Genomic DNA, 72,089 nt, shown 5'->3' on the forward strand with positions numbered 1-72,089 from the left:
TCTGACAAGAATTCTGAGGTGATGGTATAGAGCTAAGGAGGGGAATTGTACATCTTTGACTGTTTCTGCAAATTGAGTCTTGAAGGTGTGGCATTTAAATAACCAGCCACAGTAGTTTCTTTATCCTAACAGCTCTCTAGTAGTGCCACTCAAAAAAGCAGGATTCTCAGGTTGATCTTTCCCATTGGCCATCACTGAACAGAGGAAAAATGGCCAGAAGGTTTATCTGACAAAGTCACAGAACACTGAATGTGATGGAATAAATCACTTATATCAAGTGGTGCATTGGAAAAGTTTAACAATTGGCTCTGAAAAAAAAAGCCTTTATATGTATACACAATTTTATTATAAAATTTTCTGATATAGATTTGTGTAACATTACAGTTTAAAAATACTATAAAATGCATAATACTTTGTATTGCACAATAAGTACAGTCAACTGCTTTTGAATGAAGGCTTTTATTGATTTGAGTTGAATTATTGTATTTGCAGCCAACATATACTTACAGTCCATGAATGAGAGTGGGTCACTCTGGGTGATTTCAAACTGCCAACTTGATGTCATTGCATATGGAATTAGAAAGAGAGTATAATGATGCCATTTGCACCATACTGATAAGATATACCTGAACAATCTCAAGAGCAGAGATCATTGAAAAAATAATTAGTAAGTGATAAATTTTGAATATTTATTACCTTTTTATAATATAAATTTTAAAACTATTATGTTTACATTATTTAAGTTTCAATATCTAATGAACAAGTGACTTGCAATATTTTTGAATATTTAACAATTCTTTTCATGAACCTATGTAAGCCAGCTCTAACAAACCACTGCTTAATCTTTTTAAAGCTTCCATTTTAAATTGCCAGCATTTCTCTTATGATGTAAAAGGGGTGTCTTGCTTACTAGATAAATGTTTAGTGTCACATGTATATTTCACTTGGGAACTATAGATTACATAGAGGAAAATGAGAGGGAAGGGGGTATGAAAAATGGTGGAATGAGACAGACGTCATTACCCTATGTACATGTATGATTACACGAATGGTATGAATCTACATCGTGCACAACCATAGAAACAAAATGATGTACTCCTTTTGTGTACAATGAATCAAAATGCAGTCTGTAAAAAATAAAAAGAAATAATAAAATCTCAAGGAATCTATTCACAGTTCTGTTACAAATTAGGTTTTAAATATAAAATCAGGATTTACTATTTCTACCTTTCTTCATTTCCCCATCCAATTCTAGTTTTCTGTTTTCATTCTTCCTCATATATAATACACAGTATTGTAATATCCTGGTTCTTGAGAGAAAAGGAACCAACTGGATGAATAGAAGAGTAATTGGAAGGACAGGTAGACAGACAGACAGACTGACAGATGAAAGGAGAAACATGGGAATTGGACCACATATGGCCAAGAAGTCCTATAACACAATGTTTTCAGACTAGAGAAGAGTAATAGTTGGAATCAGTATGAATCTGAGGGCCTGAGATTTGGAAGGGGTTCTCAGATATAAATCCCTGAAAGCTAGGGATCTCACAGCCAGAAGCTCTGATGTCTGAGGGAAGGAGAATACAGACGTCCCAGTTCAAGGAAAGAGAGTGAATTTATCTTTCTTTTGTCTACTTGTTCTGTTTGAGCTCTCAATAGATTGAATGATTCCCTCCCAAACTAGTGAGGCAGATCTTTACTCAGTCTATGGAATCAAATATCTCTTCCATGAACATCCACACCCAGAAACATCCAGAAATGTTTTGCCACCTACTTGGATATCCTTTAGCATACTCAGATTGTCACATGAAATTCACCGTCACAAACATCATCTTTGTTTCCACATCCTAAAATTCTTACCTTTACAAAATATAATCAAATTAAACTTGTGACTTATTTTCACTCACTACATGGAAAACAAAACCTGGAAGATACCCTAAAAGATATAGAAGCTTTCTAAATGTACCTCAATATTATAAAGACCATGTATGACAAACCCACAACTAATATACTGATTAAGGAAAAATGGAAAGCTTTCCCTCTGTGATATGGAATAAAAGAGAGATGCAAATTTTTGCATTTATTAAAGATAGTACTAGAAGTCCTAGCTAGAGCAATACAGGAGGAGAAAGAAATAAAAGGGGGAAGTTAAAATCTCCTTGTTTTCAGACAGCAGGACCTTGATTATAGCAAATCCTAAAAACTCTGCTAAAAACTATTGGAACCAATACATTCAGTAATGATGCAAGATACAAAATAATTATACAAAATTCAGTAGTATTTCTATGTGCTAATAGTAAACTTCTAGAAAAATAAATCAAGAGAAAAAAATCTTTTAACAATACCTATAATAAAAATAAATTTAGCCAAAGAATTGAAACATCTCTACAATGAAAACTACCAAAAATTGATGAAGGAAATTGAAAAGGAACGAATAGATAGAAAAACATCCTGTGTTAATGAATCGGAAGAACAAATATTATTAAAATGTCTGTATTACTCAAAGTAATCTACAGATTCAAAGCAATCTCTGTCAAAATAACAATATCATTCCTCACAGAGTTATTTTAAAAAAAAATCTTGACCAGAAAACACCTTGAGCCAAAAGAATTAAAATAAAAATAACAAAGCTGGAGGTATCACAGTACCAGATTTCAAGATATACTACAAAGCTTGAGTAATCAAAACAGCATGGTATTGACATTAAAAAAAGATAGGCAAACTAAATAGAATAATGAGCCAGGAAATAGCACTTTGCAATTATAGCCAGCTGACTTTTTACAAAGAAACCAAGAACACCCAATGGGGAAAGGGGAGACTAGTCTTATCAATAAATGGTGCTAGAAAAACTGGATATTCATATGCAGAAGAAGGAAACTAGACTCCTTTATGTCTCACCAATCACACAAAATAACTAAAATGGGTTAGACTTAAATATAAGACCAAAAACTATTAAACCACTGGAAGAAAGCATAAAGGAAATATTTCTGGACATTTTTCTGGGCAATGACTCTTTGGGATATGATCCCTAATACACAATTGGCAATGGGACTCCATCAAATAAAAAGCTACTATGACAAGGGTTCGCTGTCCAGAGTATGTAAGGAGCTTAAGCTACTCAACAGCAATAAAATAAAGAAATTTAAAAATTGGCTAAAGATCTGAATACACATTTCTCAAAAGAAGATATACAAATGGCCAACAAATATGTGAAAAATACTCAATATAATTAAACTGGAAATGCATATAAAAGTTACAATGAGATACCACCTCACCCCAGTGAGAATGGCTACTATAAAAAAGGCAAAAACTAACAAGGTATGAAAAGGATGTGGCAAGAAATCCTGTAGGGAATGTAACTAAGTACAACCATTATGGGAAACAGTATGGAAGTGTCTCAAAAAAAAAAAAAAAAAAAAAATAGAACTATGATATGATGCAGAAGTTCCATATACCCAAAGCAATGATATCCACATGCTGAAAGGGTACCTGTATTCCAATTTTTATTGCAGTACTGTTCTGTGATAGCCAGATATGGACTCAACCTAAGTGTTCATCAACAGATGAATGGATAAAGATAATGTGGCGTTTATGCACAATGTAATACCATTCTACCATAATAAATAAGAATGAAATGATCTCATTTGCAATAATGTGGATAGACCTGGAGGATATCATGTTAAATGGCAAACACAGAAGGACAAATACCACATAATTTCAGTCATATGTGAAATCTTAAAAATTCAATCTCCTGGAAGTTGAGAGCAAAATAGTGGTAACTAGAGAATGAGGAGATAAGAGAGAGTACAAACAAGTACTCTCAATAACAAGTTATTGTTTGATAGAAGGAATAAATTTGGTGTTCAGTGGAACAACAAGGTGAATATAATTAATAATAATGCATTATATATTTCACAAGAAAGGACAGGAATTTGAAGATACTCACCATAAGGAAACAATAAGAGCTTAAGGAGATGGATATGCTAATTACCTTAAGTTGACCACTATCCTATATGAATATGAATCAAAACATAACTTGTACCTCATAAATGTGTATAAATATTATGTCAATCAAAAAATAATATATTAACAAAAAAGGAAATGAACATTGTTCTTGAAATATTGAAGAATTATATACATTTTAAATATAAATGTAATAGCCACAATACACCATATATATTAGGTAGCTTTCCATTGCTTATAAAACATGTAAGATAATTGTAAGAAAAAAGATGACTGGAGCTCACATTTCTGAAGATTCTAGTCCAAGATTGGGTAAACCTATTGCTTTAACCCTCTGATGAGGTGCCAGATTAAAATGGTAGGGATATGTGACAGAGAAATCTCTCAACACTTGAACCAGGAAGCAAAAAGAGAAAGAAGAAAAGACCTGCGACACACAATCCCCTTGAGGACGTGTCTACAATGAGAACCTCTCAGGAGGCTCTGTATCCTAAAGAACACCTCTAGTGCGACACTGGGGAGGGAGCCTTTGACACATGGACCTTTGGGAACACTCAATGTTCAAACTCTAGCACCAAGAGAAACAAGTAATCATAATTTACTATCTGTATCCAATTGGTTATTTTTCATATTGTGAATAGTTTTTCAGAGTAAGAATAAATGGTGAATAAAAACTTCATTAGAAATTTTAATAAGAATTCAATAAAACAACTCTTTTTATATTAAGTAAATGTTATTCAAACATACTAAATGATCAAAGATTATTGGCAAGGATCTTAAATGGGATAATTAATTCTCATTGTTGTATAGTATTTCATTGGGAAAATCAAGTACAATTTATCAAAAATATGTATATATAATCCCGTTTTGGAGAATGTAACAAATCAACGAGATATATTATTGTGCATGTCTTTGGTGAACATATTTATACATTTTTTTGTGTGTGCAGTACTAGGAGTTGAACCCAGTGATATTCTACCACTGAGCCACTTCCCAGCCCTTTTTCTTCTTTTACTTTGAGACAGGGTCTTGCTAATTTGCCTAGGTTTGACTTGAATTTGCAATACTCCTGCCTCAGCCTCCTGGATAGCTAAGCTTACAGGCCTGCATCACTGAACCCAATGTATACGTATTTCTTTATATAACTAGAGGCAGAATTCCTGAGCCATGGAGAATTACAAGATCATCAGGTGTAACTTGTTTATTTTTAGAAAATATTACCAATCAGTGGTTGTACTCCTTTGACTTCTATCAGCACGTTATAAGAATAATCTTTTACCTTTTTGCAAGTTACCACATCATAGAGAACTGTACTGAAGTGGAATTAGAGCACCAGAAGCAGTTATCTATCATTTCTGTCTTGCCCCTTAATAATTTTTTCATCTACTTTATATCGACAATTACATTTTGAGATATTGAAAGAAAACAAAATACCTCTGCCTTTTCTAATCTATTCCACAGTGCCAGACATTTATTAAGTTTGAACTGAATCCAAAGCTGAAAATTTATTGAAATAGTTGAGATAACCTATTTAAACTTAAAAAAAAAATATATATATATATATATATATACAAGCAAAAAGAAACATTTTCCCCTATGAGGGAAAGTGAAAACTTTAAAACCATTTCACATTTGCCATCATATAAGCTCTAAGATGTTGAGTTTTATTACTCTATTTCTTCTTAAATTATTGCCTAAGATTCTAAACCTTGCTGTTCCAAATTTTTATCTTTCAACCCGGCAGCAATCATATATTTCCTTAAAAAACATAATCACTAATTACTCTGCCAACAATAGGTATCACTGTCTGTGCTATAAGAGAGTTCATATGTAGGCAATTGCTTGGAGTTCTCAGGTCATCTACCTGCTACTAAAATGGTTTCATGTCAACCTAGTGCTGTGTAATTCACTTAAAACCTGGTATATTAAGTTAAAGAAAGTTCCAAGTTATTGTCAAAAATGTTTCTGAATTTCAGGCAGACATATGCCATGATTTTTGAGCAGTGCATTGAAAGGAAAATGAGGAGAAAAGGTGCCTGGGCTTTAGTCATATCAACACAAACATTTTTAAAGCTATACTCTGACACAGCAATCTTGTTTGAAGCCAATGCAAACCATTATAAAGTTGGGTAAAACTTTTGCATGGCCATGAAAAAATGAAACCCACACTTGGCACTCGAATCAGAAAAGCAAAAAGTTTAGAGAGAATTGAGAGCCAAGTCTGGGCAACATTGCATGTAGGAAAATTCTGTAATTCATGGATCATTTCCTTTTAAGCATATGCATGTTAATGTGTCTAAAACTTCAAAGAACTTAAACTTTTTATGCAAGTTACGTGAGGTGCCGACAATGAGTCTTATGATTTGTGCAGGCACAAGAAGCACAGAGTTTTGAAAATCTCAGGATAGCTTATGCACTTTTTTTTTCTTCACAGTAGAAGTAGAACTGGAAGTTCTGAATCAGGAGTGTAAATGCATTTCAGTGTAACAAAAAATTGAGAAAGGGAAAGGAAATACAGGTTAATTACCTGGGATTCTATTATCACATCCCACTCAATTTACCATTACCCATATAACACTGTAGGCAGTTTATTTAAACTCTAGATCCCTGATGGTTTAGAAAACTAAAAAATATGAACCATCTCAAAATATGTAATAAGACCCCCGTTTATTGAATCACTCCCAAACCGGAATCAAATGTATGCAAATACAACATAAGATCATTCAGTAGTGGGATAAGCCTTTCTGTTCTACAGTTTAGAGATCTAAGTGGATTCATTTGGTCATTCATTTCAACAGGCAAGTAAAGTGTTTGCTATAACAATTCAGTGCATCCACAGATTCATTTATTTGATGGTCCTCCCAGACAGGAAAGATAAGCATCTGGGTTAGTGTCAGAGTTAGATACTCCTCCTGGAGCATCAGTCCTAATTCCTAACTCCTTATCATATATTCTTTCCCATCTACATTACTTCCATTTTTAGATTAGAATATGTAAGTTATATTCTATGTTACCTGAAATTATGTTCTTTACTAGAATAAAGCACATTCTTTAAGAGTGACTAGTTAAACCTTACTGTGGACCATCTAAATCTGAATACTTTTTCATTATAAATATCTCTTAGAGAATAGTCTTAAAATTGTATTTTCCAGCACAGCTAAGTAAACAATGTTTTATTGCTACTATATGATTCTACTGTAATGAATTCATAGAAGACAAAAGGAGACAATGCATACATATAGGTTTAGTGAAATTGTGTGTGGCTTACATATCCTGGGATGTATTTTAATGTAAGTCATATGTAAGAGGTAAACATGGTAAAATGCATTTTACTTATAAAACTACATATATCAATTTATAAGTTATATTAAAAATACAATCTAGTATTCTACTTTATTCTTTTCCTTATAGATTCTATTGTTTTTCTTTTTAGACCATTCAACAGAATCACTTTAGCATACTTTTCTATTGACATGGTACTTATAAAATAAAGTTGTTGAAAAAGCATTTTTCTGTTTAGTGTTGTCCTCAGACCAAGGTAAAAAAAGGTCCTAGCACCTTATTTTGGAAGGTACTACAGATTGCACAAGTGCTTCTGCATGTGCAAACACACACACACACACACACACACACACACACTCTCTCTCTCTCTCTCTCTCTCTCTTTCTCTCACACACATGCAATTTATTGAAGAATTCTGGCACATCACCTACTTGAGGGGATTGCACAACCCACATATCTAAACACCTGCTTTCCTGATGAACATATTTAAGTCCCCAAATACTTTTTCACATTTTTTTAATCAAAAGTAACTTTGTCTAATGATAAGAAGTTTTTAAGTGATACCACTACCAAAATGAAGTATACTTTGAAATGAAGAAAGATTTGAGTAGGGGTTACCTAAGATAAGAAATACATTCTTGCATAACAAATTACCATTTCTTAATGGGGTAGATCATCTATTTCTTTGCTTCTCTTTGTATTTCAATTTGTAATTCTGAAAGAAACAGTAATTAGCAAATGTGGACAACATTGCGATATTAGGTAATCATTGCAAACACAGGAAAATAGACAATATTACAAGTAAGAAGTTTTAGCTTTATGGCAGAACCCACAAGTGTTAGGGGCTTGCCTTTTTCTGTTTAAAATTTAACTTTCTAGAAAACATCAACTTATAAGACATGCCAGATATCTAGAGGAAAACAAAACTTTCAGTAAGCAACCTTAGTCAGCATTCAAAGCAATCCATGGCATGATCTGGAATAGCTTTTCAGAAAATTCCAGAACAGACCGTGAGACAAGCACTGATGTTCATGGAATATATTACAGAAGAGCTCCTAGACCAAATCAGTAAGGAACTTAAGGAGCAAAACAGAGAAGAAGAATCAAAACACTGACACAAAATCAGCAGTGAAAGCCTCAGTCTGATTCCACAGTGAAGCTCTAGAATGTCAATTACACATTGCAATTGGTGCTGCTATTAGCAAAGGAAAGAATGGGTTCTCTTACTCAGGTACCAATCAGTCTTTGGTATGTGCACGATTGGGGGCTGACAGCACAGGGGGTTAGAAAGGGAGGCAGCACAAACTCCCAGGAATTTTTCCTTCTCTTCTTTCCTGGCAAAGTAGCTCCCAATAACTTGAGTTCCTTTCTCCAAAAGGAAATGTGGGATTTATGTAGTTCATCAATTGCATCTGCTTCTCCCAGGTACTTTCCCTTGCCACCTTATATCATATCATTACGAGGAAGGACCTTTGAGAGATTTTGCTACGTGTAAGCAGATTAAGAGCTCTGAGGAAGCACTGTAAATTAAAAAAAAAAAAAAAAAAAAAATTAACTCAAAAGTCACACAAGCAAATGTACCTAAGAGGCATGATGTCATGTGTCTCTCAGTATCCACAAACAACATTTTGAGAAACACTTCTCTAGGATTTGTGATTACTTATTTCTCAAAATAGGTAATAGTGATGCTCCTACCTTGTTCATGCCATTTCTGCTAGCCCTTTTACCTACCATATAATTTTCTTATTAGAAGGAATGGTGTGGAATCTCTTCTATATAGCTGTAGCACAAATCACGGAGGTTAGTGCTATTTTTCTACTTGTCTGTTCATGAGACTCTTCCCAGGTTTCCCATGCCCCAGTGTCATTCACAAAGATGAGGCAGCATTTAATTTTTTACGTACAATGCATAGAGCTACCACAAGGACATCTAAAGGAAGTTAACTGGTAACTACAGAGTAAACAGAATTAATAAAACATTAATATTTATACTGAAAATTTTCCTCGAATTTTCAGATGTCTAGGAAAGGGAGTTTTGAAGTTTATAACCCAGTGGTTCCCAAGCCAAGAAGAAATATGACCAAACTCGACTGAACTTCTTTTGTAGGTAGTGTACTAAGCCAAGTGATAAACTAACCCTGAAGAAGTTCTGAGCAGGGAGAGTAGGACCTTGGTGCCAAGCAGGAGAGAACACGCAGATTTCTCACCAGCTTCAAGGACGACCCAAGCTCCAGGCTGAGATAAGAATGGCTTAAGTAAATATTAACCTTAAGACTCCACTTTCTATTAAGAAAATGTGGAACGCTTTTACTTATTTTCAATAGATAAAATAAATATAATTTGGTGAAAAAAGTTTTATGGAAAGCAGTGCTTTTACTTGCTTAATTCAATGATGACACTCAGAGAGCATACATAAGTTTAATTTTCAGGGATAATATTGACCAAAATTGCTAAGGGGAAAGTTCTACCTTCTATTTTTATTCTCAGTTTATTGATGCGAACTTCATTAGGAGCTGATGCTTTTATTAAAGAGCACATATCTCATGATCTTCAGGGGTTTGTCAGAGAAATGGGATGAGAAGTCAGGGGCCTGAGGGGACAGGAGTTGGCCAAGGCCTGCCAGGGAGCATAGGCCTGACTACGGGAGGGACTGCCACTTCCCAGGACAGCTCCTGAGGGTGCTGACTGACCTCACCTCTCCTTCCAAGGGCCTCATCCTTTGCTATGCTTTGTCATTGCTTAGATTTGTGACCTCAAAGCTACATCTTCAACTCCAGAGCCACTCATACAAACAAAACCAGTATGCAGTCACAATTGTCATGGGATTTCTGCCTCAGGCCTTTCAAACTCAAAATGTGCCAAGCAAATACATTACCTTCTTCAAAAACTGTTCCGACAGTAGCTCTATCAGTTAATGCTATTGCTGTTGATAGTTGCCCGTGTTATTAACCATTTTAAAATTTCTAATTCTTTAAAATTTCTAATTCTTCCCTCTTCCTCCAACCCCACATCCAATTAATTGTGAAGTTTCTTTTATTTCTGAATTTAGTCTTTCTCTATGTCTACATGATTCATCTAGTCCAGGCCTTTACTCATTCTACAGTATTGTAAAGATCCTTTTAACTGGTCTTCCAACTCCAGAGTCTCTCCCCAGTAATATATATCTATATATTTTTTCAGAGCTATCAATGTTATTTTCCCAATACACAGATGGATTAGGTATAAACTTTTGCTTAAAACAAACAAAGAGTACGTAGGTAATCTTCTTTGATAGCTTCTCCCTGCTCATGGAAAGAAATAAATACTCTGCACAATTGCATAACCAAATTTTCTGGCTTCTCATCCCCATTATCTCTCTTATACCATTTGATAAATAACTTGTATTTTTCAATATGCATATACTGACAAAGTTTCACACTGTTACTGCTGCTTTAAAATGATCTTCCATATCCTCAACTTCTACCTGGTGAAACCATACTTATTTTTTAAGACATAGGCGAAAAAGAAATCTTATTTCTTATATGAAACTTTCCTGATGGTTCTCACATGTCTGATCTCAAACCAGTTTGCTTACTCCCTTAAATAGCACTTGATTTATATGAAAGTCAGTTGTACACTCAAGCTGATCTTATCTGTTTTTTATCATTAGTGCTTAGTAGAAGCACTTAGTAGAAATTTTCCCCAAACAGAATTATTTAAATTAAATTAGAAGATTCTTATTTAGAAAGAATAAATCTGAAGAAGTGTCTCAGACTTAGAAGTAGATGAGTAAAGGTTGAATTTTATGTTTAGACTAAAGAATAACTACAGTAATATCTTCTACTTACCTGATGTTGTGGGGTTTTTTTTATGTATCTATTAATGTCCAGTAAAACTCATACTCTAGATATGCCTCAGTTAGTTTCAACAAACATTTGTTTAGTAGATACAATTTGTTGTGATTCAACAATCCATAATATAAAATTAACAACACTAGTCCTCTGAACTCCAAAGACATTTGTTGGAGTCCTTGTTAGAAACAGGATTTCTGTCAGGAAGGAAAAAAAGAAAGAGTTTCCATGTGTACTTTGTCAAAATAACTCTCATCTAAAATATATTGTATTTTTAAGCACAATATTCCTTATAATTTAGGGGGGGAAAATCAAGCAACTATCCAAGCAAACATAAAACAGCTACAACTCCTAAAAAAAAAAAAAAATCCCACCATGCATTTTTCTGTTTCGATTCACACAAATATTAAATGGAAAAAGTTCAGTTGTTCCCTAAATATTTCGGGTAAAGTCATATCCATCTAGAGTATGTAGCTCTGAATTTTGAGCGCCACATCTTTTCAAGACACAGCAGAGTCAAGCTTTATGCCATGTTTGAAAGAGGGACACCGTTTTCTCCTCAGCGTTTCAACCACAACGTACAATCTCCCTACAGTTTGACAATTGACATTCTCTAGCAGAGAAGAAGCCACTACCATCTGTCATGTGACTGCTCTGAGGATAATGAGGCCTTGGATGTGTGGGTTGGAAAGAAATGACTTTATTCCAAGTAAAATAAATCAAAATAATACAAATGCAGTGGGAGTGTTGCTAAATATTTCTGGAGACTCTTGAGGCGCTTTGGAAGAAAATGAATCATTTTAGTAATAATTTGTCCTTCTCTTTCCCCTAACTCCAACAATTTAAAAATATCATACCGGCAGAACCTGTGTTTTAAACTCTCCCTGTACCTCCTGGGGGGTATCCGCAGGGCTTTGCCTGTAGGGAGGTCACTGGGAGTTGATGCAAATCAGGCCGGTTGCCTCAGGTTTCCTCCAGGACCTGCAGCACAGATGATTTTGGAACAGCAAATGTGTAGAAAAAGAAACAACACCAATGTGTTGAAACAAAACAAAACAAAGTTGTTTATTATCCTGTTTAACAGGAGGGCAAGATTTTTCTCTCTGTCTTTAACCCTCTGCTCCCGCCCAACAAGCATGGCCATTGAGCCAGCAGGTCACCTCTCAGGGTTGTCATGTGGCTGGGATGGTTGGAGGTGAAGGGAAGACAAGATCTTAGCTATGAAGTTCTGCCTCCTGTCAGACCTTTTAATGTAATCTTAACATCCATTCTGTTTAATACTCTTTCGTCCAATAGACATAAATAAAGTATAAATATTTGTCTGACTGCAATGAATTAGTTTCCTAACAGGTGAAGGAATACTTGCCAAGAGTCTGCAGCGATCTGGTCAATGTAGATAATGTGGTGCATTAGATCAGCGGCTGACAGTTTAGGGTTCTATGAATAGATATAGATTAAGCATTTATATGAGGCTTTGAATAGGATGAAACAAAGCAAGGAGTAGGAGACAGCCCTTCCTGGGTTTGATTTTAGTTGCCATTTTCATATCAGATCATCAAATCTCTTGTGAACATTAAGTTTGTTCAAATGTCAAAAGGTAATATGCTTTTCCTTTCAAATGATTTTGCTTGAAAACATCAATAATCTTATATATATATATACATATGTAAACATATATATAAATAAATAATTAAGACCCCTATTTTCATCCTCTTCATTAGTTTAATCTTATTTTTTCTTGAGGATGTTTGCTCTGTATTTCCACAAAAGTTAAATCACCCAAGGTTTCCAAAAAGGCGTTGCCATTCAGGCTTGTGTTCTGGCCTTTATGTAGCCTCTAGCTTCCTATTTGACTTTGGGAAAGTCATTTAATCTTTATAACTTACAGTTTCATCCTCTGTACCTGAAGAGTTGGGGTCCTTGATCACCAAGGTTTCCTTCAGCTTTGGAATTTTATGGAACACCATCAAGAAAACCATCCTAACTTTTACTGTCTTGTGTTAGTTATGTGAGGCATTCAGGCCTGTTAAATAATATTGTGGCTTACGCTTATTAGTAATTCTTTTATGGTACTTGATTTTGATCAAGGTCTCAGTTTATTTTTCTGTTGTCAATAATACAACAACATGGGTAAGTTTTAATGAAAAAGGTTTATTTAGCAAATAGTGGAGGTTCAAGGACCCACATGCGGTGATGGCTTTCTAGTTGGCAGAGTCTTAAGGTGGCACAGAGCATACCAGGGCAACCGAGAGAGCACATGTGTCTCCTGGTCTTCTCCCTCTTGTAAGTCCACCAATATTCCATTCCAGGGACTACACAATGATGACCTTATCTAATCCTGCTCACCTCTCCAAAGCCCTACCTCTAAGCCTCTGAATTGGTTTAAGTTTCTACCCTCTCAGTACTTCACAAGGGGGGATTAAATTTTGACACATGAAACGTAAGGGGAAAAACTTAAGCTATATCCAAATCATAGCATCAGGTTTTCAAAATTATTTTTTATTCAAGTTCAATTGTGTTTTCTTTTTGGAAATCATGAACCAGATTGAATTATCCCTGTCTCTAAATGATTGCTCACTTTCCTCTTTTCTCTGGGCTCTCCTTTCAAGGTCAAAGCTTCAATGTCAGTGGCACAAATGTCTTAGAATAGATCCTAAAGGAACTACATATAGTATTCTGCAGCTACTTGAAATATTTCCTGCTTCCTTTTGTTCACTTTCTTTCTGCTCCACTGCTTCCCCATTTCTTCCGTTTCCCTCTGTGTGCCAAAGCTCAGTGCCTTTCCTATTCCTAGAAGCTTCAAGATCACTGTTCAACAGGAGAGCCTGCTCTGGAGCAGGAGTGCCCGCCTCCTGCTCTAAAGTCGACGTTTGGCAAGTGCTGGAGTGCTCAGCCCAGTGCTCACACAGAGCTGGCGCTCAGAAAGTGGAAGTTCCTTCACCTAAGAATAGGTATGTCCTATTCTATTGTTTAAGACCTCAAATTCACTCATCCTGGTTTACCACCCACCCCCAGATTTACAAGAAGATAATAGGTAGAGGGAACTGAAGCTTATATGGGTGGGTAAATCAAACACACCTGAGATTTCAAGTTCTTCTATGTCCTTATCAACTTGTCCTGTCCCAGGCACTGCCTAAGTGGCCAATTCCACTTGGGCTTTGATGAGTTTCTGGAAGATATAACCTGACTGTGCTTTGCCTTGTGGTGACATTGGGCATTTCTCCTCCTGTCCCAAAGTTCTTGTTGTCACTGATGTTTGAGAACCAAAGGGAGCAGCTTTTTGTTTACACAAGCACAATCCAAAAGTGCAGATGGGGGGGGGGTGGGAATGAGGAACACAGGAGTAAGGATAGAAATGTCCACTTTGAAGAATAAATCGACAACCAATGGAGACTATATCTGGTGGATAAACTTTCACTTTTCTTTACCTAGACAGAGTTTCCACCTCCATAATGAAGATATGGAATCTTCGACGATAGCAGCTCTCTGAAACACTTGATAATGATCTCTTTTGTGCCTCACGACACTCTCATGCATTCCTGGGTTTGCATTTAAGTTTTTGTTCAGGCTCAACTTCCTGAGAAACTCAAACACATGGGTCAATTTAAACAATATCCATGAATACTGGCATATCATGATAATATTCTAGAATCATTCTTGGTCAGATGAATGGTGGAATATTACACAGGGCAGAATATTTTTTGTTCTAAGAGATATAGCAACATGTGTTGACCAGTCTGTTCCTCCTGTAGGTCCACCATTATTTTCTTAAATCCAATGTTCTGTGGCATTGTAGAAATGTATTCAGATGGAAAAGCAGCTCAGGTAAGGTCACAGGAGTTCTCTTTTTTTTCTATTTTGTAGATAAGAGTCTTTCTCAAATGTGAAGGACAAAAAATTCTTGAAACCATATCTATTTTTTCAGACTTATTTTTAAAGATATGTTCACTACAATGCTTGTTATTCTACAGATAGGTGGGAAGGAAAGATTTTGGAAATGAAGTGTTGCCTATGAAAAATATTATAAAATTAATGTTGGAAGGAAATTTCCATTTTTTCCATAAAAAATTTTCGAATTTATATTTGCCATTGTCATCTAAACAGATTCTTAGAGAAAACAATAAAGTAGATATTCATGTATTCGGTACTCACTGAGTGTCAACTCCAGGCTGGGCACTGCTTTATGAGCTAGAAATTCACTGATGAATGACATGAGTCAGATCCCTGGAGTAAAGAAATAGACAAAATGAGAGAAAAGTCAAGTAAATGAACAAAATGATTTTAAATGTGTCAGTTTTTTGAAGAGAATAAAATGTGTTGTGGTAAGTAAGGATGGAAGGAATCTTTTTCCATTAGGCAGTACTGAATAATTCCTAGAAATTGGCTGTTTAAAGCCTGGGCTAGTGATTTCTGGACTAAAAGAAAGCAAGTTCAAAGGCCTAATATGGGGAAGGAGTTGGTAGAGACCAGGAGAAGAAGGAAGCTGGTATGGCTTGAAGGTAGTGCAGGAGTTACAGCAGCATGAATGAGATAGGTTAGAAAAGGCCAGTGTTTCTTTTTCACGAATTCAGTTTAAAATGCTGTAGAAAGCCACTGAAGAGTTTTAAAAACTCATAAAAGAACATATAAAGGAATCCATTGCATAGTACTTTTGCAAGTGCTAGCTATTAACATAATAAATCTGTGAATGACTTCTTGAATATCAGAATTAAAGAGTTTAACTAGGAAAGTAATATGATCTGGTTTATGTTTTGATCACACTCTACCAGTGATGTTTTACCACTTCAAGTAGAGGGTATAAAATGAATCATGGCTTAGATCCTTTTACCCTCCTCTCCTTAAACTATAATTGCTTAAATATTTCCTCTACATACATTGAGAACCACATCAGACGACATTGTTAATTTTTCTTTCAATTGTCTAAGAAAATCTAGAAAACTCAAAAGGAAAAGGATCATCTGCTTAATTCAACCATAGTTTTGTTCTTATTGTTTCTTCACTTCTGATGCCAGAGTTGAATTTTCTTCCCTTTTCATTTCATTTCTATTTGAAGAACTTCCTTTAATCATTCCCTTTGGGTGGGTCTAGTGACACATTCTTGGAGTTTTCCTTCATCTGAGCTTCTCTCGATTTTATCTTCATTCCTGAAGATTTTTTTTTTCTGAGTATTAACTTCAGGATTAACCATTCTTTTCATTTAGCCCTTGAAAAATATGTCCCTTCTTCTTGGCTTCTTGGTTTAGGAGGAGGTACTTGTCGTTCTAATCATGGCGCTTCCATAGGCAATGCATCATTTTTCTCTAGCTGCCTTAAGGGTTTTTTTTTACCTTAAGTTTTCTAAAGATTGATTGATCTGATCCTCTCTGGGCTTATCTTGTGGTTTACTCAACTTTTTGAATATATTAAGTTTAGGTCTTCGCTATGGAGGAAATTTCTGCCATTGTTTCCTCCAGTACTTTTTCAGCCCCAGACTCTTGCTCTGCCCTTTTGGAATTTGCAATGAGCATGCTAGATCTTTTGTTACTGCCTTTCAGATTCCTGCTTCAGATTCCTCACGTTCTGCCATTTCCTCTGGACAATTTCTGTTGTTCCATCTACAAGTACATTGATTCTTTTTCTGTCATATATACATATTTCACTAGAGAGTCAACCAGTGAGTTTGACATTTTTGATTGCTGTAATTTTTTGTTCTGAAATTTATGCATTTCCCCCAGCTTATTCCTTCTATTTCTTTACTAATATTTTCTATTTTTTAAATTTTTTTAGTGTGTTCATAATTATTCATGGAAGCATTTTTATGATAGCTGCTTTGAAAACCTCATAGGACAATTCCAACTTCTGCATCGATTTGATTTTGCCATCTATCTTTTTTCATTTAATCTTTTTTCATTTAGGTTGAGATTTCATTAATTTTAGGTATAAGTGATTTCCAATGTATTCTGGACTTTGAGGCAATATGCTGTCAGTTGATGGATATTTTTAAATCTTTAATTTGTGGGAAATCATTCTGTTCAGGTATTAATTGCAGAATCCAGTGGGAGAGGATATGCTTAGCACAGAGGATATGCCCTATGCTTGGGATCTGCTGTCTCCGTACTGGAAAAGGCAAAGGTTCTCAACACCTTGCTGAACTTCGTCAATTGTGGAGGTTAAGGTTTGGCTGCTTAGTGGTTCCTACTGACACCAGCTTGGAGAAAGCACAACTTGCACTGTCTCACCGCCTCCTGCTGAGGGTAGAAGTTCCTTGCTGGGTCTTGCTGACATTGGCAGTGGTGGGGTGAATTTAGATGACAACTAGCTTCTCAGTTCACCACCGCTCCTGGGTGGAGAGGAAATACAGCTTCCCACTGGCTCCTGCTAACATTGCAGGGATTTATGTTTTTTTTAAATTTTTTTTAGAATTATTATTAGTTTTTTATTTAGCTTTTAATTTTTTACAAACTGCATTTTGATTCATTGTACACAAATGCGGTACATCATTTTATTTCTATGGCTGTACACAATGTAGATTCATACCATTTGAGTAATCATACATGTACATAGGGTAATGATGTCTGTCTCATTCCACCATTTTTCATACCCCCCTCCCTCTCATTTCCTTCTACATATTCTAAAGTTCCCCAATTATTCTCTCATTCCTCAACCCCCCAATTATGTATCATTCTCCTCTTACCAGGGAAAACATTCCGCCTTTGGTTTTTTGGGATTGGCTTATTTCACTTAGCATGATATTCTCCAATTCCATTCATTTATTTGCAAATGCCATAATATTATTCTTCTTTATGGCTGAATAGTATTCCATTGTGTATATATACCACAGTTTCTTTATCCGTTCATCTGTTGAAGAGCATCTAGGTTGGTTCCACAATCCAGCTATTGTGAACTGAACTGCTATAAACATTGATGTGGCTGTGTTACTGTAGTTTGCTGATTTTAGGTCCTTTGGGTATAAATCGAGGAGTGGGATAACTAGATCAAAAGGTGGGTACATTCCAGATTTTCTGAGGATTCTCCATACTGCTTTCCAGAGTGGCTGCACCAATTTGCAACTCCACCAGCAATGCAAAAGTGTGTCTTTTTCCCCACATCCATGCCATCATCTATTATTGTTTATGTTTTTGATAATAGTCATTCTAATTGGAGTAAGATGAAATCTTAGATTTGTTTTAATTTTCATTTCTCTACTTACTAGAGATGTTGAACACTTTTTTTTCATATATTTATTCATTGCCTGTGTGTCTTCTTCTGTAAAGTGTCTGTCAAAGTCCTTGGGCCCTTTATTGATTGGGTTCTTTGTAGTTTTGGTGTAAAGTTTTATAAATTCTTTATAAATTTTGGAGATAAGTGCTCTATCAGAAGTGTGTGTGGAAAAGATTTTCTCCCACTCTGTAGGCTCTCTCTTCACATTCTTGATTGTATCCTTCACTGAGAAAAAGCTTTTTAGTTTGAGTCCATCCCATTTGTTGATTCTTGCTTTGATTTCTTGTGCTTTGGGAGTCTTGTTGAGGAAGTCTGATCCTAAGCCAACATGATGAAGATTGGGGCCTACTCTGTCTTCAATTAGGTTCAGGGTCTCTGGTCTAATGCCTAGTTCTTTGATCCATTTTGAGTTGAGTTTTGTGCAGGGTGAGAGATAGAGGTTTAATTTCATTTTACTGCATATGAATTTCCAGTTTTGCCAGCACCATTTGTTGAACAGGCTATCTTTTCTCCATTGTATGTTTTCGGCTTCTTTGTCTGGTATAAGGTGACTGTATTTATGTGGTTTTGACTCTGTGTCTTCTATTCTGTACCATTGGTCTGTCTGTCTATTTTGGTGCCAATACCATGCTGTTTTTATTACTATTGCTCTGTAGTATAGTTTAATGTCTGGTATTGTGGTATCTCCTGTTTCACTTTTTCTGCTCAGGATTGTTTTGGCTATTCGAGCTCTCTTGTTCTTCCAGATGAAGTTCATGTTTGCTTTCTGTGTTTCTATGAGGAATATCATTGGGATTTTAATTGGAATTGCATTGAATCTGTATCGTGCCTTTGGTAGAATGGCCATTTTGACAATGTTAATTTTGCCTATCCAAGAATATGGGAGATCTTTCCATCTTTGAAGGTTTTCTTCAATTTCTTTCTTTAATGTTCTATAGTTTTCATTGTAGAAGTTTTTCACCTCTTTTGTTAGATTAATTCCCAAGTTTTTTTTTTTTTTTTTTGATGCTACTGTGAATGGAGTAATTTTCCTAACTTCTCTTTCAGAGGATTCATCACTTATGAACAGAAATGCATTAGATTTGCTTGTATTGATTTTATATCCTGTTACTTTGCTGAATTCATTTATTAGTTCTAGAAGTTTTCTAGTGGAGTTTTTTGGATCTTCTAAATATAGGATCATGTCATCAGCAAATAGTGACAGCTTTAGTTCTTCTTTTCCTAAATGTATCCCTTTAATTTCTTTGGTCTGTCTAATTGCTCTGGCAAATGTTTCAAGGACGATGTTGAATAGAAGTGGTGAAACAGGGCATCCCTGTCTTGTTCTAGTTTTTAGAGGGAATGCTTTCAGTTTTTCTCCATTAAGAATGATATTGGCCATGGGCCCAGCATAGATAGCCTTTACAATGTTGAGGTATGTTCCTACTATTCCTATTTTTTCTAGTGTTTTAAGCATGCAGGGGTGCTGTATTTTATCAGATGCTTTCTCAGCATGTATTGAAATAATCATGTGATTCTTAACTTTAAATTTATTGATGTAATGAATTACATTTATTGATTTCTGGATGGTGAACCAACCTTGCATCCCTAGGATAGACCCCACTTGATCATGGTGTAGTATCTTTTAAATATATTTTTGTATGCAATTTGCCAGTATTTTGTTAAGAATTTTTACATGTATATTCATCAGGGATATTGGTCTAAAGTTTTCTTTCCTTGATTTGTCTTTGTCTGATTTTGGTATCAGAGTGATACTAGCCTCATAGAATGAATTTGGAAGGGTTTTCTTCTTTTCTATTTCCTGAAATACTTTGAGAAGTGTTGGTATCAGTTCTTCTTTAAGGGTCTTGTAGAATTTGATTGAGAATCCATCTGGTCCTGGGCTTTTCTTGGTTGGTAGACTTTTGATGGCTTCTTCTATTTCGGTGCTTGAAATTGCTCTGTCTAGATTGTGTATGTTTTCCTGATTCAGTTTGGGAGGATCCCTAAAAACTTGTCAATGTCTTCGATATTTTCTTTTTTGTTGAAGTGTAGATTTTCAAAGTAGCTTCTAATTATGTTATTTCAATGGTATCTGTCATGATCTTTCCTTTTTCATCACGAATTCTAGTAATTTGTGTTCTCTCTCCTTTTCTTCATTAGTGTGACTAGGGGTTTATCAATTTTGTTTACTTTTTCAAAGAACAAACTTTTTGTTTTATCAATTTTTTGAATTGTTTCTCTTGTTTCAATTTCATTGATTTCAGCTCTGACTTTAATTATTCCTTGTCTTCTACTATTTTTGGTGTTGATCTCTTCTTCTTTTTCTAGGGCTTTCAGATGTAACGTTAGGTCATTTAGTTGTTGACTTTTTTTTGTTTTGTTTTGTTTTTAATGTATGAGCTCAATTCAATGAACTTTTCTCTTAGTACTGCTTTCATAGTGTCCCAGAGATTTTGGTATGTTGTGTCATTGTTCTCATTTACCTCTAAGAATTTTTTTATTTCTTCCCTGATGTCTTCTGTTATCATTGCATCATTCAATAGCATATTATTTAGACTCCAGGTGTATGAGTAGTTTTTGTTTGTTATTTTATCATTCATTTCCAATTGCATTCCATTATGGTCTGATAGGATACAGGGTAGTATCTCTATTTTTTTGTGTTTACTAATGACTTTTTGTGGCATAGCATATGGTCTATTTTGGAGAAGGATCCATGAACTGCTGAGAAGAAAGTATATTTGCTTGATGATGGATGAAATGCTCTGTAAATATCCATTAAGTCTATATCATTGATTGTATTATTTAGTTCTAAAGTTTCTTTGTTCAGTTTTTGTTTGGAGGATCTATCCAGTGGTGAGAGCAGTGTGTTAAAGTACCCCACTATTAATGTGTTTTGGTCTATTTGATTCTTTAAGTTGAAAAGGGTGTGTTTGATATACATAGATGGCCCATTGTTTGGGGCATAAATATTTAAAATTGTTATATCTTGCTGTTTTAAACTTCCCTTAAGCAGTGTGAAATGTCCTTCTTTATCCCTTCTGACTAACTTAGGTTTGAAGTCCACTTTATCTGATATGAGGATGGAGACCCCTGCTTTTTTACTGGGTCCATGTGCATGGTATGATTTTTCCCACCCTTTCACCTTTAGTCTGTGGATGTGTTTTTCTATGAATGAGTCTCTTGAAGGCAGTATATTGTTGGGTCTTTCTTTTTAATCCAATCTGCCAATCTATGTCTTTTGATTATTGAATTTAGGCCACTGACATTCAGGGTTATTGTTGAGATATGATTTGTATTCCTGGCCATTTTGGCTTATTTATTTATTTTTTGTATTTGTCCTTTGATTGGCTTTTCCTTTAGGGTAGTTCCTCCCTTTGCTGACTTGTATTACTGCTTTTCACTTCCTCCTCAGGAAATATATCACTGAGAATGTTCTGTAGGGCAGGCTCTCTATTTGTAAATTCTTTTAACTTTTGTTTATCATGGAATGATTTTATTTCATTTTCAAAGCTGAAGGTTAGTTTTGCTGGGTATAGGATTCTTGGTTGGCATCCATGTTCTTTCAGGACTTGAAATATATTGTTCCAGGCCCTTCTTGCTTTTAGAGTCTGGGCTGAGAAATCTGCTGATATATATATTGGTTTTTTCCTTATATGTAATCTGACACTTTTCTCTGTCAGCCTTTAAAATTCTATCTGTATTTTGTATGTGAGGTATTTTCATTATAATGTGTCTTGGTGTGGATCTGTTGTAGTTTTTTGCACCTCGTGTTCTGTAAACCCCTTGTATTTAATTTTACATTAATTTTTCTGGTTTGGGAAATTTTCTGATATTATTTCATTGAACAGTTTGTTCATGCCTTTGGTTTGTATCTCTGTGCCTTCCTCAATCCCAATAATTCTTAAATTTGGTCTTCTCATGATATTCCATTTTCATTGGAATTTCTGTTCATGACTTCTTAACATCTTCTCAGTTTGTTCAACTTTATTTTCAAGGTTAGATATTTTGTCTTCATTGTCTAAGATTCTGTTTTCTAAGAGGTCTATTCTGTTGATGATGCTTTCTATTGAGTTTTTAATTTGGTTTATTGTTTCTTTCATTTTAAGTATTTCTGTTATTTTTTTTTTCAGAATCTCTATTTCTTTATTGAAGTGTTCTTTTGCTTCTTGCTTCTTGCATTTGCTCTTTTAACTATCTACTGGAATGGTCATACATTGCCTGCATTTGCTCTCTTATCTCGTCTTTTGCTTCATGGATCATTTTAATTATGCACATTCTAAACTCTTTTTCTGTCATTTCTACTTCCAGGCTGTCATTGGATTCTATCACAATAGCATCTTGGTTTGTTAGGGACACCTTCTTCCCCTGCTTTTTCATATTGTTTCTATATATTCTCCTCTAGCAGTGAAGATCAGAGATACTGAAGTTTGCCCCCTGCAGGCTTATTATGACCCTGCAGTTTTCCACTACCTCTCCTTTGAAGGGGAGATCAATACCAGTAGCACCCAATGCAGAGAAAATGCAGCCCTGAACCAGATAGCCCCTATAAAATCTTTAGCATTTTAAAAATAAACAGGATCAGTTCAATTACTATTTATAGTATTTCTAGTTGTGAGGATTTCTAGTTGTGAGGGAAAGGTGTAGGATGTAAGTGAGTAAATAGAGGTACCTGTAAAAGGGCCTCCAGTCTCCTGTAGGTGTCTCAGGAAGGGAGCTGCCCTTCCAATGATGATGGCCATGCCCTCAGGAATAATTCAGAATGCCAGTGCCAGCTGCCAAAGGAGCTGGGGAGCCCCAGCGAGGGTGTGCTTAGTCAGCACGGAGGCAGGTGCAGTGTCCCTCAGCAGTAGGGGGACAGGCGGGTAGGCTCAGCTACCAGCCTCTAACCTTGGTGTGGAGGCAGGTTGGGGGTCTCAGCGATGGCATTGGACCTCGATGTGGGGAAGTGGGCTCAGCGATGGCGTCTGACCTTGGTGTGGAGGGGGTCCGGGCTCAGTGAGGTAACTCGGGATTTATGTTTTTAAAAGGTCACTGTGGTTCTGTGTTGAGTATGGATTGTCTTTGAACAGGAACAGATTCAGGGAATCACAGGGAGAGGAGGCAAGGTGAGAGATTGCTTTCTGTGGAGCTCTACTTCAAATTTCTTAGGACAATCAATGTTTCATTTTAAATAACTTTCACTTTATGGTGATTTTTTTATGGTTGAGTACATATTTATTTGTATTTATATGGAAATAATAACTGTGAAATTTACATAGTTTAAAATTATTTTTCTTTCTATATAAGAATTAAAAGATGTAACCTTATCTGGAATTAGACTGCAATCTGAGTCAGTGTGTTTTCTAGATCCTTAATGGTTACATAAAATTTTCTTCTCAATGAAATTTACCACTAGGTAAATTAAATTATGTAAAAGATTATAGAATAGCAGTTAAATGTTTGGCCTTTGGGGTCCTGCAGACTTGAGTGTGAGTCCCAGCTTCTTGATTTACAGATGTGATTTCAGCATATGCATTTAAATTATTTAAAACCTCACTTTCCTCATTTGTCAAATGGGTATGAAAATACTCATTTATCAGAGTTTTTAAAAAGTCAAGATTTTCAAAAGTTTCTAAAATTAGAGTTCATTCTTAGAAAACACTATATAGTAAATTCTTTTTCTTTCAAAAAATTTTTTTCTGATTATAACATAAATGATTACCTCAAAAGTAAGAAAAATCATAAAAATCACTAGTGCATTTGGATAAGAATTCACAATGTTGATACACACACACACACGCAAATAAAAGGTACCTACTGACTTGTATTGTACTGTTTAATCTTGCAGGATTATACTTCTTTAATTATAATTAAATGTGATTTTTCTTTTACAAAATTTCGAACAGAATAGGTGCTCATAGTGTGGTGAATAGAACACAAGTCACACTTAACCAACTCTAGCTTAAGCTAAAATTCTTGTTCTCCATTGAACAAAAATCTAGGAGTGTATGTATGTTGCTAAAATACTTCTGGTTGCGCCTAAGATTCCTAAAAGTCATGTCCTCTTTTGTTGTTTCTTTCTTCCTATCTCTTGGGTGGCACTGAGGACACTGCTTATTGATTTTCTTTGCCACATTGAACCGACAGGCTGATGTTGCGGGTGCATCTGTGTGTTGAACATTTGCTTCTTTGTTCATGAATGGAATTTAAAGAGAATGCACTTGACTTTATCTCTATTACTTAATTATAAAAACCCTGAATATTTATTAAATTTCCACCATAAGCAAAGCATTTTTAGAAGCATCTGTAGGATAGAGTGTTACTAGATCTATCTTTAAGATAGATCTTTTTAACCATATCTTCAAAATCTATAGTCCATTCTCCTCTCTCAGTTTTGTTCAGACATTCATACTTCTTCTGATGATGGCCAGATGCTCAGAGAAGGCTGGTCTTATCTTGATTTTGGCAAGGAGAGATTTTTAATCTGTCTAACTGGTATGACGCTACCCTGCCTTACCAGGAATCATTTAAATATAAGCATGTAATACTGTCTTTATCATTAAACAGTTTGCTGCTAGATTGCTGAGGATTTATTTATTCATCAAAGTAGGAACAAAATCAACAGCAACAAAAATGAATCTCCTTCACTTCTTTTGGACATATTCCTTCCTAGATGAAAAGTCCAAAATATTGTAGTCATTTTGTGAAGGTAAAGAGGGGGAGTTAGAGGACAAAACCAAGAGACTTTTGCTCAAGGATCAGCAAGCTGAGCCACTGACTTGAGCAGCTCTTCCCACCCTGATACTAAAGTCTCTCTACTTCCTGTGTTAGGCAGGGGAAGTGTTTTATGTGAGCCAGTTGGGTCTCCTGTTACTTGCAAGTGAGAGGTAAACTGAGAGCGAGCCCACATCCTTAAAGCACTTATACATAAAGTGGAGTGCAAGGTAGGTGGAAATCTAATTTCACAGTACTCTACATGAAAACACTTCAAAGGACAAGTGAACTGATCAAGCACCTGAGATTTTTCTGCTTCAATTTTATCTGCTGCCTCTGTCTATATTCAGTTTATCCTCTGATGCTCCATACTGCCCTCTTTACACTTTACCTGTACCATATGCATTCTGATTTGCAGTACAGTCTTTGCCTATATCTCTATCTTGTAATCTAGAAGATCAATATTTTGGTTGCTTGTACAAGTATGCATTCTTGTACCGAGAAGCATTTGTCAAGTAGCTATTAGTATATGGGGTTACCAACTTCAAGAGGAAAGGTGCTCTACTTAGAGTTGAGAGTGGGAAAGGCATCACAGAAGAATTCAAAAAGTATCATCAAAGATCAGTGGTGTTTTTAAAAGGAAATAAGTCTAGAGAATGTGTTCTAGGGGAAAGATGAAGAGACAAGAGAGATGTTTAAAGTGATGTAGAATCATCTAGCTGTTTTAATGGATGGAGACAAAACTGGAAAAACAGTTTGGAGTCAAACTGGAGAGGATCTCAAATGTCAAATTTTGTCATAGTCCGCCAAGAATTATAGAGAAACTAAATAGAGGAAATGGGGGCATTAACTTCCTTGAAAATGATTTTTATAGAAACAGTAATCTAAAATTTCTCCTATCCTTTGCCATAGTATGAAAAACCTCTTTACAAAGTTCCTTTATGATTTGTTATCTTCCAGTTGCATATCCTAAACCATACTTTGGAAAAGCTGTTTTGGCCTAGACATTTGCTGAATATGTAATGTTGCTGGTGAATATACATGGTCATAGGATTCAGTGTAGCAAAATTTAAATAACTATATTCTCTGACTCTGCTTCTTCCCTTTTCCTATATTTTTCTTTCTGCAGACCTCTTCCTCATTCCAGGCTACTCCACTACTTTCCTTGATGAAAATGAAGATTTTTCCATCTGCAGTGTGGACTAGCGGTATCATCAGATATCTAAGGCTCTACATTGAGCAGAAGAGATGTATTACCAATGGAATGCTAATGAAAGAAAGCATTGCTTTAAAAAAACAAAAAAGAACAGCAATCTTACAGAAGATACTGGCGGTAAGCATTTTTAACATTGCCACTGTTTAATTATGAAATTTTGGAAGAAATACTGTAGAAAGTGTGTCAAATATGAACTTTTGCATAGTGGAGGTCTTGTGGAGTTGAGTGATGTTAAAGTGTGCTCAGTGATGGTTGGTAGGCTAAGCAATATAGTCTGGTTACAAGCCCAAGAATACCTAGGCATAGTCCCAAGAGAAGTTTGTAATCAAATGCAGCTTGCAGAGAGAGTTTCAAATCTTACATGATTTTCATAATGAATGTTTTGGATTATCACAGTATGTTTTCCTATGCTCATTTTCATCTAGTTGTGGGGGGGATTCAAGAATCCATGCCTTTTAATTTTTATTTCAGTTCCTTAAGGTACCCAGAATTTCCTTGCCAGAAGGATCCATGTAAAAATTAGAATCCATCTTGAAATTCAACTAAAGACTGCATCCCTAAGTTGTTTCAAAAAATTGAGAGCTGAACATATTGTAATTCTCAGAGCTGTCCCTAGACAGACAATATTGCAAAAGTTTTTGCCCATGTGTCTTTGTTTTGCAAATGAATATGCAACATTACATTAGAGCAACAAAAAAAATTAATCTTGGAATCAAAGAACTTAACAAATGTTGAATTGAAAAACAAGTTAGTTAACCTTAGAGAAAAGAAAAGAAACATCTTGTAAATTTATTAATGCCTCACATTTTAAAGTAAGTTTTCCATTAATGGTCAAGGGAAAGTGGAAGGAACTAGAGACAGTATACAGTATTAAATGCTGCTTTAAATGAATATCCATTGTTGTTCCTGTAAATACTATAAAATAAAGTTAAATTATTCAAATATTACTTAGAAATGTATTCTTATAAAAGACACCAGGCAGAGAGCCAATCTCATTTCAAAACAATGAGGTAACGACAACAAAAAATGTTGTATCATTTACAGAAACCATGGCTCAGAACACCTCTTGGGACTATAATGGTTAGAATTCTAGTGTAAAAACTGGTAGAATTATTCTTTACAGTCTCACGGAGATATCACCATGAACGTATCTTGTTTAATATGGCTTTATGGTTAATCTTGTAGAAACGTTTATTGTATATCCTTCTGTGAATCTATTTTTGTCTGAGTTGCATTTTCAACAGTTCCTGGTCTCCTTCCTAATCATTTAGAACATTTTGCACACCCAGTTCAAATGATAAAAAGGCATGACTCTGAATTTTCTACAAAGTTTAATACCAACAGTGTCTGAAAAGAGAATTGAAATATCAAAGTAAAAATATTTCTTGGTACAGTGAAATGAATCTTCCCTAACTTTCCTATTTACATATATGAATATACCACAGTGAATCTCACCTTTATGTGTATCCACAAGGCACCAATTAAGAAAATACACTATAAGTAAATTGCAGAAAGATCAGCAGAGTAGAGGGAAAGGAATAGGGAGAGAAAAGAGGAGAGGGAAAGGGGAAGTCTGAGACTGAATTAGAGCAAATTATGTCCTATGCTTTTGTAATTATGTCAAAATGAATCCTAATATTATGTATAACCAAAACATAAAAATAGTCAAAATATTTCTTTACTTCACATGTTCCAACTATATATTTCTATTTGGAGGGCACTAATCCAGATAGTTCAAGACAAATCTTTCTAATAAATAGAGTTGCTTTTAGGCAAATAACTAGGTGAATTTCTAAACTGAAGATGGTTGATTAATTGATAGCAATTATGCCATAGTTCTGCCATAGTTCTGGAAAAGAATGTTTTTTTACATTCTGCCTAGCAGTGTCTTGTGGCTGGATAGAAATGGTTGGACTGAGAAATGATCTCTATCCTTTCCTGCACTGCATAAATGAGGTCAGCTGGCTATAAGTCTTGTCCCCTGCCAACTTCCCTGATTGCTCTTTGCTCATCTGATTTTTTCTATTGCCATGCCTCCTTTAGTATCCCTAATGTTACTATCTCTGATAATGACACCTCAGACAATGAAGTGTGCTATTGAATCTTATTCTCTTATTTAGAGAGGTTTCCTCTGTAATTCACTCCACTTTGCCAAGTGATTTCACTATATTCCACTATTGTTGCTTGCTATAACATTTAATGCAAATGTGTTTAATAAAACCTTTCTGTATTCATACTTGAGTTCTTAAATGACTCTAGGATATCTTCATTATAATCAATTCTGTTGACTATTTTGGAAGTATATGCAAGTTCAACTGTATAAATACATGACATTATTTAATTCCTGTTATTAACATTACTTCAAAGTTTAAAAATTCCCTAGTACCAACAAGCTTCTTATGATTTACTGAGATGCACTTGTTAGTTTATTCATATTTACTGTGCTTATGACTTAAAGGAAGTCAAGTAAGGAACAAGCTCTAAGAATAAATACATATTAGTAGATAAAACATACAATTCTAACTTTTTTCCACAGCTGAATTTACTGGTTTTTCTTGAATTGTATCATGATTTTTAAAATTTTTGGTAACTCAACTTGTTCAGTTTTTAAAGTTTAGTGGGTCTTTGTATGCTTGAAAATGATTTTTAATTCTATAACTCTCAAATAAAAACATTTGTTAAAAAGAGGTTTTCCTAAATTTTCATTTATAAACATAATCTTTAACAATTTTATATACATGGATTTTACTTAGAACAAAGTTATTAAAATAAAATTACTAATTTTTAGTTTTAAGCTTTGTTATATATCAGAACTTATTCTTTACATGTTATTTGTAATCAATAGAGAGAATATTTATACGAATAACTCTTAGTTCTATTGCTTGTTTTTCTTTTTTACTTAGTTAATATGCCAGAGATCTGTGGTAAATGGTTGCCACAGATTTATTTATTTGTCATCTATCTTATATCAATTATCTATTTCCAAAAGAACCTGTAAATGATAGCTATTAACCAATCCTGTGAAAATTATACTGTTAACAGAATTTTCATCTTTTTAATTTTAATCTGAATTTCTACACAGCATAAAATTTTTGGAAAAGTACAAATTTCATTTGGTTTGAAAATAAACAGTGTAAGAGCCCAAATTTTCCACTTTCTTTCTCTGGCAAATTATTTTGGGGCTAGAGAACAAATTTTTCTTGAAGTTCTTTTCCCTTTAAGTATATCAGAATGCCGAACTGAGTTTCCTGGAGAGCTTACCTATCTCATAAGCACAAAATGCTTACTACCTGGCCTTTTGTATCAGCTAGTATTACTTTGTCTCATTATTACATGAGACAAAGAGAAATGACTTTTGCTCCAAAAGGGTCTTCCTTGATGATGGATCAAAAGAGTTAGGTGCTGCAACTGAAAGAGTTCCTTTTCATTGAATGAGCAGAATAGAAAATTTTACCAAATATTGCATCAAATTACAATTTTTATTTAATTATCAAAAATACCATATTTATTTTGTATTTAATTTTCTCAATTTATCAGTGTAAAGTTGTTAATTAGTTTTCCTTGTTATCTTTTTTCTTTTTCATGAATAAAATAGGATTTAATATCAAAAGTCTTATACTTTCTATCTTTAACTATAGTTAGAAACTGAGAAACATGACAAGTTATCTAAAAAATATTGGTAGACATGTTTGCCTTCACTTGGCATTCAGGAATGTCAAATAAAACAAAATAATAAAAAAAAGGAGGAGACAATAGAGGAGAAATAAGAAAATTTTAAAAAATAGCAGAGCATTTTAATATGAAACAAGAATAGTGTACTATAACAATAGGCATGCAGACAGCAAAAAATAAACATTGGAAATTTAAAATATAATAATAGAAAAAATAGAAATGAAGAACTGGAAGATAAAGTTGATTATAAGTTTCCCCAAAAGAAGAGGAAAATGTCAAAAAGACTGATCTTGAGAAAGAAATGGTAAGAAATTTAGAGGCTTGACTCAGTAGGTCCAACATCTGGCAAATAGGAATTTAAAAATGAGGAAATAAAACATTATCTTCTTGGGAAAAGTCAAGAAAATATTCATTATAGAAATTCTGTGTTCCTATATAAAAGTAGGAAGCAGACTCAAACCAGAGCAAACCTTCGGAAAATTTGATAGCCATGGATTCAAAGAGAAAACATGAGACGATAAAACAACAAAGACACCTACTAAAAATGATCAGAATAAATTTGGACTTCTTAAGAGTAACACTGAAAGCTAAAAGGCAATGATAACTATCTTAAGAAAATTTTTAAAGAAAAAAGAATATCTAATTAAAAGTCTATTCTTAACCAAGCTATCAATCACAGGAGAATCAAAAGTATTTCAAACCATTCATTTTAAATAACACATTTATGTATCTACTAAGATATTGGAGAATATGTTTCTCTAGTCAAAGGAATAAAATAAGAATAATAAAGACATGAGATTTGAGGGACAAGATATCCAACACAGTCTGGTGCTAAGGGAATACCTTAGACTCACAGCTATACCCTACTTGAACAGGGAAATCTGCTCAGCAAGGAGAAGGCTAGAAGAGGGCTTCAAGAAAAATTCCTTTTACACAGATGAACTTGATAGACTACCTGACACATTTGAACCTCTAGAGAGGAGAGTTATTAAATGAAACCAAAAGACTTTGGAGTTATATTAGTAACGCACATAAAGAGAACCAAGCAAATGAGTAAAACAAGAGATAAGCACTTTCTAGGGAAACTATGGAAAAGAAAAACTGATCACAGGTAGTCCACTGTATGGCTCCTCTTACAGCAACTTTGGGTAGTCTGCTGCATGACTCAGCTTATAGAAACATTGGTTGTCATAATAATATATTCTCTGAATATTAATATAAGCAAATCACAATATAACAAAGAGGATAATGGATGTGTTGGAATGGTTCTGAGTTTGGGGGCTGAGAAGCTGCAAAAAGAGCTAAAAATTCAGATTTAAGAAGTAATAAAATATCCTATAATTTAGAAATATAATGGATTATGCCAAAATATTCAGCTTAAAAGAGTATTGTAGATACAAGGTGATATATACCAACATAAAGACATAAAAAGTGTTGTTGGGGGAGGAAAACTGTGAGATGGGATTTCATAATTTTCATAGTAAAATGTGTAAAAGTATTTTAAAAATTATAGATTTTATTAAAATTAAAACTAAACAAAAAATATTGAAAGTAACCCAACAAAAGTCCCCAAAACTCAGCCTCAAAGTTGGAAGATATTCTTAAAGTTTACATTTAAAGCAAAGAAGGATGATAAGATAAGCAGTGATCAAGTTAAAAAAATTAACTTGATGCTTATCTTCTTAATGAAGGGCTTTACCTTGGTGTCAGCTTGGACATATATGAATGTAGAATAACACATTATATTCGCAAAAGTTTTTATTTCCTGTACATGCAGAAAGATAAACACCTGGAATTTGGGGGAGGAACAAAGTGGTAAAAAATGAATAATACTGATATCAGGTCAAATTAAAGATTCAAAACTAACACATAAAACAAGTAGAGAGAAATAAGATATTCAATAACAACTATAATTGGATTTGGGAATGAAAAATCAATGGTCTGACTCAATAGCCTATGATCTAAAATTATTTAATTAATACTTTGTCTATTATGTGAGACAAATACACTTTGATTTTTTTTTAAGGTGACTCGATTTGTGGGGAAGAGAATTTATTCCATTTAATAATTATAAAGTGCAAGAGTGAAACCATAATTGTAATATAAATGAAAAGGACAATAAAAGAATACTTGTGTCCAGGTTATGAAGAATAAGCATTTTGAGGAGAGCTACATGTGAAATGGACCTTGAGGATGGGAAGGATTTCTGGTGGGGAAGGAGGCAGAAAGACCTACATCTGAGATGGAAAGCATGGCCAAAACTCTCATGCTGTACTGGAAGGCACACAGTAGTAAGTCATGACAAATAAAATGATACAGATGGGAAAATGATGTAGGTATGAACAGGTAATTGAAAGTTACAGACTTCACTACACTATGTGCCAGAAATAATTTTAGATTCTGTTATAGTTTAAATGTGAGGTGGCCCCCAAAGCTCATGTGAGAGACAATGCAAAGAAGTTCAGCAGTGAAATGATTGGGTTACGTGAGCCTTAACCTAATCAGTACATTAATTCACTTAAATTAAATAATTGGATGGTAACAGGTAGGATTTGGCTAAAAAAAGTGGGTCACTGGGGCATGCCTTTGAGGTTTATATTTTTTCCCTGGTGATTGAAGCTTAGTCTCTCTCTGCTTCCTGATTGTCTTGTCCAGAGATACCATGCCCTTCCACCATGATGCTCTGCCTCATCTTGGGATCAGAGATACAGTCAGTCAACTATGGATTTGAGATCTCTGAAACCATGAGCCCTGAAGAAACTTTTCTTACTATAAACTTGTTCTTGTCAAGTCTTTTGGTCACAGCAATGAAAAGCTGACTAAAACAGGTTCTGAAAAGATTTTAAACAATATTAGTTTGGAAAGTAAGCATAAGAAAAACTAGAGATGTGGCAATAAGATCAGTTGGAAATTGATTGTATGAATGAATTAATTAAAGTCTTCATTACAGTGGAACTGGAGAGATGGGTGTAATGAAACATTAAGAATTTGTGATATTATTTATATTTCATATTTATAATATTAAGTCAGAGGGAAAAGATTGTTATCATTTGCTAAAATTGATAATTTCATATGGAAAGTTTGGTGAAAGGCATTTGAGAAGAAATTGAAACTCCTATAGCCCATTAATATTGCATTTGGAAGAATTCCATTCACCTTCTGTTCTTCCGGAGTGCTAAAGAGATCTGATTAACCACCTTTCTGAACATGTGTAGTAGAAACAGGCAGAGTCTGGGAGGTTACGCAAGGTTTTCAGTGTGAAGATGAAGATTTACAAAAAGGTAAAGTTGTGGATTGTTGTACTTATCCAGAAAGTCTTACTCACAATCTAATAATTGCTTACAGTCAAGTGCTCCTTAGTTATTTCCTTAACTCTACTTGTCCAGATGATGACTGTGATTGCATGTTTACTTAGGGACATGGATATGGCCAGTTTTTCAGTTGATAGGTGTTTGGCATTGTATCTCTGTCTGTATAAATCTATAATTTGTCTTTGCAATGATATGAAGTGCTTTGTATGCATATAGTTCAGTTAATTTCTTATGTTCTCGTTGTTAAAAAATGTTAAAACTCAGTACCTTATAGCGAGCCAAACCCACAGGCTAAAAGACAGTTAGTCACATCACTGCAGTTGAAGTTAGTGGCAGACATGTTGATGAATTTCTATTTAAGTTTCAAAATATTTATATTGCAAGTAATAAGTCTGAACATGGCTCATACTATGTTACCTGCACAGGAGGAAGAGGGCAAGTGAAGGTGGGATGGGATTGTGGGGAGGATAAAAAGACAGGGAGAGAAGGCACTTCTCCACTCAGTGTCTGAATACTTTGCAAATTGCAAAGCAAAAGAACTTTGAATATTTGGCTTGGAGGTGCAAAATTTTTAACTTACAACATTGTGTTTCCTTTTATTTGAACAGTTTGTCTAAATTTGGTTTATTCAGTATAGCCCCAGACTATTTCCTCTCTTTTAACTAGATGAAATAATTACAACTTCTTCTTCTTCTTTTTTTTTTTTTTTCTAAACAATAACAAATCAAGCAGACCTGAAAGACTTGTGTTTTTCTATTTATTTCTTTGGTGTATTTCTGAAAAATATGAAACCAACTGCTCCTCTCCTCTGTTTGTATCAAATATTCATAATTTTATCAAAAGAGTTACTGAAGTTTGACTTGTTTTCCATTTCACATTCTAGTTTGAAGAAGAAATATGCCTGAAGATCATTCATCAGGGAGAGACATTGCTGTGTGGGGCAATTGTGCAAATTTATAGCACTGCCGAGGCGGCACCTCATGGTGTAGAGTTTGCCTTCTGTCACGTGTGTACCACACTTGCCCTACTGATGAACTGCATCTCAGTTGGGACATTTTAACAGCCTTCCCTGACTGACCTCTGAGTACCTGGTCTGAGCAAAAACCTTAAGGAAGACCCAGAGGCAGTGCCTGTGGCACTGACATAGAGAAGGCAGCTGCATTTCATAGCTATAAACATTCATCCAGAGGAGTCAGAATAAGACAAACCAATCTGAGGAAACACTGGTGAATGAATGCAGCAGGTGGGCTGCTGAACATATCTGATGGACTTCTCTGAGCTCCCAGAAGTCAGTACTTTCCAGGAAAAAGAGTTCTGAGGCCTCAGAATTTCGCATGTATTAATTTCCTCGGTCATTCATGTTCAATGACTATTCATTTATTGAGCACCTATTTAGATACCTTGTGATCCAGCAGTGAAGGAGACAGCCCCTCCCTCAATGAAGAAGGCATTGTGTGGTTACTGAATGTTGGCTCTCAAGTATTGTCTACTTTGTTGGTATGACCAGCTTAGCTAAAGACAGTATATTAAATACATATGCATGGAGAAGACACTAGAAGCAAATGCTCAAAACTATTAACTGGTTATTTCTGAACAATAGGATTATCAGTGATTTAAATTTTCTCCATTATTTTCCTCTGCATTTTAAAATTTTCTACAATATATAGTATTTTTGTATTTAGAGAATTGAAAGCTCTAGTAAATGTTATCTGTTACAGATGGAGTAAAAATGTGTAAACTAGAATTGGCAGTAGGGCTCATGGTGGAAATGAGTTTAGTTTGGGACTCAGAGTTGTCCCCCAGAGGTCAATCAGGAAAGGTCCCAAGGAGAGGCATGATCTGAACATGAATTTTGAATTAATGCCAAGCTAGAATGAGTAGTGGGAGAGGGATAGGAAGGTAGCAAAACTTGCAGTTTTAGTCAGCAGTGGGTCAGGGCTTAGGAAGGTTTCAACTGGAAGATCCATCTGAGCTTTCCCAAGTTCATGGTCCCTGATTAGCAATTGTGAAATCCAACAGCATCTTTAAGATTTTTTTTTTTTAACTCATTGACAGTAAAATCTGGTTTGAAGTCAACTCATTTGGTGGCAAAACTTAACCTTGACGAACGTGAAGCTACTTATAGGCTATATTCATCTACTTATTACAAATATAATTGTTTGATTTTGAGGTGTTGCCTCAGATGCATCAGTGTGGTTAGAGAATATGTTTTATTCTCGGTGTGACCTTTCTAAAACCCCCAAACATCTGGCTTTCAAAACACACATGGCCCCAGATAAGTTATTGTGGATGCAACTATCTGTTTGACATTTTCCTATTTATACACAGAAGACATTTCCAACTCAAGTTTCCTACAACTGAGCTTACCTTTCCTGGTCAAACCTGCTTTTTTAAAGATACTTTATTTTATGGTATACTTTATTTTATACATGTTAATCTTATGTTCTGCTCCCAGATATGAAAGTTGAAACTAAACTTTTAGTGAGACCCTTAACCTTTCATGCTTAAAATTACTTATAATTATTAGTCTGCCAATAGACAGATTGCCACCAAACTTTTCTTATTCCAATCTCTCATATGCATTTGTGACAAACTAATGGTCAGAAGACACCAAACCTCTAGTAACTTTCATTTCTCTATTAAATAAAATTCCTTATTCTGGAATTAAAGACCTCACCTCACCAAAGGCTTCCAACTTCACCTCTTTAATATCCCACAGGGGATATTATATATTTTATACATATTAAATATATAATATATATATGTTAGGGATTCCAAGTCTTATACACCTTTCCCAAACACATTTATAATTTCATATCTTACTAATTACTTAAACTATCTCTGTTTCCTTAGTAACCCCAAATTATATCAATTAAAATCTTCTATTTTCCAAGTGGAAACAGCATCTCCTCCATAAAGCCATGTATGGTCAACCAAAGATCACTTCCAATCCTTTGACCTTATATCATGTGTTAGCCTCAGAGCTCATATGAAATGGATTTGCAACTTTGTATTTCCTCCACTCATGTATTGGCCAGGTTTATCCAAGAGCAGAGCATAGTTGTACTTCAATAATATTAATTTCCATCTTCGTGAAGATGAAACCATGTAAATATCCAAAATCTGTATATTCCCTACAGTGCTCATAGTAAGTGCTCAATAAATATTTGTCAATAGTTGGATGAAATTACTATTTGGAATCTATACAATTCAGTGCAAAAAGCAGACTCCTAGTCCAAGAATTAACAACTTTCCCTGAAATAAATACCATATTTCCATGTTGTCCCATACCCATGACATAAGAGATGTTATTTGGAGCCTCTCTATGCCTAGAGATGTTATTTAGAGCAAGAAGTCTGAATATATCATGAGATATAAAAGGACTTTCTGAGGAGCATTATATAAAACCCCTGCAAAAGTTATTCTCAAAAAATTTCCCACACTAATTAATGTGCAAAGATGGCTAACATGGAGATTAACCCCTGGGTTTAAGGATAAATTGACTTCCTCCTTTTTTTTAAGGCAAGTTACTTTTCATTGGTTTGGAAATCCAAATAAGGTCAAAAAATTGAATTCACTAGAGACTTTGTGTTCAGAAAAGTATGTAGTAGCAGTATCTATTCTCTAAAGACTTGGATTTAATCCAATGATAGACAATCACTTAAAAATGGGCATTTGGAAGAGAAATAAAGGACAGGAATAAAATTTGCAGCAAGGAAAATGAATAATGATAATTCTATGAGAGATATCTATCTTTTTTAATATTTACATTTCAGTAATGAGGATACATTAAAAATACTTGTATAAAACATATTTTTAATCCAGCAGGCTCTCAGTGCAGAGGGAAGCAAAGCATTTTCTAGAAATTACTGTGTGAGTTATCAATCCATCTGAAGTTTTTATTTTACTTCTTGCATGAAGAAAACAACTTCTGTCACAGAGCCTGAGTCAGTAGAGTTCAGAAAAGTGAAGTCTTTGGGGTTTCTGTCCTAGTCTATTTATTTAGGCCTCTGAATTCTTAAACCTTACATTTGTGAGGACCTGTGCTATGCTGCAGTTCAGCACCTACATCAGGAGACAGAATTTGGGAGGGGATTGTCAACAAAGTACCCAGGTTTAAGGCCCTTATGTTCCAGTTTCTGTGGTCTGTTGACCATAATCTTACATTTGATGCAATATAATTTAGCAGTTTTAAAATATTTTTCATTTCTGAAATGATTTTCTTCTCTTGAATTTCTCTTAATTCCATTCTCCTAGGTCTTCTACCTGTGATTGCTCCTCCTTAGTACTTTTTTTTCTCCCTACTGATAAAGCCTCTTTTATCTCTTCCTCTTTGGGAAATCTCATACACTGTCATGATTCTTACATGTATATAAACCTTTCTCTTAGATCCTTTTCCTAAGAAATCACACAAGGTAGTAAAACTGGGATCTGAATTCAGGCTTGCAGATCCCAAAGCCCCCAGTTTTAATCATTTCATTGCCCCAAACTAACTTTGTAATTTAAGTATTGTCATCATTGTTGCTGAAATTAGCAACAATTTATTTATTTATTTATTTATTGGTACTGCATGCTAGGTACTGGGTCTAGATCCTTTTCCTGTGCTATTCTAATCTTCAAGACAGCCCTTCAATGGTATTGCATTTCACCCATAAATGTTTATGCTGTAGGAATGATCCATAAGAACAAAAGGTCTAGTGGTTTGTATTTATAGTGAGGTCTCAAAGGCAGATAAAGTTTTGGAGCAGTTACATATTACTGTCTTCTTTTTAAGTTCCTTTAAAACATAACATACACATTCAAGCGTGTACTTCAATAGATCAGGTAACAAAAGAGTAAACCAGGCTTTAAGACAATAAGAACTAGTAAGGTGTTTGGAAATTTGGGAGTTTATGCCTCCCATTAAGTTATTTAGGTTTAATTTGTAATGACACTGTGTGGCAAGTATATGTACAAACACACACATAAACACTCAGGGCAAGAGTTTGAAACCCCTTCAACTACCACTTCATCATTCTTAAGCAAGTGTTATTACGTAGAATAGAGAGATTAAGAAACACATATTTCCATGGGGGCGATGAACAAGATATAAGTGGTTTGTCCATATTGGTATTTAGACGCTTAAGGATGGTCTGATGAATGCATGATGATCTCTTTTCAGGAGTTATGTCTTTAATTGAATTGCTTCACTCCAGTACCGATGATATAGACACATTTTAGACTTTCTTAAAGAAAGACATCATGAATTTCTTTCTTCATCAGATGATTGTAACGCATAGCTTAGGAGCACAGCTTTTAACTTGCCATATGAGGACAGCCCCACAGTTCTGTTCTAAGGGTACATCCTGGTGCTCAGTGCTGCAGGGATGGTCAGCAGGCCAGCCGGAGTTCCCTGACTCACTGTAGAAAACTGCGGGTGACTCGTTTTTGCTTGGTTTTCAGTGTTGACAGATGGGACCTCATTGTTTCAAAGTTTCAGTTTGGAAAATTCAGACATTACGAGTTAATCTACATTTTAAAGTAGTCGTCTTTGAAGGAAATTATGCTTCAAATGAGAAACCTGTGTGGAGCTCTGGGTTCTCTATGTTAGCTTTGGCAGGGCCTGGAGCCTGTTTTGATGATAAAGCCAGCATTGGAAACCTGTATTTTATATCACAGGAAAACTAAGCAAATTTAAAACACTTCGCATTTTGCCTTTTGGACACCCCATAACCAATAGATGAACTTTAATTTCTGGGAGGCCTCCCAGTGATTAATGCCTTTACATTTATGACGTGAGAAGAATGAGCCGTATGTTACAGTTGGTCTTCTGTCCGTTTCTAAAGAGGGCCTGTGCCAGGATTTTGATGTGCACTCGCATTCTGGCACCAGGCTTCACACTTCTCACCCAGCACAGAGCCAGCTCACAGATCCTGTTCTGCACAGCGACTCCAGACATGCAGCATGAATTTGAAGGCGGCCTCCTAAAATGTGGCAGTCACAGTCTCCCTTTTCCTACTTGGAGGGGGTTTGCAGGGCTAGGACCTCTCTCAGCTGCCTGCAAAGCAGCCTTGGGAGAACTGCATTTATTAGCTTCCCCCTGAAGCAATCCCTATGAAGGTGAGGCTTAGCACTACCAGGCTGGGTCACAAATGTTTTGTGTTTCCTGTGTTTACTGCTAAATGGAAACTATTACACTTCTCTTTTCACGTATCTATTTGGTAATCACATACTCTATCCACAGGGAGGAGACATGGCTGGAGGAAATACTTTAGTGGCCTTCCTCAGTTCTATAGGATAGTAGCATTTGTGAAGCTGTGTGTGGTGGCTGCCAGTTCTGTCCACCAAACGTTTTGGTTCTTCCCCATTTGAAGGAATATGGTAGGATTACACTTCCTTTTCCTTGTGGAGCCATATAACTTGCTTTGTTCATTAACAATTGAGTAAAAGTGAAATGTGTTAGTCTGGAATGTGATGTAAAGAGTCAGTAATTTATCACTTTCCTCTTCTTGTTACTGCTGTGGTGGAAGAAGCATAGGTTGAAATGAAGCCTCTGTCAGCTCGGGTCCCTGAGTGACTTTGGTAGACAGAGCATCCCTGCTGACCATGGTCAGAGTTGTGGCCTACGCAAGAAGTACTTGTTTGTGTGTTAACCCTTGAGATTACTTGTTACTGCATCAGAAGTAAAGTCATGGCACTGGAGGCCATTGGTGCAGTGCCAGAACCTCTCTCTTTTCTCGCTTATTCTTTAAGGTATCAATGAAACAATTGAATTCCCTCCATCTAGAAAATAGAGCAATTTGCCTTTAAGAGTTCTGCCATCTTTCAACTTTTCTCCCTGTGACAGAATAGGGAGACCAAAGTCTAAATCAAGAAGGGAGATAGGTTCTTCAATAATGTTCTCCAATTCCAACTAGCCTCACCCAAATTAAATTTGCTGTATTAGTAACATACTTACTAAATAAAGTAATATTTGCTAAATTTACTGTATTTTGATCTCACTTTTTTTGTCTGTTCATCTCACATTGATTAGAAAGTCATAAGAAGTGATGATGACTATTTTCAACACTGCTTACAGCACACTAGTTAGTCCTTTCTGTAGATAACAATAGTGTATATTATTTGTGTTGCTTCCCAAGAGTTGAGAAATGGACATGCCTAATGTTGTCCAGTATTTTAAAATGAGTTCTAACCTTCTAACTCTTGGTTCCTGTGTCCTATATATACTTCCCTTTGGCATATAAATGAAAATATCATTTGTATATGAGTGAAATATTATTCCCATGGTTAGGCATTATTTGGCAAAGATGAAAAGATTTTTATCTTCTGAGAAGGCACCAAGGCAAGAGCCAGATTGGCCTCTATTAGCTGAGAGTTATTACTAACTGATAGCTAATAAGAAAATAAGGATCTTAGTCAGAAATACATACTGCCAGCAACCTCAGGAAGCTTGGAAATGGATCATCCCATTGTTGATTCTCCAGATGAGGAGCCAACCAGACAGCATATTGAGTTCAGCCTTGTGAAACTATGTGTAAAGGATCCAGCTGAAATGGACCAGACCTCTGCCCCATGGAGACTGTTAAATAATACATTGTTACTGTTTTAATCTACTAAATTTTCAGATTAATCATCTGGAAAATTTGTTATGCAGAAATAGAAACAATATAAAAGGGATCGAAACTGAAAGCTTTTTTTGAAATATCTGGCTGTTATTTTCATAACAAATGATCTTGGCATGCCCTGCTATCTCCTTAGCTCCTTGAAATTGGTTTTAGTTTATGTTTGGAGCTGTGGGCCTGGAAAAGGTTCTCATGGTAAATTTTGACCTTGAATGACTTCAGTGCTTATGCTATCCAACCACTGCAAGCAGAGTCAGGGCAGCCAGTCACTTTTGGATAGTTTTCACCTTAGCTATACCAGAGGTGCTCTTGACCCTGGATTAGAATCATACATTACTAGACATAAGAAACTGGCAAAACACCAAGATAATTTTGAGATCATAAGGAATCTGTAATGTACTTTTAAAACCAAATTGTATACCCCTTTTCAGCAAATTCTGGAAGGGGGAAATATGATGGATGTAGAGGCATCCATTTGCCTGATTGGAAAACACTTTATTTTAAAGGTAGATTTTAGCATAGGAATGCATGCTTTCATAATGTGTAGCCCAAAGTTTTGAAATATTTTAGATGGAAATTGTTATCACTGCTGAGACGAAAGAGCCCTTCTTCTTTGTTTCTCAGGCTCACTTTTGTACCATATTTTTGAAGTTGACAAAGCACTATTTGTGGTCAAAACTTTTCTTAATATATGTCAGGGGTTAGACTTTATGTTTTATATAAAACTTTTAATAAAAAGAAGTTCAAACAAACATAAAGTTAATTCATGAATGATAAGATTTGTAGGTCTGATATGTAGAAGTATGGAAAGGCACCATGGATTTCAGTTTGTTCATCAGGAAACACTGTAAAGCTTCCACAGATCTAAAGGAGAGAGTTTTATGGAGAAAGATAAAGAAAACTGTCAGATGTGTGAAGTGGGTTCTATCATTTTAGTCAAAACAAAGGTGCAAGTGATCATGGTAGCCTTAGATGTTTGGTCAGAGCTGTGCAGAACTCTATGACAGATGAATGAACTTTCCTCTATGGTAATAGCAATATTTGAAGAAAATTTAGAACAAGTGACCTCAAAAGTATTTAAAACTGCAACTTCCTCTGAAGAATTTGTTACAGTTCATATTGAAAAAAATTGCTGGTATAAAATAAGTAGGATTTATATACAAATTGTTTATTTGAGTCTATGACTGAGTCTTCTGGGAAGTACTGAATTGCTGCTTCTCTCACTGATTGTTCAAGTAAAGACAGACATCATTACCCTATGTTCATATATGATTACACGATGGTATGAATCTACATCGTGCACAACCATAGAAATGAAAAGATGTACCCCATTTATGTACAATGAATCAAAATGCAGTCTGTAAAAAATTTTTAAAAATAATTTAAAAAAGATAAAAAATATTATCTGATTGTTTATCCACCTTATTTCAGCAGTACTAAAGATCATCAGTTCTCAGAATAACGACATAACCAGGGCTAGGAAATGGTCAATATTTGCTATTTTGGACCCTGTCTTTACACTACTACTTCAGAGATCTCTAAGTATCCTATTTCTTAGATTGTGTTGCCCACACTTACCTTTGGGCAGAAAAGATGTACCAGCTCAGGGGAAGACAGAGACTTGACACTCTGAAAATAGTGATCTTTAGTGCACCTTGAGGTGATTCATAGTGCTGGCTAGTTTAGAAGTTCACTGATGGAGTTTCTTTAGTTCATGCTTTTAGCCACCTGTGATAATAGTGGCAAAGCTCTGAGGGGAAAAATGCGATTTTTCAGGAAGCCCAATTCCCAGTAACATTATGTTGTTCATTTACTGTTGAAAACATTTCTTTTTCTATTTAGAGTTGCCAATCCAGCATGTTAATTTATCTAAATAAACACCATAAAATATGATTATTTAATTAAAGTACATAGATGGGATTACATTGTGAAGGATCCATGGACTTGCTTTTTCAAAGTGTATTTGAGGTTTAAAAGATGTTGTTTGTTAACCTAAATAAATCTCTATTTGAGCAAAGGCAGGGGATTTTGAGCCTAGGGATTTCTATACTGAACACATTTGCCATTCTTCCCTTATCTTCCCTATGAAGAACAGGGGTCTGTAACTGAAAACTCCACTTTTGAAAGGCTGCCAACCTTCTGCAGTGGATAGAAAATGCTTTCTCTAAACACATACTGTTCCCATTGGGATTTATCACCTGTCTGAGTTCTAAAGTGAGTGAGAAACACACACAAAAGAGACAACTCAAAATAAAAATATCAGTTTAATACTAACAGCACTATAGAAGAATAAGATTTAGGCATATAACTAATATGTCCCCAGAATTAGGCAGACCTACCCACTCAGTAGCAGCAGCCTAGGAAATCATACCTTGCTCACAGGAATGTCTTTACCACTAAGCTCTCTGTAAGTGGAAATTGAACCTGCCACATTCTCTCTAAAAGCAGGTTGATTGCAAACGGAGGAGGGGAGGTGAAGGACTGAGCTACTCATACTTGGTTGTAGCTCCCAACTTTACCAACCAGCTACTTCACTTCTCTAACTGGCTACATAATCTCTAGGACCAAGTGCTGGATGGATTTTCTGGGTGTCTTTGGGCTGACCGAGTTTTCTGCCCTTTTTCGTATTATAGTTCTCATCAATTCATGTCGAAAGTGCTGGGATATAGAAAGTTGTGATACATGGTGGGGAGGGAGCTGGCTGGAATCAGTCCTCCATAGACAGGAAATCCTTCAATGCTTGAGCCCTGTTTTCATGTTTTCTCTTCCTGTGGGTGAGGGGTTGGAGTGGGTGCTGCTTTCTGGGTTTGTATTGGAAAGTCGTAGAGTCATACCCAGGGCCTCATACTAGGCAAGTGCTCTCTAACTAGGCTATATTCCCAGTCCTTTTCAAAATTTTATTTTGAGACAGGGTCTCACTAATTTGCCCAACTGGCCTCAAATCTTGCAGTTCTTTTGCCTCAGCTTCTTCAGTGGCTGGGATTACAGGTGTGTATCACCGCACCTACTTAGATTGGCTGCTCTTCGCAGGGTCCCTCAGCTGTGGTGCAAGTGAGACACACACAGATGAAGTCCTTTCTGCTCCTGGAAGCCTTTCTGAATCTTGGAGGATCAGTTAACAATAAATCCTAGGCTTCTGTTGTCCCGTGCCACCTATCTATAAGTAATACACTTGCTTTATGTAACTTGCATGCTTGGGTGTTCTAACTAGACACAGACAAATTGGTAACGAGTGAAAATGCCTGACTCCTAGTTCAAAATTATTAAGAAGCTTAAAATGGTAGCAGCAGACCATTCAATCAAACATGGGACCCTCTAAGTGTGGGATCCTGTCCCACTGTGTAGGTCATACACACACTCTGAGGCCAGTCTTTTTACTTCTTCTCTGAGGATGACTAAATGAGGGAATGGAGGAAATTCAAGTATGTAATACCTGAACTGATGGGTATGCATATTAAATGTAAAGGAGATTTCCTAACACAAAGATATTTTCCAATCTCCTACTCTCTTCTACTTCAGGCTTATAAGGCTATAGTTGACTGTGTGTTGAGGTGGACATACTTATCCGGGCAGAAAGCAGAAAACTTATCAAGAAATGCTTATTCCCATAGTCATGGGTCTACTGTCCTACCACCAACTATTGCCCTATTAATCCTTTTGGTGAACAGTGAAGAAGGATCTAAAAAATTGAGAAACATATAATCATAAGATTACCTCTAAGACTGCTTGTTACCCATGGATAAAACTGCCCCTATATTTCTACGTATCCCAAATTATGCCAAATCAGACTATTCAACAAAACTTTCAGAAACTGTGCAATGAAGTAAAACTGCATCTTAAAAAACATTTTAATAAAAAATGCCAATAATAAAAAGACAACCTATTCTCAGCTACAAACCCTTTCTAGTATCAAGTTCCAGGGATAAATTAAAGTAGTGAAGTTCTACATTTTTAAAGTAAAAAAAAAAATACTCAAAGGCTGAAATTAAAATCCTGTTTTTTGTTAGTTAACTATCTCATAAAATTAAAGCTTATGTGAGCCTTTTCCAAGGTCTTATATTTTTCAGTCTCAACTAGTTGGATTCTGTGAGAGAAATAAGCAGGCTTCATCAATTTTGCAATTTTGAGGGAAAACTGTTTCATATTTTAGGAAAAAAAGATTAGCCTTCTGACACCATTCCATAGATAATTTTAAACAAAATATGCAACCTGTTGACTGTGGAGAAAATTGAAGAGTCAATTGGAAAGCATCAACTGCAGGTGATTTTGCATTTGGGATGGTCACTTTGACCATTATGCAGAAGATGATAGTACCACTTCACATGCTCTTCAGGGAGCAAATGGCAGGAACATGAAACTAGAGGAAGGACTTTTCCACCTAATTGGGAATAAGCAGGGTCCATGCAGAGGATTTAAGTTGTTCTGCAACTGGAAGTATTGTCTTCTTGTGTGGCTAAGACAGAGCCAGTGGTGAGGACCTGGGCTCCTCGCTCCCTCCCTTCCTGAGCAGAGTGGAGACATAGCATAGCCTCTGTGACAGTGGACCAGTGACAGCACTCGTGGTTACTTTTGAGATATGGCACAGAAAAGCCTTGTCCTTCCACCCCAGTACTGACTGTGGTAGCAAAAGGGAGAAAACGGGAGACCTCTCTGAAGGTTGCTGAGTTTCAGTGATGGCCAATGGTGGTAGATACGCAAATTTCCTGTATCATTGGGGAAATCTTCCTTCTTCAAGGTGTCAGGTCTAAGGTCTAGTGCCAGTTCAAGGATGCTACACTTACTATCAGTAGTAAAAAATCCATTGTCTGAAGGCCTTTGATAGTAGTAAGAATTCTGATTATTTTAAAATTTATCACTGAGAGGTCTCTGGAAGAATGATATCTTCAGTTAATAAAATGTGTCCTTAATTACTTCAAATATTAGATATTATCTTTGTTTATTAGATACAGACAGAATGCATTTGAGGGGTCTAATAATGAACGCCTTGTGTTATTCACTTTAGTGCTGTCTTCTGGCAGTGCATTGCCAGTTGTGTGTTATGCATTTCTACCCTTGCCCCTCATCTACATTTTGCTCTGGAGACAAGAACAAAGATTGCTTTGCTTCACTTTTCTTGCACTTTCCTGAGCCTTTTGTGGCAGGACTGATTTCCAAAGAGCCTGGGTCATAAAAGGGGAGTCATGGATGCAACGATTTCTGATGCTCCATGCTCTGCCCTCGAGGCAGAAGAAATGCTTTCAGCTGGGAGAGCGAGTGGGTTCATGGCAGTTAAGTTCAGAAGCTTCTGCCCTTGACCCTTTTCTGCATTACTGAGGAAGTCCTAAACTGGCTAATGCTGATGGTGGTGAAGAGGTGAACAGGGGTAACTTATGTCCTCTGAGTCCTAAGAAGATATCATCTGTGTATAAAAGAAAAAAATTCAGTTGATAATATCTTTTTGTTGTTGTTGTTATCCTCAGAAATATTTTTTTTTTCTCTAAGAAAGAAGAAATCAATGTAAGGGAAATGCTATTTCCCATGAACTGTTAAGGTCTTTCTGCTCTTCTACATTCAAATCAGTCAATGATCTTTACAATCTGATCCATAAATTTTTGCTGGTTTTAAAGCCCTAGGGATGACCACATACATTCTAAACAAAGCCTGTGTGGTCATGAGCAGATTAACATGTGACCGTGAGACATATAGTAGCTACAAATTTTCACTCAGAATTCTCTTTAAAGGATTTTAGGACTCAAAAACTTTCCATCTTTGCACTTCCTTCTTCATGCTTTTTGTTTTTTTTTTCATTTTCTATGAAAAGATACAATGAGACAACAACAACAAACAAAGCAAATGTAGGGGGGAAAAGCTAATTAGAAAATCCCATAAAAAACTGGCAGCCAATAGTTGATTACATTGTACTAGCAAAACAAACTTATCACCATGTCATGTTGAATTGTATTTTCCTAACCAAAAAACACAAGAAGGATTTCATCCCTGTGACTTCCCTTTCTTAGTATCTGTCTTTCACATTTGGATGAACTCTTCTGTCATCTATCTTCTCTTTTCCATTGCCCTTCTACACTCAAGGCTGGGCCCTCATTGCCTTATATTTGTCTTACCGTGTTAGTTTCCTGGAAAAGCTTGGGATTTTGAATAGTGTCAGCCGGGGACCTCACTTTCAGTTTGGAGTGGTGACATATGATCTTTGAAGCAGGCTCTGAAGCCCCTAGCCCTGGCATCCCACCACATTTACTTTCCCTGGGATAGTTGTGGTTTTGCCATTGTCTTAGTATGTTCAGATTGCTATACTAGAACGCTGCTGCCTGCGTGGTTTTTGAGCAAAAGAAACATTTCTCACAGTTATGGTGACTGAGGAGTTTGAGATCAAGGAACCAGATTTGGTATCTGGTTAGGGCTCGATTTGGTTCCATTGTCTTCTTGCTGTGTCTTCCCTGGAGCAATCCAGAAGGAAGCTCTCTTCGTAGTTTCTTTTAGACAGCACTAAAAGGCCCTGCTATTATGTCCCAATCTCATACAATGGACCCAACTTTGGTGTGATGTTATTTGAGTATTTGATTTTGGAAATACCATCACACTGGGGAATCAGGATTTCAACAAATGAAATTTGGGCAATGTAAACATTTAATTTGTAGTGGCAATATATCACAGAAATTCTTCTCTATTACTATTCAGGAACCTCTTTTTTGAAAGTCATAAATCATCATTTCAACAGTCCTTTTTGGGATTGTGAGGTCCTAGAACAAGAAATCAGAAAGATGAAAGGGACTTATATAGTTTCAGTCTCTCATCCAAGATATTATCTGAAAGATACTCAGATATATTCCTTTACTTTTGTTTGAGAGGATATGGTTCAACAATACTATCTAGGTTTCCAGACAGTACCTTAGTAAATACCAATTTAAAGTGAGCTCATGGAAGGGCTGGCTGTGAGTGTAGCTCAGTGCTGTCTGGCATATGTTAGGCCCCAGGTTTGATATCTAGCATCACAAAAATATTTTTAAAATGAAAATAATAAAGTAGTTCACATCCTAACTTGATGAAGTAATTCAGGCAGAAGTATTAGAACCCTTGGGCATTACGTAGGCAGTTTATATCTTGAGAATATCTGAACAAAGTGAGGTTCAGACCCTTATGTAACAATCCTAAATTAATCCTCTCAATTTTCTCACTACTTGTTTTGTATCTCAAGCTTATCCCCACTATTCTTCCAAATGAATGGATTTCAACTGGTCCTTCTGGAAACACCTCATGTGTCCCATGACCTCCATACATTGAAGACAGCTGTTGAGGAGCAAGTGAAGACCTGTGGAAACAAGCATAAATGTTACAGAGCTGTTCTATTCACCCTCAGCCAAAATAGCTGTGCTTTTGTTCTTGTTTTTTTTTTTTTTTTTTCATTTTGCTCTTTCAGTGTTACATATTGGATTTAAAAAAGAACTTAGATACAACCATTCCCTTAAGCAATCATCCAAACATCTTTGTCCTTCTACATCAACAGTTCTTGAGAAGAGGTGTCCTATATTTCCCTACAGAAACTGCCCCCTCAATGGTCACAAATGCTATCTCTATATGCCAAATAATTTGTTTTATCTTTTATGACAACTTTTACTACTGATAACCACTCTTCCTTAAGGTAAGATCTTTCTCTCATGACTTTGGGACCTAGTCCTATCTCTTTGACCTTTTTTCCTTGACTTTACTCCCTAAAGAAGCTATCTGTTTTGGGTTATGTTCCAGATTCAGTCTGAGTCAAGTGATATATTGGGAAGTGCTCACAGAGGAGAATGAGGGGAGCAGGATAAGGGATGGGACAAAAAGAATATGGACTTCAGCTGGAGACCAGCTTCCATCTGATCCTATGAGATGGTCTGGAGCTCACACTGACTTTTCGCTTTGAGGCAAGAGGGCTGAACTTTTGAATCAGTGCTTTTAGCAACAAACAGAACAATGGGAATATTGATGCTCCAGGTCATAAAGCAGATCTGGGCAGGGCTTCATCAGCATCTAACACATCATCTTTCACTATATTCTTTTCCCTTGTGATATGTGTCCCCCACAGTGGTGTCCTCTCACATTCTACGCAAATGTATATATCTGCCACAGGTATATCACCAACATCTCATCCCAATTTCAGATCTTCATTTCTTAATTCACTGCACATTGTATGTCCTTCAAGGTCCTCATTTTCAAAGCCAAAGGCATTAATCATAACATTATCTTCCTATACTGACATTGCTATATTAGTTAATGGTATCATTGTTCTCCTTGTTACTAGAAAATTTTAAACTACCATGTTTTCTTTTTCTTTATTTCCTGTTGTCAATTCATTGCAAATAAACAGTGATGCTACTACCTTGATGCTTTTGTCCTTGTGCATGTTTTTTTTTTTTTCATCTTTGATACTCTTCTACTATTTGTACATGGAAGAATTGATGAGGAATTAAAAGACTGAATAATGCTTAGCTTCCTTTCTCTGAAATATTGCTTTCATCCATCCCTCCCTTTTCTTAATTTTTGCACATGCCCTTGTTATGTTGATTTCTCCAAGTTAGACTTTTTCATCTTCTTGCCTCAGGCCAGCAGAATATCAGACAAAGTGATCTATGTAAATACATTTAACAAAGATGAACAAAAGAATATTAACATTTTAAAGACAATGCTTATGATTTTTTAACCAATATGTTAGGTTCAATATCTACCTTAGTATCTTTAAGTAACAAAATATGGCCAATGGAATATTAGGAAAGGGAATAGTGGGGAGAAAATACAGGGCATGTCTGAATTCATCTCAAGTTGTCCCAACGTGGCCCTAACCTAACTCTATTCCTTCCATACATTTTGTCTTCATGAAAATGTCCAGGGGTTTGTAAATATAGTAATAATGATTGCAATTTCTTCTGATGATGAAGATAGCTCTACATTGTTGCATGAATTTATCATTGTGCATTTACTTGTAGTCAGGGAATTTTTTATATTTGATGTTAGGAATATTCTGTCAGTTTCCTTTTCCCTCAAGCCCCAGTCTATAAGCAGTTCTGCTTGATCCAGGGAAGTTTCATCAATTCAGTGGAATAATTACACATTTCACAGCTTAGCAAGAGATTTAAACTTTAGAAATGAATGCTTGATAGCTCCAAAGTTGACAATACATAACTTCAGAGGGAAATGACAGTGAATGAATTTATTAATTACTCTCTTTGTAGGCTTAAAACAAATAGTACTTTTCTCGGCTGTGCCTTAGCATCAGCTACATAGTAATCATAAATCAATGAAACTACTTGTATTTAGCAAGCCATTTTTAGAATTTTATTAATTTTTTATTTTGTTAAGAGATATTGCCTTAGTAAAACTATTTGTATGAAAGTAAAATTTTCATAATTAAAATAAAAATTACATAACTTGGATAACTTTACCTCCAATAGAGGCAGACTAAGTTGATTCAAACTAGTCCTCCTCCTCAGAAAAATGGAAGAAATTAAACATCTTAAAAGGTATCACTTTTGAAGTATTAAAGAGAATATAAGATAATGAGGAATAGTCAGTAAAACTGGACTGTGAAGTGTTACACTCTTTTTTTTTATTGTAAACAAATGGGATACATGTTGTTTGTTTGTACATGGGTTAAAGGCATACCATTTGTATAATCATAAATTTACATATGGTAATGTTGTTTGATTCATTCTATTATTTTTTCCCTTCCCCCCATCCCTCCCACCCTTCTTTTCCCTCTAAACAGTCCTTTCTTCCTCCATTTGTGCCCCCCTCCCTAATCCTAACCCTAACACTAACTCCTCCCACCCTCCCCCTTATGTGTCATCATCCACTTATCAGCGAGATCATTCGTCCTTTGGTTTTTTGAAATTGGCTTATCTCATGATGGTCTCCAATTTCATCCATTTGCCTGCAAATGCCATAATTTTATCGTTCTTTATGGCAGAGTAATATTCCATTGTGTATATATATATATATATATATATATATATATATATATATATATATATACCACAGTTTCTTTATCCACTCATCAATTGAAGGACATCTAGGTTGGTTCCACAATCTGGCTATTGTGAATTGAGCAGCTATGAACATTGATGTGGCTGTATCTCTGTAGTATGCTGATTTTAAGTCCTTTGGGTATAGACCAAGGAGTGGGATAGCTGGGTCAAATGGTGGTTCCATTCCAAGTTTTCTAAGGGTGTTACACTCTTAAGGAAGTACAAACCAGTAGTAAGTCAGATGTTCTAGGATTTTGCAGCCAGAATTTCATCATTTAGAGCCAAGAGATTCCTAAGACATTCTACCAGCTCCCAGAAGTTATGATCAAGGGTCACTGAAGGAAGATATTCCTATCTTAGATATTAAAATAGCATACCAAATAATTTATTAAACAAAACTTTTATCACACAGTTAAAGATAACAAAAGTCAGTACAAAACATCAGAAATGATGTACAACAGAAATAAATAGAGCCATAAAGAAGTAATTCATTGAAGCTGTGAAATGCATATAATAAAATAAGTAGCCTTATTAAAAAATATAAGATTGAATAATTTGGAAGGAAACTAAGAACACAAAAATGATATGAAAAAATTAAAAAGAAAACAAAAAGTACATAAATAAAGAACTATAATGAAATAAATTAAGAATTCACCTTGGGAAAAAATAACAGAATGAATCAAACAACATTACTTTATGTAAATTTATGATTACACAAATGGTATGCCTTTACGCCATGTACAAACAGAGAAACAACATGTATCCCATTTGTTTACAATAAAATTTAAAAAAAAAAGAATTCACCTTATGGTTAGAAAACAAATGAGAATCAACTGAAGAGATATTAGTGAACTGAAGAAGATCAAATGAAACTATTAAGAAAGAAGTACACAGCAAGACAAAATTTTTTTAAAAAAACACAAATAAGGAACAGCAGTTTAAAGGACACAGAGAGAAAAATGTAACATCCTTGATTTGAGTTCCAAAAGGAAAACATGAAAGATTGGAATGGAGATGATATTTGATAAAAAAAAAATAGCCAAATATATTCTAAACACCTATCCTCAGATTTTTAAAATGAAAGACATCTGTCCGAAAATTTTATAAGTCCAATGAATCACAAGTGGGAAAGAATATGCCAAACATGAAGGTAATCCCAATGAATTTGGCTGAATAAAACAATGATGATAATAATCTTTCATAAGATTTAATATTTTTCTTCTTCAATAGCATCAAAATACCAGATGATAGCAGCATATACATTAGAAATTGGATAAATTGATTAAGATGTTACAAAGTCTTTATGGTGTCCTGAAAAAGAGTAAAGATATTGAAAAGTATTACATTTTTAAAGTTGGGAACTTGTTTAAATATTGAATATATTCAAAGCTACAGATGCTGTTATTGCCCTGAGCCATGTTTCACTGGTACACTTAAATGCACCTGTTGGTGTAGTAGACTGGCTAGCTGATAACATCACAAATGCTTATGTCTTTTTCCTCTCCCTGAAGGAATTCTATGGCACTCTGGAACTTATTTGGCACAGTAGAGATACAATGCCCTTTGTATACAAAGGCTAACAACCCATATCCCTCAACCAATAGGGATAGAATTTGGTGAAAAATGTTTTAGCCAACTCGGTCTCAAGTCTAGTGGGGTCACTTCATAGTATGTTCCACAGATTCTCATAGGCTTCATAGTAGGATGGACCCCCAGTTGTTCACAACAGTACACTCATTAAACCATCCATTATTTGCTTTTCTTTCTTCTGCATCTCATATTCCAGAACCCTCTCAGTTCTTCCTGGGGATTCTTCTAGGTAAATTTCTGACACTTCAGTCCTTATCCTGGGTCTGATTTCAGGGAAGCTGCTAATTAAGATAGTTGTATCAGAGTTGGCACTAGAAAGCAGACCTTTAGGATGTGATTCTAGTATTAGATCCTTGCCTATCAGGAGAGCAGAACACAGTTGCAGATGGTTAGAAGGTTGTGGAAACCTTTTTAGTACTGCATTATCATAATTCCTTAGTCTATCATTGTGATGGACTGGCATAAGGTATAGATAGAAGGGGGAAATTCTGACTTTTGCAATAGCTCTACCATCCAAATGATAAAGGGAGTATTGGTGATTAAAGACAATGTAGAGTTAGCTGACTTTTATTAATTGACCTGGAGGCCTTCAAGGAGACAGGCTTAGATCAGCTATGAGATCCAGAAGGCGTCAATGGAAGTGTTTTAAGAAGCTGTTTTCTCTCCCTTGCTAAAGGAGAGTAGCCTCACATTGCACTTAACCATTAGAGGCAAGATGGCTATAATTATTCTAGTGAGTAACGAGCCTAGAATGGCTTTGATCAAGAGGGCTGAATACACGAAAAACCCAAATTGTTATAAGGCTGAGGAGTCACAAAGGTACTGACTTGGCAGGAATCTTAAACTGAAATCAGGATCCTAATGGAGAAGAAGCAGGACTTAAGACTGACAGGGGAGTGAGAGGATATGTTTAAAAACCTCAAACTCAAGATGTCTCTGAATTCTCCAGGCTAGTAGCAGTTTTCTTTCCTTAGCTGAAAGAAAGCAGCCCTACATTGCCCTCCACTATCAAGGCAAGATGGGTACAATTACTCCAATGAGCAATAAACCTAGCATGACTTCCATCATCTGAGATCAATGGCTAATGGACCACGGGTTTCCTAGAAGCCAGAGGGATGAAAACCAATGGAAGTGCTTCGTAACCACTCAAAGTGGCCATGAGCAGTTAAACAAAAGTCTAATGTTAGCCTCTGCAAGGAAAACTGTCTTAACAGACTATTATGAATAAACTCCCACATTTACTATTTCTCCTCACAATTTTTACTTCACAATTTTCCTTGTTGTGCATTTATGATCATGTACTTTCCCTACTAGAATGCAAGTATCACAAGGGTACTTGGGGAGATGAGGTCTATTTTGTGTATCAACATATTCCAAGCTAGTGCCTGGCACATAGTAGGTGCTCTATGAATTTTGGATAATGAACAATAAAGCTTTCCTTACTGCCACAGAATTTTTTTCTGGGTAGCACCATGGTACAATAAAATCGGTTAGTATCAAGAAGTAATTTAAGAAAAAGCTCCAAAAGTCTTGTGGTACTGTTAACATGTTACTCATTTCTTTGTATGAAGCTGTGATGAAAGTTATCAGAAGGCATTCCTGCCAGGCTGGGTGTACAAAGAATAAATTTTCCCCTGGGGAATTTTTTGCAATTATCCCATGGTCCCAGGACTTGAGTTTTATTCTCCTAAGCATTTTTTTTTTCTTTTTCTGACCATCGTCTTGAATATAATTCATCTATTTTTATTTTTTGTGTTACTGCAATATCTATGAGTTATTTAAGGAAAAAGGATGGTGTATATTTAATAAGTATAAATTAATTATCTTTTAAAATGAACAGTTATCCATGGACCTAGAGTTTGGAAGGAGTTAATGCACTATCCAACATGCCTGGCATACTATGAGTGAGGGATATGTGTACCCCAAAGACCTGAGTAATGATGCCATTAACCTTTCCTAGCCTAGCTGTGTAAGGCACTTCACCATTGGTTCAAGTGACTCTTTTTCCTTTCATTGCGACAAGCTAGAATTTTTATTAAGTGTCATTAATCAAAGGTGAAAAATTCTCTGAGCAGGAAAATTGTCACTGAAACTGGCTGCTGTATATGGAAAAAATAAATAAAAGGGTTTGATAATTATATATTAACTCAAACAGTAATAGTCTTTTCAAATCATCACAGGTTGCAGGTCCTCTGATTTTAGGGGTCTAATTTTGGTGAAGACCTATTAATCTTTTTTCCATTTCTTTGCCTTACTTATTCAGTAATTGAACTGTTCAGGTGTTATTGATTAATGTTGCTTTCTTAAATGACAGGTTGGTATGGCAGCCAAAGCTTTTCTCTATGCTGCTGTTACTTATGAAATGACTCTTGAGATATTCTGGAATGTGGAGAAAGAATAAGGATTTCAAATTTTCTTATAAAAACAGATACACTTAGCCACCATTAAAGGGGGAGGAAGTAAAACAAATTTTCTTCAGGTCACTGTATTCAGGCTAATTGGAATGCTTTAATTTGTATCAACAATAGGAACTAAAATATTATAAACATAGCAGATTTGGGGCAAATGGACTGTAGATGAGTTTTTGCTAATGTGCTCTCATCAATCTTTACCTGAAGTGACTGAAGGAAGAAATTCTGCTCCAGATGTAACATATTGAGGCTTATGCTAGCTGCAACAAGGAAATGAGAGGAGCCCTTCATGTTTTTAATAGGCTCACAGCATGGAGGGACGGGGAGAAGACACAAGCTTGAGAACTAGGAGAAAGAAAAAATCAGTAGAAAGTAGGTATTTAAGAGGTAGACCCTGTAGATTTTATCTGGCCCCAAACTGCCAGTATCATTTGTTTTGTGGAATAAACATCTGTGCTTGGAGATATAATTGAGGGATACAAGTGCAATGTGAGTTCTGTTTACTTTGCAACTCTGGTGGTTTCTTCCCCCACACTGCTTGTGTTAATTGCCCCTTGTGGTTGGTCTACATGTCTCTAATCCACATAGTATGCAAGTGAATTTGTGCTGTGCTTCTCTCAAACACACCTGCAAGAAATTTTAATAGCTTTTAAAACTGAAGATGTTTCCAGAACTCCCTGTTGCATAACAGTCATGACTACCTAAGGTATCATCACAAAAGATAATTTAATAATAGCTATGATGATGTAGGCACCTGAAATTCCATCTGGCAGTATACTCTATAGTAGCATCTCTTGCTCTACCTCTCTTTCTCCTCTTTAAACTTAGCTAATTTATTTGCACTAGTGTATACATATATATTGCATGCTCTGACTTGGATGTCCAAAGGAAGATTTCAGCAATAGTTATAATAGTGAATCTATACTGAATTATAAGTTGGTATATGCTTTGACAAATTATGACCTGTTTCATACTAGCCATGAATTTTTCTCTTAACATTTAAATTTAGGTTAGAATAAAATTATTTAAATATAGAATGGGAAAACTATCTGCTTCACTAGCTTAGTCTGGTTGGAGCGATGACTCCAAAAAAAGCAAAAAGTAAAGGCTACTTTTATTAAAATGTGCAGCAAAGTTTAAAGATTTTTAAAGCTTTCATAAGTATATATTTGCCATACCTTAAACAAGTGGATGATCATATTTTTTTAGGAAGAGAAATAACTTAAAGTAGAAATATTTTTCATAGAGTGATCAATAACTCAGTTGAATGAATAAATGAAAAATGAATGAAATTAAAGAATTAAGACTAAAATGTATGTACTGTTTATTAATTAATTTTTTTCACTCAATGCTGGAAACACATTTTTAAGTGCACACTATTTCAGAACAATAAGCATCTTTTAAAACATTATTGGTTCTTCATTATTATTAAATGACTGTAACTCACACTTATCATGAACCATATATCTGGAAATTTGGACTTGGGAAAGTTAGAACAATGTGCAAGCTATGAGTGAGGACCACCTGCTTCTAACCTGCTCTCTGATCATATTGCTTTGTCACTGCCTCCATGTATGCAACAGAGAATGGTATGGGTTTTCCTGTCCTTTAAAATTATTCATAGTTTCAACTGGATCCTATTTTATAACTGGTAGGACCCCCATGTATGTGAAGGAGTGGGGGTGGGGAGAAGCAGAGGCTAAGCTGGTCAAGACATTATTCAGTGTGCTTAGATCCTGAATCAGTTGCTCTCAGCTCAGTACCAGTTGATTAGTTTCCTTTCATATTTGATACATATTTAAATATTTTAATTCTTACTAATGTGACATATTGTTTAATACATCATATTAAATTTTAAGCAAAAAAAGAGAAAAAAACCTGTTTTAACTATTAAGAAGAAAAACAAAAACCTGCTTTCAACTTAGATGATTTTGATGCCATCAAAGTCTCTCCTGAATGCTTATGTGGCCTATATTTTTTCAGAAGTGTAACATTTTGAAAATGGAGCCTGAAACTTTGATCCTGTGGAGCTAGTCATCATAAAGCACACATTATCAGTGTGTTTCCTCAAATAAATCATCCTAGTGAGACCACAAACCTCAAAATTTATCTTGGTTGAGTTTAAGATGCGAAATAACACATCAGGAAATTTTTTCTGTGTGAATTTAAATTTTTTAAAACTTCAAAAATGTTGGGTTTTAATTTGGGTGTAATTTTAGATACATTCAGTTTTTTTTGTTTTATCTTGAGATTTTTGCCCATTTTATTTAAACACTAGCTTTGTTATCAAAGAAATAATTATTGACATGAAATACAACAATTTATGGCATTCCTTTCTCATATACATCATTTTCAGCAAACAAAATCATCTTCAAAATGGAAAAGTTTGATTTCGATGATATTAAATATCATTCACTGCATAATGAAACTCACTATGTGTCAACCTTCAAGAAATGGAAAATATCGCCTACCATGTCCTGAGTAATAATGACATTTAATTTGTGGAAATAAGAGGAAGTATGCAGTAGGAATGACAAAGTTTACAAAAGCATTCTTCTGTGTCACAGTAAGCATCTGTTTCTGCTCTCCTGCCACTCTGCCATGCTTGCCACACATTGCAAAATGACCCTTGAGAACTCAGTTAAATTTAATGAGATAAGAGGTAGAGCCAATGGGTCCCCCAGTCATTGTCCAGGAAACTTCTAATTGCATCTCATTGGTCAGAACTGCATCACCCAGCTGCCTCTAGCTGCAAGGGAGGCTGGGATTATAATAGCTAGCTTTTATAAGAAAATGAAAAACAATTATTGAACATTTCCAGTTTCTGTAGTATAAGACTGCAAGAGACTATAGGGTAAAGAATTAAGTCACTGATATCTACTATGATTTCTAAGCTCTAGCTGATGTCCAGGTGAGCTCTAGCAATTAAAAGCAAAATTAAGGGACAAGAAAAGAATGGAGTTATCTTTTGAAAGTTTATTGCAGAGCAATAAATGTCATTATCCAGTAGGATTGATGTATATTATAATTTCAATTTAAAATATCACTGGCTATTCATGAAAAAAATGAATGTTGGTTATACTGAGTCCTCTTTCAAAAATTAAGATGAAAATGCAGTTTATCTTTTTGATCAGCCATTTCATAAATCCCTTTTGAGCATATTATGGCATCAGACTAGTGTGATGATTAGATGAGAATTTTTGGTGAGGATTTAGTTAAATGAGCACTAGTATCACTACTGAAATGAGTATTCATAACCACTACTTGTTTTATTCTAGAGCAGCAACAAAATGGCAGAGACGACAGCTGCCACATCATATACATACACACACTCCTTCCTACACAAACTATGCTTTGTACATCAGATGCAGCATAAATACCATGGCATGTGGCAGTTGCTATGGCAACGAGTTTTTTTTTAATGAAGAGCAGATGGAATAGGCATATAAAACTTGCATAAGTTGTTAGTAATCTGTGAGTTACTGCAGACTAGTTGCTGAAGGAAACTTTAAAATTCTAGTTTTTCTAATTCTTCTATATAACACATTCAACTACCTCTTTTCTCCTTGCCTAGTTCAGTTCATTTTGGTATCCAAGTGGCAGTGGGAAATTGTTAACTGTTTTTCCTGTACCACAGAAATTGCATATAATTGGAAATTGTGGATTTTTATTTTTGATTTTCCAAATATATTTCCAATGTGCAGTTTTTAACTGTCTTCCACTGAATTCATATGTACTTCTAATGGCCTCACATTAAGTCCTTTTTTTAATTTGACTTACACAATGTACAGTACATGTTAAGTTTTAATAATAGTGCTAATTTATACAATATACATGATAACTTTAAGAACAGTTCTAAGTATAAAATGGTTATAGCATTTTATACGTACTTTCACACAGCATGATTTTATACATATAAAGTAGAAGTACTAAAGGATATGTAACTAGTACTTTGGATTGGTTTTTGCTCAGTTTATCTAATCATCCTATCTAGGTGAACCTTGAATCACCTATATTTCCCACCTGCTATATGGAAATAGGGAAGGAACATTTAAAAATCAAGGAACAGTTCTGTTGTTAGGATATCCTAACCACTTATTTTTCTGTATTAAATGGCTTTATTTATTAATCTGTAAAACCAATGGAAAAGGAGATTTCAACATAATCCAATCAGATACTTAATGTGCACCCGGCACAGAAATACTTTTGAGTAAGGCACAGGAATTGTCTTCCGAGACAAGAGAATTATAGTGAAATAAGAGAAATAAACAAGTTTCTGTAATATGAACTAGAGCCTAAGGGTCATGAGAAGGGAGCTGTTTAGGATTCAAGCAGGAGGAGTCATATTTGGTAATGCTTCTCTTTGATGTCTCCTTATCATTTGGCACTTTGGTTTAATGCAAATATTTCTTAGATCTTCTCTCTATGTAGCTGTGATCTTGCACTTTCCTGGTCCCTTAATCTTTTCTGATAGTAAATTCTCTATCACACAGACTATGAAAATATTCTGGGGAAATTGATTTACATGGATAGAGAATACAATTACATTAAAACCACATTAAATCCACTCTTATGTATCCCCTGGGCTTGCTCTTGAGAATTTCCCCAAAGATGAGTCAGGCTTATGGTTAGTCTTTCTGTTTTCCATTTTGTGTGAGGAAAAAATTGAGTAGAGAGATTCATGATCAGCAGTTCTTTTATATTCTCAGCATGTACAGACATCCCTTTGGATTGCACCCCTGGTTGCCACTTTAGACTCTATGATGGCTTGTGCTTCTGCTGTAACCAATAACAAGCTTCATGATGGGATAGTCTAATATTTTCCAGCCAGCTTCTTATGTGTGTTTAATGAATGATATACCTCTGCCCTTATTGCCCAAGGTGCTCTCAGACAGGTCTCATGGTGAGAACTGATCAGTAGAATTCTAGGGGGAACTGATCCTCATCTTGACAAAGTATTCATTACAGCCTCCACTGTTGCTACTTCTGAGGGTGATGGTCCATTGCAAAGGCTGGAGCCGCAAAGCCTGTGTTCATTAATTCATTAGTTTATACATCCAACATCTGTTTAGTAAAACCTAGTGTACACCAAACCCAAAAAGAGCACTAGAAATAGATCAATGCGACAGACTTCTGGTTCTTTTCTTAGAGGGGAAGTATCGGACAATAAACATGAACAGATATATTTTTTAAAGTGATGATTGCCAATTATATATGCTGTATGGGTAGAATGTGGATTGATGTGGAAGAGCATAGTTGGGGAGAAAAATTTAGGTAGAGTGACCAAAGACAGCTTCTCCAAAAACAAGCATTTGAGGTTGGAACTATAGGCTTCTGAATTGACCTTGAAATTAAAATGGAAGCAATTTTTATTTTAGACCTGGACTGTCTGTAGAATTTTCTACATACTCAGTGTGCAAATCCAAGATTAAAAAAAAAAAAAAAAATGCATTATCAAGATAGTCCTGATTGTGTTCTCAGACTTGGGACTAATTAATAACTCCAGGCATTTAAGTAAGCAGAGTAATCACAGTATTTTTAAAATTATTATTTAATTTTATCATTATACATTATATGGTAAGCCTAAAATAATTATATAACAGAGGGAAAGAAAAGAAAAAAATGTCTTTCCTTAGAATTAATATTGTAAATCCAAAATGCATTTATTATTTCTTAATGATAAATTGAGCACTTAATTGAATTTTTCCAAAAAAAAAAAAAAAAAATCTATCAGTTAAAGGTTAGTATATCCACAGTATACTTTATCCAGAAACAAAAATGTACTTTCTGGAGTCCTAAAGAAACACAAAGCACGAATTCCTATGTTGCAGTCAAAACTTGAGAAAGTTCCTCTTTCTTATCAAGAATAAACACACAATAATCACTGCAATCATACTGCATTCCTTGACAAATTAACCCTTCACTCCACGGGAAGCTAGGGAAAATTAAGCATGCTTTGACTTCCAGAGAGTTACATGTATTTTTATATTTCTAATTCATTACAAAAATAATTGTGGACTCTAATTTTGTTTAACTAGTGTGCTGCTTATAATTGCAAAATAGCTGTTAAACAATTGCTTCAAAGGCTCAGCTTTGTAAGACATTAATGACTATTCAACCTCTACTAAGATGCTTAATATGGAAGGATGTGAGAGATTTATAATTAAAACAATCTTCTCAATGAATTGTTTGCTCAGAAAACAAACAGCTCGCCTTTACCTTGGCACTGGTAATTGACAATTAATTGACAGTCTGGTTGACAGTGCATTTGGCTATGCTTTATTACTTATTAGAAATAGGATTTACATCCCTAATAGTACCCCAGAACTTGTAGTACTATTAACAATAACTCAGTAGCAAAATACAATATATGATTGAAACTTCTCTTCATCTTAGCATCATTAGAGAGTGTTAATCAATGTAATGAAAGGCTTACATTGTTTCTAGTTGTGATTATTCTCTTTATATTTCCATAAATGGTGTTAGATGAACAGACATGGAAAAAAAAGGAGATCACATTAAGAGAGGCATGGGGGGATAGATTTAGAGATTGAATTCTAGAACAGCTTTTTTTTTTTTCAAGAAAATTCTTATCAAATGATAATAGACTAATCACAAATAAAAGTAGTTGAAAGTGCTCCTTATCTTATATGCAATATAATGGATTCCAAAGCACCAGTTTTTTCTCTTCACAGGCAGAGGACTTTTATGTTTACTAATATTTAGGTATATAGATGCTGTCCGTTTGCTAGCCTTATAGACTAGTCACCACTGGAGCTGATCTGTTGAGACTTGAGAAGTTGAATAGATTTTTGGTCCCCATCAGCAATATTTCTGTACTTTCCTATCAGCCTTAACCCTTATACCTGTTCTACTGCAAGAAAAATACTCAGTATGTGAAGAATTGAGATTGAGACTGAACTCAGTGTCATGAACAATGGCAAGTTAGGATCTCTCTGAACCTCAGTTTTCTTATCTATAAAATAGGTAAACTAGTAAAACCCACCCTAACTACCTCTCAGGAGTCTCTTACAAACAGTGAAAAATTGTATGTGAAGGTATTACACATACATTGCTTATTTCCCAAACTGTTTTACAATATATGTTCATGTAAACAATATAATCACCTTCTATTAATTATATCCCATATAGTCATTTTAGTCATTTCCCAGTAGCATCATATTTTAATTTTGATGGGAGGTTTTAAACAGTTTTATGGTATTATTATAGGCAATACAAACAACAAAATTAACATAGTAGAAAGATCAATGGTTTGGAATCTGACAGTTGGGTTTTGATTCTTGACTCTACTTTCTACAACCTGTATGTAGTTAAGCAAGTCACCAAATCCCATAAACCTCAGCTTTCCAATATGCAAATTGGAATTTAAAGCATCTACATTATAGATATATGAGAAAATCAACTTAGGGTATGTAAGATTATTGAAAGTTGTAGTTACTCAGTAACCACTAGTGATTACAGATGAGAATATCTAAGTAATTGTAGTTTTTTGATACATGTTTTCCTCAGTAATTATACTTACCAGGTTATTAACCACTGCAACTCTTGCTGTAAGATTGATGAAACAAAGGAAATAATCATTTCATTTTGTTTCTTGCATGATAGACTGGTCTTTGTTAGTACAAGCTTATATTTCATTGTCGTATACTGATTCCCTAATTCGTCCCTTAATAATAACAACAAATATGTGCTTAATGTGTATCTGTAAGGCATAGGCTTTGCTATTGCATTATTTTCTGTTGCTGCCAAAACAAGTAACCACAAATTTAACAGCATGAATAAATAATATGAATGTATTATCTTACATATCTGCAGGTTAGAAATCTGGCCTGGAATGGCAGCGTTCTTTGTTCACCTGGCTGAAATCAAGTTATTGACAAGACTATAGTACTCAACAGCTGTGTGTGAATACAGTACTCATCCAAGAGAAGTGGTTGTTGCAGAATTCAGTTCATTGTGCTGCGGAACTCGGAGCGCTGCTTTCTTATTGGATGTCAGCTGGAGTCGTCTCAGCTCTGAGAGGTTGGCTGCCCTATGGCCTTCTCTGTGCTATGGCAGTTTGTTTCTTCACCAATGGTAGAATTTCTCTCTTCAGATGCCTAAGACAGAGACTTACGTAACCCAGGAAAGTAAGAGGAGTGACAATTTCACCACCTTAATCTAACTAAGGAAGTAACTATTCAATTTTAATCATAGTTCAGTGGAGAGAATCAGACCATATAGGGCACCAGAGGCAAGGGTCTTGGGGGTCATTTAGAATTCTGTTTGCCATAGCTATCTAAAATAGAAGCAGATATGTAACCTTCCTGTGTTTGTTCTCAGAGCCCAGCAATGCTCCTCTACATCTTGCTACTCTTCAGGAAACTTCCCTCATGTTCTCCCTCCCTGACCACAGGGTGATCAGTTTGCCTGTGCATGTTGTGTTGAGAATAACATTAGGTGACACCCTTGTTGGCAGGAATGAAAGACATTTTGTTGTCATTTTAGATTCTCACATTTGTATACATATTGCAATACCTTTTTGGTTAAACAGAAGAAATGAGTCTTTTTTTCCGCTAATTTCTTATTCTTGTTGAGAAAAAAAGGGTTTTGATACTTTGCCATTAACAATCTGAATTTTATAGGTTTTTCTATAGATCACTTTGATTAGTAAGAGTTTTCCTCATATTTCGTTTATTTTATTTTATTGTAGACAAATGGGATACAACTTGTTTCTGTGTTTATACATGAAGCAGAGGCATACCATTTGTGTAATCATACATTTACAGAGGGTAATGGTGTTTGATTCATTCTGTTACTTTTTCCTTCCCCCCCACCTCTCCCACTCTCTTTTCCCTCTATACAGTGCCTCCTTCTTCCATTCTTGCCCCCTCCACACCCCATTATGTATCATCATCCGCTTATCAGCGATATCATTCGTTCTTTGGTTTTTTGAGATTGGCTTATCTCACTTAGCATGATATTCTCCAATTTCATCCATTTGCCTCCAAGTGCCATAATTTTATTCTTCTTTATGGCAGAGTAATATTCCATTGTGTGTGTGTGTGTGTGTGTGTGTGTGTGTGTGTGTGTATCACAGTTTCTTTATCCATTCATCATTGAAAGGCATCTAGGTTGGTTCCACAATCTGGCTATTGTGAATTGAGCAGCTATGAACATTGATGTGGCTGTATCTCTGTGGTATGCTGATTTTAAGTCCTTTGGGTATAGACCAAGGAGTAGGAGAGCTGGTCAAGTGGTGGTTCCATTCCATGTTTTCTGAGGAATTTCCACACTGCTTTCCAGAGTGGCTGCACTAATTTGCAACCTCACCAGCAATGTATGAGTGTACCTTTTCCCCCAAATCCTCACCAACACCTATTATTGCTTGTATTCTTGATAATCACCATTCTAATTGGGGTGAGAGGAATCTTAGGGTAGTTTTGATTTGCATTTTTCTTATTACTGGAGATGTTGAACATTTTTTCATATATCTGTTGATTGCTTGTACATCTTCTTCTGTGAAGTGTCTGTTCATTTCCTTAGCCCATTTGTTGATTGGGTTATGTGTATTCTTGATGTAGACTTTTTTGAGTTCTTTATATGTTCTGGAAATTGGTGCTCTATTTGAAGTATGAGGGGCAAAGATTTTCTCCCAGTCTGTAGGCTCTCTCTTCACATTGCTGAAAGTTTCCTTTGCTGAGAGAAAGCTTTTTAGTTTGAATCTATCCCAATTATTGATTCTTGCTTTCTTTTCTTGTGCTATGGGAGTACTGTTAAGGAAGTCTGATCCTAAGCCAACAAGGTGAAGATTTGGACCTACTTTTTCTTCTATAAGATGCAGGGTCTCTTGTCTGATTCCAAGGTCCTTGATCCAATTTGAGTTGAGTTTTGTGCAGGGTGAGAGATAGGGGTTTAATTTCTGTCTGTTGCATATGGATTTCCAGTTTTCCCAGCACCATTTGTTGAAGAGGCTATCTTTTCTCCATTGCATGTTTTTGGCTCCTTCGTCTAGTATGAGAAAATTGTATTTATTTGGATTTGTGTCTGTGTCCTCTATTCTGTACCATTGATCTACCTATTTTGGTGCCATTACCATGCCGTTTTTGTTACTATTGCTTTTTAGTATAGTTGAAGTTCTGGTATTGCAATAACCCTGCTTCACTATTCCTGCTAAGGATTGCTTTAGCTATTCTGGGTTTCTTATTCTTCCGATGAATTTCATGATTGCTTCCTCTATTTCTGTGAAATACGTCATTGGGATTTTAATTGGAATAGCATTGAATCTGTATAGTACTGTTGGTAGTATGGCCATTTTGACAATATCAATTCTGCCTATCCAAGAACATGGAAGATCTTTCCATCTTCTAAGGTTTTCTTTAATTTCTTTCTTTAGTGTTCTGTCGTTCTCATTGTACAGGTCTTTCTCCTCTTTTGTTAGATTGATTCCCAAGTATTTTATTTATTTTGAAGCTGTTGTGAATGGGGTAGTTTTCCTAACTTCTCTTTCTGAAGATTCATCACTTATGTATAAAAATGCATTAGATTTATGAGCATTGATCTTATATATCCTGCCACTTTACTGAATTCACTTATGAGTTCTAAAAGTTTTCTGGTGGAATTTCCTGGTTACTCTAAATATATAATCATGTCATCAGCAGATAGGGATAGTTTGAGTTCTTCTTTTCCTATTCATATCCCTTTAATTTCTTTGGTCTGTCTAATTGTTCTGGCTAGAGTTTCAAGGACAATGTTGAATAGAAGTGGTAAAAGAGGACATCCCTGCCTTGTTCCAGTTTTTAGGGGGAATGTTTTCAGTTTTTCACCATTTAGAATGATATTGGCCATGGGTTTAGCATAGCAGCCTTTACAACGTTAAGAATGTTCCCACTATCCCTATTTTTTCTAGTGTTTTGAGCATGAAGGGCGTGTTGTATTTTATCAAATGCTATTTCTGCATCTATCAAAATAATCATGTGATTCTTGACTTCAAGTCTGTTGATATGGTGAATTACATTTATTGATTTCTGGATGTTGAACCAACCCTGGGATACAACCCACTTGATCCAGGTGCACTATCTTTTTAATATGTTTTTGTATGCAATTTGCTAAAAGGTTGTTGAGAATTTTTGCTTCGATATTCATTAAGGATATTGGTCTGATATTTTTTTTCCTCAATGTGTCTCTGTCTGGTTTAGGTATCAGGGTGATATTGCCTTCATAGAATGAGTATGGAAGTGTTCCCTCCTCTTCTATTTCATGGAATACTTTGAGGAGTATTGGTATGAGTCCTTCTTTAAAGGTTTTGTAGAACTCGGCTGAGAACCCATCTGGTCCTGGACTTTTCTTTGTTGGTAGGCTTTTGATGAATTCTTCTATTTCATTACTTGAAATTGATCTATTTAAATTGTGTATGTCCTCCTGTTTAAGTTTAGGTAATTCATATGTCTATAGAAACCTGTTGATGTCTTCGAGATTTTCTATTTTGTTGGAGTGTAGATTTTCAAAATATCTTTTAATTATGTTTTGTATTTCAATTGTGTCTGTCATGATATTTCCTTGTTCATTCCAAATTTTAGTAATTTGAGTTTTCTCTCTCCTTCTCTTTGTTAGTGTGGCTAAGGGTTTATCAATTTTGTTTATTTTTTTCAAAGAACCAACTATTTATTTTGTCAATTTTTTGATTGTTTATTTTGTTTCAATTTCATTGGTTTCATCTCATTTTAACTATTTCCTGTCTTCTACTACTTTTGGTGTTGCTCTGTTCTTCTTTTTCTAGGGCTTTGAGCTGTAGTGTTAGATCATTTATTTGTTGATCTTTTCTTCTTTTATTGAATGTGCTCCATGAAATAAATTTTCCTCGAAGTACTGCTTTTATAGTGTCCCAGAGATTTTGATATGATGTATCTTGTTCTCATTTACCTCTAAGAATTTTTCCCCCCTGATGTCTTCTGTTATCCATTCATCATTCAATAGTGTATTATTTAATCTCCAGGTGTTGGAGTAGTTTCTGGTTTTTATTCTGTCATTTATTTCTAATTTCAATCCATTATGATCTGATATAATACAAGGTAGCATTTCTATCTTCTTGTATTTGCTAACATTAGCTTTGTGGCATAAAACATGGTCTATTTTAGAGAAGGATCCATGTGCTACTGAGAAGAAAGTGTATTTGCTCTTGGTTGGATGGTATATTCTATAAATGTCCATTAAGTCTGAATTATTGATTGTGTTATTGAGATCTATGGTTTCTTTGTTCAATTTTTGTTTGGAAGATCTGTCCTGTGGTGAGAGTTGTGTTCAAGTCACCTAGTATTTTTGTGTTGTGGTCTATTTGATTCCTGGAATTGAGAAGGATATGTTTGATGTTACATGGATGAGCCACTGTTTGGGGCATAGATTTTATTTTCATGTCTTGCTGATTTATGCTTTCCTTAAGCAGTATGAAATGTCCTTCTTTATCCTGTTTGACTAACTTTGGCTTGAAGTCCACATTATCTGATATGAGGATAGATACTCTGGCTTTTTTGCTAAGTCCATGTGCATGATATGTTTTTTCCCATCCTTTTACCTTTAGTCTGTGGGTATCTCTTTCTATGAGATGAATCTCTTGCAGGCAGCATATTGTTGGATCTTACTTTTTAATCCAATCTGCCAGTCTATGTCTTTTGATTGATGCGTTCAGGCCATTAACACTCAGGGTTACTATTGAGATATGATTTGTATTCCTGGTCATTTGGCTCATTTTTGTTTTTTGACACAACTTGGTTTCTCCTTTATTTGGCTATTCCTTTAGGCTAGTTCCTCCCTTTGCTGATTTACATCATTGTTTTTCATCTCTTCCTCATGGAATATTTTGCTGAGAATGTTCTGTAGTGCCAGTTTTCTTTTTGTAAATTCTTTTAGCTTTTGTTTATCATGGAAGGATTTTATTTCATCATCAAATCTGAACATAAGTTTTGCTGGGTATAAGATTCTTGGATGGCATCCATTTTCTTTCAGAGCTTGAAAAATGTTGTCCAGGCCCTTCTAGCTTTTAGGATCTGGGTTGACAAATCTGCTGACATCCGTATTGGTTTCCCCCTGAATGTAATTTGATTCTTTTTTCTCGCAACCTTTAAAATTCTGTCTTTATTTTGTATGTTAGGTATTTTCATTTTAATGTGCCTTGGTGTGGGTCTCTTGTCACTTTGTGTATTTGGAGTCCTGTAAGCCTCTTGTACTTGATTATCCATTTCATTCTTCAGATGTGGGAAATTTTCTGATATTATTTCATTGAATAAATCGTTCATTTCTTTGGTTTGTTTCTCTGTGCCTTTCTCAACCCCAATAATTCTTAAATTTGGCCTTTTCATGATATCCCATAATTCTTGTAGATTCTGTTCATGATTTCTTACCATCTTCTCTGTTTTGTCAACTTTGTTTTCAAGATTAAATATTTTGTCTTCAATGTCTGAGGTTATGTCTTCCAGGTGTTCTATCCTATTGGTTATGCTTTCTATGGAGTTTTTAATTTGGTTTATTGTTTCCTTCATTTCAAGGATTTGTTTTTTTTTTTTTTTTTTTTTTCAGTCTCTCTAACTATTTATTAAAACGATCTTTTGCTTCCTGTATTTGCTCTTTTAACTGTAGATTGGGGCCATCATTCAAAGCCTGCATTTGCTCTTTCATCTCATCATTTGCTTCTCTGATCATTTTAATTATGTACATTCTGAACTTCCTTTCTGACATTTCTTCTGTCATGCTGTCATTGTATTTTATTGCTGTAGCATCTCAGTTTGTTTGGGACATTTTCTTCCCTTGTTTTCTCATATTGCTCAGGTGTCTACCCCTCTAGTAGGAAACTGAGATATTGCAGATTTCCTCTATTGACTTATAGTGTGCCTGTAGATTTCCAACAACTCACCTCCTAGCCTTCAGTAGCCTGAAATCTTGGAGGAACTTGATAATGCAGTGCTTCACAAGGAAGCTGCCCCTCTAGGGGTGGTGGCTTTGGTTTGTTTCTCTGTGCCTTTCTCAACCCCAATAATTCTTAAATTTGGCCTTTTCATGATATCCCATAATTCTTGTAGATTCTGTTCATGATTTCTTACCATCTTCTCTGCTAGTGGGGTATAGGTGGGGTATATTCTCTGCTAGTGGGCAGAGGCATCTCCACTTTTTGACCACTGGTCAGCCAAAGGGGGACTAGACTGCAGGCTGGGGCATGGCTGGTCTGGGCCTGAGTCTCTGGTTCTACCGCCCTGGTGGAAAAGCCTCTCCTGATGTGGAAGACTCACACAGTGGGGAAGTTTCTCTGGGCAGCTCTCCTCTGAGAAGTTCCCTTTGGTCCAGAACTACCATCTGGACTGGGAAGCCCTCCTCTGCAATGTTCCCTGGGGTCCAGAACTACTCCAGAACTACCACTTGGGCTGGGGTTCCTGGCCCTGTGAGGCACTCTTTCACTAAGCAACCCTCCTCCTAGAAGCTGCCTGTGGTCCAGTCCTGCCACCCGGGCCTGGGAGCCTCGCTGTGCGCTGAAGCCTCTCGCTGTGCGGTCCTCCTCTACAACACTCCTGGTTGTCTGGGTTCACTGCTCCAGTGGGGGTGTCTCACTGGGCAGCTCTACTCCACGATGTTCCCTGCGTTCTGTGACTAACGGCCCATCCAGGGAAACTTGCCCAGCGGGAGAGACTCACCCAGAGACTCTGAGTTGGTCCTGAGCCTCTCAATACCTCCTGTTCTTGAATCCTGAGTCCTGGAGTAACATGAAATGAAGTCAGTCACCCTCTAGTCTGCCATCTTGAAAACCAGAAATGAGTCTTGAAGAAGGGGTGCATTTTTCTATTTGGTGAAAGGGTCCTATGATAAGGACTGCCAGTAGTGATCTATAGTCAAAACTCTCTCTCTCTCTCTCTCTCTCTCTCTTTCTCTCTCTAATACTAGGGATTTGACTTTTGACTCCAGGGCATTCTTCCACTGAGCTACATCACCAGTCCCACCTGCCTTGTTTTTGAGACAGTCTCACTAACTTGCTAAGACTAACCTCAAACTTGCAATCCTCCAGCTTAGCCTCCTGAGTTGCCAGGAAAACAGGCTTGTGCTACCATGGTCCAACTATTCATACTTCTTTCTATGAGGCACATAAATGTATTTCATCTTCCAGTCTTAGTGAAGGTAGGTATAGCCATATGACTAAGTTCTAGCTAAGAGAAAAGGTGTGAAATTGATGTGTATAGCTTTAGCCTGGGCTCCAGACACAAAACTCTTTCTCTCTCCCCCCTCCCACATTTATTGACCAAGTGGAAAGGACTCTGGAAGAGTTGCAAACTCTAAGGGGAAAAATTCCCTGAATGACGGGACAATCTGCTCACCACTCTCCTACTGCATTGTCTGTGGCATGCATGAGAAATAAACTTCTCTTAAGTCACTGAGATTTCTAGCTATGTCTGTCACAGTAACCAGCATTATTTATTTTTGTACAGAAATTGGTGTGCTACAAATACAACTGATAAATAAAGTGGGACTGATATAAACATAGTTCAACAAGCTTTAAGAAAATTCATATCAAGAGGCAACAAGATAGGATAGTCCATTCTACAGTGGCAAAACACTTGTGAAACTATTACCTGAGATCACCTAGAAGACTGACCACATACTTTCTAAGCCTATATCTCAAAAGAAGTGGCTGAGTCAGAGTGGTATTATGTATCCTATATTATTTGCCACAGTTTAATAAGTTATTACAAGAAAATTATAAACAATGATTGTCTAGTTTGCTCAAAAGAATGGAAGGACATAAAATTAATTTAGAGCTTAGAGGCATCAGATGGTTAGGAAAACTGATTTCTTGTGAACCCTAACCAATGGACAATATGATTCAAAAATGCTCTAAGAGATAATAACTAAGATCCAGCCATGCAGCAAAATTCATATTAAACTTGGTGCATGAAGACAGTCATCATTAATTTGAGAGAAGGGTAGTGTCATTGATGAAGAAGAAAAGAAATAATTAAAGATTATTAGGAAAGAATTTTGGATGTGGCTACTGGCCTGGATACTTGTATTAGCAGAAAGTGCTGGCCTTTGTTTATAGGAAACAGTGCATACCCAAGAAGGACATGGATGACTCTTTAAACCCACCATAGTTATGCCAAACAGCAGACAAGGAAAGCCAAGTTTGGAATGGAGAGGGAACAATGGACAAAGGAGTTCTTCCTAGAGAACAGAATTAGAATCCAACAACAACAACAACAAAATTCCCTATACTTAGGGTGACTCCTCCACAGTAATGTGGATGATGACTGTCCAGTTTCACCCTCTTCCTCTATCTAAACTGACATATCTACCTACTTATTCCAACTGAGGTTCACCATTATATTCTGAGAGTAGAAGCAGATCACTTGTCTTTTTAGTTGATAGCTCACCAGGCAATAAGGAGCCAATACCTGAACAAAGAGTGTGCATCACTGAGGGATGCTGAAGTTGGAGTCAAAGGCAGTATCTGCTGGAGACTTGGGTTGTCTGAAGAAAGTGATATTGAGTGCGAAATGTGGCAGAGATGACTGTTGCTCCTGCAGACTCCCCTCTTGGACACACAAGAAAGTACATTTTCCATCCTTTGTTGAAGTTAGTTATGGCCATGAGACAGAAATCTGGCCAATAGAATTTGAGTATCAATGAGGTGTTCATTTTTAGCCCTAAAACAAACACCTGATTCACATGACTTTAAACTCATAAATAATAATAAGAAAACAAGAATAGTGAAGACTAAGAATATATCGAGAGCTATATCATTATTTAACCACCATTCTTTCCTAGAGTTTTGATATTTTCAAAAATACTATACTAGACTGTTTTTGTGTGTGTGGGATAATGTTAAGTTCACAGAAAAATTTCTAAGATACTATAAAGAAATCTCACCTACCCCCACAGCCTGTTTTCACTGTTAGTAAAATGGTATATTTATTAGAATTACTAAATCAACACTGATAGAACATCATTAATTAAAATTTGTATTTTATTCTCATTGCTTTGTTTTGCCTGATGTTTTGCTTCATTCTAGGATGCCATCCAGTACACCATATTGCAATTAATTATCATGACTCCTCAGGCTCCTCTTGGTTATGACAGTTTATCAGACTTCCCTTGTCTTTGATGACTTTGAAAGTTTGAGGAGTATTGGTCAAGCATTGTATAGGATGTACCTCTAAGGGAATTGGTCTGATGTTTTTCTAATGATTCAAATGGAATTATGAATTTTTGAAAGGAAGCTCATAGAGGTGAGAGACAATTTTATCGTGTCATATCAAGTGTACTACGTTGATCAAAGTTTTTTAGAGAAACAGAACCAAAATGATCT

General features: G+C 35.6%; 1 long non-coding RNA gene across 2 annotated transcripts; it reads left to right on the plus strand.

Annotated features, from left to right (window-relative positions):
• Positions 1–26,086: 26,086 nt before the first annotated feature.
• LOC306663110 lies at positions 26,087–35,829 on the plus strand. 2 transcript variants are annotated; one of them, XR_013764355.1, is made up of 4 exons: positions 26,087–26,282; positions 31,978–32,128; positions 32,493–33,118; positions 34,032–35,829. It is a non-coding gene; the product is annotated as an uncharacterized lncRNA (long non-coding RNA). The 2 variants fall into 2 exon arrangements; XR_013764354.1 differs by having other exon boundaries at positions 32,493–35,829.
• The last annotated feature ends 36,260 nt before the right edge of the window (positions 35,830–72,089 follow it).

This window comes from Sciurus vulgaris, assembly GCF_902686455.1.
Source record: "Sciurus vulgaris genome assembly, chromosome: 6".
Lineage (NCBI taxonomy): Eukaryota > Metazoa > Chordata > Mammalia > Rodentia > Sciuridae > Sciurus > Sciurus vulgaris.